The sequence below is a fragment of the Amblyraja radiata genome, chromosome 18, assembly GCF_010909765.2.
Source record: "Amblyraja radiata isolate CabotCenter1 chromosome 18, sAmbRad1.1.pri, whole genome shotgun sequence".
Taxonomy (NCBI): Eukaryota; Metazoa; Chordata; class Chondrichthyes; order Rajiformes; family Rajidae; genus Amblyraja; species Amblyraja radiata.
The window spans coordinates 49,642,908-49,708,431 of NC_045973.1; the positions used below are offsets into that span (position 1 = coordinate 49,642,908).

The 65,524-nt window shown below is 46.9% G+C and overlaps 1 long non-coding RNA gene across 1 annotated transcript; it reads right to left on the reverse strand.

The window, feature by feature from the left end:
- Positions 1-32,897: 32,897 nt before the first annotated feature.
- Positions 32,898-59,999, reverse strand: LOC116983526. Its single transcript, XR_004414721.1, has 2 exons — positions 59,786-59,999; positions 32,898-33,317 (listed from the first exon to the last, which is right to left on the reverse strand). It is a non-coding gene; the product is annotated as an uncharacterized LOC116983526 (long non-coding RNA).
- Positions 60,000-65,524: the final 5,525 nt, after the last annotated feature.

The window sequence follows — 65,524 nt, forward strand, 5'->3', positions numbered from 1 at the left end:
GGACTTGTAGGGCCGAGATGGCCTGTTTCGTGCTGTAATTGTTATATGGTTATATGGAAGGCGGCCGTTCCTGGCACCCCAAGCCGCTGGGGGTTCTCCCGACGCCGGTGTACCATCACCCGGCGAGAACATCGGGCGCCGTGGCGGCGACTGTGGAGGCCTCAATAGGCCCGACTATGGGTGGACAAGAGGATGGGGACTGGACTTTGTGCCTTCCCCCACAGTGGGAATCATTGTGGGGGGATGTTTTGGTGTTGAATTTCTTTATGAATACTGTGTTGTATTTTTATTAGTGTGCTGCAAGGACATCAGAATTTCCCATGAATAAGGGGATTAATAAAGTAATCAATCAATCAATCAATCAATCAATCAATTACTTATACAACAATAGCTTACACAGTTATAGAGAACAATCAGCAATAATAGATGCCATTCCCCATCTACGGCCCATTATACCAAGGGTTTACGATATTACATTTCCGTCCTAACCATTTCTATTGTTTGGGGTGATTTGATTTATGCAAAGACTATCACCAAGTAAGAGTCCCAGAAGCACACTATTAAGAAATGTACACATGCAGAAGCTCTGCTTGGCTGAAATAGAAAGCCTATTCTTTTCCCATGTCACCACACTGAGCTTATCTAACTTCAAAGGCAAGGCAACCTCCAGGAGTTTACTGCCATTTTCCAGTGTTTACACACTAAAGGGCCTGTCTCACTTGGGCCGTCACTTATGCGACAGGCCGGTAGTGACAGTCCCGCGAGAGTCGCGTGCGTCATCATGCGCCCGCACAACCGTTTGGAGCGCGTGACGTCATTTGAAGATAGACACAAAATGCAGGAGGAGCTCAGCGGAACCGGCAGCATCTCTGGAGAGAAGCAATGGATGATGTTTCGGGTCGAGACTCTTCTTCGGTCTGAAAGAAGGGCCTTGACCCGAAATGTCACCCATTGCTTCTCTCCAGAGATGCTGCCGGTCCCGCTGAGCTGCTCCTGCATTTTATGTCTATCTCCAATCGTCTTGGCCCCGCTATGGGAGTAGCAGTGGGGGCGGATTCGGATCCGCAACAGCCGTGAGCCCCAGGCCGAGCTCGACGATCGTTTGCCTGCTTCTGCTGCTGTTGGAGGTGAGACGTTGCATCGCGCCAGGGTCTTGGACCTGTCCCACTTTGGCCGTCAGTTCCGCAACAGGTCTGTGGTGCACGAAGATTTCATGCAGGACGAAGTCCACACTCCTCCACGCCACTCCACACCACTCCATGCGCCCGTTCCCACACTATCCACACGCAATCCACGCGCTACCCACACGCTACCCACATGCTAGCAGGTCATAAGGATACACAGCTTACTGATGCATCATTGAGAAGTATAATAAAGTTAGCGGCATTTTATCTACCGGTCGGTCTTCTAGGTCATGAAACTCCAAGGTGCCAATCAAAATGGCCGGTCAGCGAAGGAGATTGCCTATGGCTGCTATCGACTGCCTGTAAGTAAATAGCGACCCCACTCCACTGCCCTTCAACCAAACGGCGACCTATTTTAGTCGTGGCCGGTTTTAATCCCTTTCGACCATTAGGGAAAGTGACCAAAACCTCCTGTGACCTCATGGTGACCTTGCAGTGACCATGGGTGGCGGGGAAAGTCACCAGAGGTTGCTGTGGAGGTCTCCTAAGTGGGACAGGCCCTTAAGGATACACAGCTTACTAATGCAGAACATCCTCCTTGTTGTAAACAGTTGTAATTCTCTGCCTCTGAGGCCTGTGGGTGTTTGTTTCTTGAGGATAATTCAAGGCTGAGAACAAGTGATCTTTGGGCATCAGAAGAACAGTGATTATTGTGATGAAATGGGAAGGTGCAAAATATTATGAAATGTTGAGGTGATTATATGTCCCATCTTTCACGTCTACTTCTTATGTTCTTTTTCAGCTGAGAAATATTTTATTGTTATAAGAAAGAACTGCAGATGCTAGAAAAATCAAAGGTAGACAAAAAATGCTGGAGAAACTCAGCGGGTGAGGCAGCATCTATGGAGAGAAGGAATAGGCGACGTTTCGGGTTGAGAAGTTGGATGGAACAGAAAGGTCTTTTCCATTTAGCTTTCCAACACAGGGTTAGATCGGAGGATCCAGAGCCAGGGGTTAAATGGTTAAGGAATAATCACTGTGGAGATATGCTGGGGTGGGCGAGGGCACGAGGGCAGGATCAGGTCTTAAACCTTTGGCTAATTCTGGTCAGTTGCATGCTGATATAGGTTGGAACTAGGGATAAAAGTCAACATGTAGTATTGTAAGAGGGTAGGATATAAGTAACTGCAAGTAACACTATTATCCCCTCTCTCTCCATCCCTCCCCCACTCTAGTCATTGTACCACTTTCACTGTTGTCCTGGTGAGTTTCATTGTCTGTATAACTGGTTTTCACCGAGCCCACAGTCAACAGTGGAACATTTCCTTGATCATTGTTACTTTTGTGCATATCTTTCATTCATTTGTTCTATGTCTCTCTATCACCGTCTATATTTCACGTTTCCCTTTCCCCTGACTCTCAGTCTGAAGAAGGGTCTCGACCCAAAACATCATCTATTCCTTTTCTCCAGAGATATTGGCTGACCCGCTGAGTTACTCCAGCTGTTTGTGTCTGTCTTCTGTAGGATATAGGAGCGCACTCTATGCCGCTGGTTAATACTGCACAATCCTGGGTTCCTCACGCATTTGTGTATCATGGGCATGGAACAAACACAATCAAAATAGCACATTTCAACTTTTTGCACATGTATTATTGCAGAACAACCAGCAACATTGTGCTGCATGATAGAATTTCCAGATCTAAGTGTCTTATTCAATGTATATAATCACCTTGTGCAGTGGTAGTTTTATTCTGCCACATTACACTGTGATTCTACTCCGCCCAGGGCTGCATAATCCACAGATTTAATTCTTGCTTTGAAAATTCAATATACATCCAATAATTCTATCTTCCGGTTCTTCTAATGACAGATTTAATTCTTCGGTATTTTTGAAGATTGATTTGATTCTGTAAATTTTTAACAAAAGATTGGCCCCACACTCAGTAGGTTCTATCTGCAAGCTATCCATGGGTAACAAACAAGTTCTGTTTTTATATTGTGTAAGACGGAACTGCAGACACTGGTTTAAACCGAAGATATACATGAAAAGCTGGAGTAACTCAGCGGGTCAGAAGGGTCTCGACCCAAAATGTCACCCGTTCCTTTTCTCCAGAGTTGCTGTTTGACCTGCTCCAGCTTTATGTGTCTATCTTCCGTTTTTATAGATATCCTTAAGTCGATTAAATCCATAACGAAACATAAATCACTCCCACTGGTATTCATGTCTCCACAGCATTGGAATGAATGGAATCAAAAACACACAAGACTTACAAGAGAGAGCAAGTATTAAAAGTGGGGAGAAAGTGCATACAAGTAGTGCCTTCCATAGCAACAAACTTGTGCACACACGTCTGATGTCTGAATTTTATCATTTAAAATATTCTGGCCGCTTGTTTGTGTGCTGAACTGCCTCATAAGTCATGCATTTGCAACCTGAATTTAATTCAATTCCCCACCTGAGAACAAGGATTGCTTCCTCTTTATTCAATGTTTGAAGCACATTTAACATTCCTGGAGTCTGAGAAATTGTGACATATATCAACATGAAACAATGCTCGACAGATTTATTTTTAAATGGCCAACCCCTTATACTTAAACTGCGGCCCCTGGTTCTGGACTCCCCCACCATCGGAAACATGTTTCCTGCCTCCAGCATGTCCAATTCCTTAATAATCTTATATGTTTCAATAAGATCCTCTCTCATCCTTCTAAATTCCAGTGTATGCAAGCCCAGTCGCTCAATTCTTTTAACATATGACAGTCCCGCCATCCAGGGAATTAATCTCGTGAGCCTACGCTGCACTCACTCAATAGCAAGAATGTCCTTCCTCAGATTTGGAGACGAAAACTGCACACAATAATCCAGGTGTGGCCTCACTATGGACAATATGCAGAAGCACCTCTTTGCCCCTATACTCAACTCTTGTTATGAAGACCAACATGGCATTAGCTTTCTTCACTGCCTGCTGTATCTGCATGCTTACTTTCAGCGACTGATGAACAAGGACACCCTGAACTCATCATACTTCCCCTTTCCTTAACTTGACATCATTCAGATAATAATCTGCCTTCCTGTTCTTACCAGTAAAGTGGATAACCTCACACTTATCCACATTAAACTGCATCTGCCATGCATCTGATATGCTCTGTATACATGTCCAGAATAAATCCAGGTGCACTTTCACTCTGGAAATACAAGCTGGTTTTCATATGGCCTGAGCTTTTAGAAGCCACCAGACCAAGGGAGACCCGTTGGGTCCTGTCCCCTCAACGCGCGGCTGTGGGGTGTGGGGGGGGGGGTGGCGGCGGCCTGCGACGTCACATACGCACACACTAACCAACACCTCACACACACACACACTAACCACCCCATTGATATTATATTAATATTATTCATTCACTCTTTTTACACTATCCCCGGCCCTATCCACTCACACACAGCCCCCAATTCGCAGGCGTGGCTAGAGAGGGAGGGGCATAGAAAGAGAGGGACACAGAGGCACAGAGAGGGACACAGAGGCACAGAGAGGGAGACAGAGGTACAGAGAGGGACACAGTGAGGGACGGAAAGGGACAGAGAGGGACATAACGGCGGGGGGGGAAGTGGGGAGTGGAGAGAGGGGGAAGGGGGGAGTGAGTGGGGAGAGGGGGAAGTGCGGGGAAGGGAGGGGGTGGGGGAGAGGATGGGGAGGGGAGGGGGGAGGGGGAGGGGAAAGAGGAGAGTGCTAGTGGAGAGGGGGGAGGGGAGATGGGAGATGGAGAGAGAGAGGGATAGAGAGGGAAGGTGGAGAGAAAGGAGGAGGAGAGAGAGCAGGGGTAGAGAGAGGAAGGGGAGAGAGGAGGGGAGAGATGGAGAAGGGGGAGATAGAGGAGAGGGAGAGAGGGGAGTAGGGGGGTAGAGAGAATAGAGGGGAGAGAGGAGTAAGGAGAGAGGTGGTGGGCAGAGAGAGGAAGGAGAGATAGGGGGGTAGAGGGAGGAGAGAGAGTAGAGGGGAGAGAGGAGTAGGGAGAGGAGATGGGGAGAGAGAATGTTGGGAGAGAGGAGTGGGGAGAGAGGAGGGGGAGAGGGAGAAGGGGGAGATAGAGGAGGGGAGAGAGGGGGGGAAGGTGGGAGAGAGAGGATAGGGCAGAGAAGGGGATGCGGGGAGAGAGAGGAGGGTGAGAGAGAGGATGGGGAGAAAGGGAGGTAGGGGGTAGAGAGAATAGAGGGGAGAGATGAGTAAGGAGAGAGGTGGTGGGCAGAGAGAGGAAGGAGTGATAGGGGGAGTTGGGGTGGGGGAGAGAGAATAGTGGGGAGAGAGGTGGTGGGGAGTGAGGAGGGAGAGGGAGAGAGAGAGAGAGAAAGAGAGAGAGAACAGGGCCTGACTCTCTGGAAACCCGGAGCGGGTAGCAACGGGGGAGAGGAGCAGGATGGGAGCGGTTAGCAGCGGGAGGAAGGGGCGGGGGAGGGGCGTGACTTCATTCGCTGCGAAGGCCGTGAGGATAAAGTTCTTCAAGTGCTAGTGAGCGCGCTTGAACGCCGGTGCCCTCCGGTGACCTCGGGATCCGCAGAACTTACTCGTTCTTTCTGCGCCTTTTGAAAAAGGGGGGGGGGAGGAAGGTGGTGATGTAACTCATGCAAAATAGTGCGCCTGCGCGTTGCCAGAAGCTGCTTTAATCCAGAGGTGGGGGTGGGGCCACGATCCAGGTGGGCCACAGGCAAAGGTATTGTGACGTCATCAGCTGGCCAGCGGTTAGATTTGAAAAAAAAAGTCAGATTGGTGAACAATTTTATTTAAAAATGTCGGGAAATAATCAACCAAATTTACAGATGATGAGGATGCAATGAGCTGTTTGGCTTGGCCTGCCCTGTGCTTGAAACTGCAATGGCAATGGAAGTGAAATGAAAATGCAATGAGCTGTTTGGCCTGCCCTGTGCTTGAAACTGCAATGGCAATGGAAGTGAATTGAAAATGCAATGAGCTGTTTGGCTTGGCCTGCCCTGTGCTTGAAACTGCAATGGCATTGGAAGTGAAATGAATATGCATTCTGTTTGGCTTGGCCTGTCCTGTGCTTGAAACTTAGTTCACAGCAGCACATTTGGAAAGCAGTGACGGGATCGATCAAAGTCAGCATGGATTTATGAAGGTGAAATAATGCTTGACTAATCTTTTGGAATTTTTTGAGGATATAACAAGTAGATCGGATAAGGGAGAGTCAGTGGATGTGGTGTATCTTGACTGTCAAAAAGCATTTGACAAGGTCCCACACAAGAGATTAGTGTGCAAAATTAGAGCACATGTTATTGAGGGGAGGGTATTGACATGGATAGAGAACTGGTTGGCAGACAGGAAGCAAAGAGTAGGAATTAACGGGTCCTTTTCAGAATGGCAGGCAGTTACGAGTGGGGTGCCGCAGGTCTCGGTGCTGGGATCCAGTTGTTTACAATATATATCAACGATTTAGACAAGGGAATTAAATGTAACATATCTAAGTTTGCGGATGACACAACGCTGGGTGGCATTGTGAGCTGCGAGTAGGATGCGATGAGGCTGCAGGTAGGTTGGGTGAGTGGGCAGAAGCATGGCAGATGCAGTATAATGTGGATAAATGTGAGGTTGTCCATATTGGTGGCAAGAACAGGAAGGCAGATTATTAAATGCATTTAAGAAGGTTCAATGGTTGGGTATTAATGGTGGAGTAGCAAGATGGATTCAACAGTGGCTGAATGGGAGATGCCAGAGAGTAATGGTGGATGGTTGTTTGTCAGGTTGGAGGCCAGTGACTAGTGGGGTGCCACAGGGATCTGTGTTGGGTCCACTGTTGTTTGCCATGTACATCAATGATCTGGATGATGGTGTGGTAAATTGGATTAGTAAAGGGGCCTTTTCACAGGGCGACTTGACGCAAGAGTTAACCAGAGTTTAACATAGAAACATAGAAACATAGAAAGTAGGTGCGAGAGTAGACCACCAGGTCCGTCGAGCCCGCACCGCCATTCGCTCATGGCTGAACACTAAACAGACACACTTACCCACAAACAGTAGACACAAGACACAGAACACAAGACACTACCCTCCCCTTTATACCGCTATCACCCCTCTCCACCCCAAGAACCGCGTGATCTCCTGGGGGAGGCAAAAAACCGGATAAAAACCCAGGTCCAATTCGGGAAAAAAATCCGGGAAATTCCTCTCCGACCCCAATCCAGGCGATCGACACTTGTCCAGGAGATCACTCAGGTCTTACTATACTAACCATACCTAGGTCCATATCCCTGCCCTCTCCCCGTAGCCCCTTATCCCCTTGGCAGCTAAAAAACCATCTATTTTAGACTTAAATATATTTAACGTTTCTGCTTCCACTGCTCCCTGGGGCAGTGAATTCCATAAATTAACCACCCTCTGGGTGAAGAAGTTCTTCCTCATCTCAGTTTTAAAAGAGCCCCCCCTTATTCTGCGACTATGTCCCCTAGTTCTAGTTTCCCCGATCATTGGGAACATCCTCGGTGCATCCACCCGATCAAGGCCCCTCACGATCTTATATGTTTCAATGAGATCGCCTCTCATTCTTCTAAACTCCAAAGAGTAGAGTTCCAGCCTACTTAACCTTTCCTCATATGTCAATCCCCTCATTGCAGGAATTAATCTTGTAAACCTTCGCTGCACTGCCTCCAGGGCTAGTACATCCTTTCTTAAGTATGGACCCCAGAACTGTACACAGTATTCCAAATGTGGTCTCACTAATACTGTGTACAGCTGCAGCAAGACCTCCGTGTTTTTATACTCAATCCCCCTAGCAATAAAGGCCAAAACTCCATTGGCCTTCCTGATTGCTTGCTGCACCTGCATACTAACTTTTAGTGATTCATGTACTAATACCCCTAGATCCCTTTGCGTTGCATTACAACGCAGCTCCTCCTCATTTAGAAAATAACTTGCCCTATCATTTTTTTTCCCAAAGTGAATGACTTCACATTTATTAGTATTAAATTTCATCTGCCAAGTTGTTGCCCACTCACCTAGCTTATCTATATCCTTTTGCAGACTCTTCCTATCCTCCTCATCCCCTACTTTTCCTCCCATTTTTGTATCGTCCGCAAATTTTGATATATTACACTTGGTTCCCTCCTCCAAATCATTTATATAAATTGTGAACAACTGGGGTCCCAGCACCGACCCTTGCGGAACCCCGCTAGTTACCGGTTGCCATCCAGAGTATGAACCATTTATCCCCACTCTCTGCTTCCTATTTGTTAGCCAATCCTCTACCCATGCTAATATATTACCCCCAATCCCATAATTTTTTATTTTTAGCAATAGTCTCTTATGTGGCACTTTGTCAAAAGCCTTTTGGAAGTCCAAGTATACCACATCCACCGGTTCCCCTTTATCCACCCGGGTTGTTACTTCCTCAAAGAATTCGAGCAGATTCGTTAAACAGGACTTCCCCTTCACAAAACCATGCTGGTTCTGTCCGATGAAGTCATGTTTATCCAAGTGCCCCGTTAGTGTTTCTTTAATAATTGTCTCTAACATTTTACCCACCACCGATGTTAGACTAACCGGTCTATAGTTACCCGCCTTCTGTTTACTTCCTTTTTTAAATATAGGTGTTACATTGGCCATTTTCCAATCCACTGGGACCGTTCCTGCCTCCAGGGAGTTTTGGAAAATTATCACCAATGCATCCACAATCCCCACCGCTATCTCCCTCAAGACCCTTGGATGTAATCCATCAGGCCCAGGGGATTTATCCTCCTTCAGTCTCATTAATTTCCCTAATACCACCTCCTTGGTGATCTTAATAGTATTTAGCTCCTCCATTCCTACCGCCCCCTGTTTATCCAGCGTTGGAATATTTTTTGTGTCTTCTATGGTGAAGACTGATACAAAATACTCGTTTAATGCCTTTGCCATTTCCATGTTCCCCACCAACAACTCTCCAGTCTCACCCTCCAATGGACCAACGTTCACCTTAGCCACCCTTTTTCTTTTTATATAGCTATAAAAACTCTTACTATTAGTTTTTGTGTTGTTCGCTAAATTCCTTTCATAGTCTATTTTCCCCGTCTTAATTAATCTCTTAGTTATTTTTTGCTGACCTTTAAATGCTTCCCAATCCTCTGCCCTCCCACTATCTCTGGCTACCTTATATGCCCTTGCCTTCAGCCGAATACTATCCTTTATAGTTTTACTGAGCCATGGCTGACTGTTCTTACCCTTACCCCTTTTTTTCTTCATAGGAATAAATTTTTCTTGAAGGTTATACAGTAGATCCTTAAACGTACACCACTGCTCATGTACCGTCTTATTCTTGAGTCTACTATCCCAGTCAACTTTGATCAGCTCAGTCCTCATACCTTCATAATCCCCCTTATTTAGACTAAGCACCCTAGCCTGAGTTTCAACCTGCTCCCCTTCTATTTGAATATGGAATTCGACCATATTGTGGTCACTTGTTCCCAACGAGTCCCTAACTATGACATTTTTAATTAATCCTGCTTCATTACACAGGACCAGATCCAAGATTGCCTCCCCCCTTGTCGGTTCTGCGACATACTGTTCTAGGAACCCGTCTCTAATACATTCTATAAACTCTTCCTCTAGTCTACCCTGCCCAGTTTGGTTTGCCCAATTAATATGAAAATTGAAGTCCCCCATGATTACAGCAGTTCCCTTTTTACATGCGTCAACTATTTGCAGATTTATGTTCTGACTAACAGCGTCACAGCTATTTGGAGGTCTATAAATTACACCCACTAGTGTTTTTTTTCCCCTTGTTATTCTTTATCTGTACCCAAGCTGTTTCACTATCCTGATCCTTCAACGCAATATCCTTCCTCTCTATTGCCGTTATTCCCTCCCTTATTAAAAGGGCCACCCCTCCTCCCTTTCTTTCCTGTCTATCTTTTCTAATTGTCGAGTACCCCTCTATATTTAACTCCCAGTCCTGATCCCCTTGCAGCCATGTCTCCGTAATGGCCACGATATCATAACTATATATACTTAATTGCACCGTTAATTCATTCATCTTATTTCGAATACTCCGTGCATTTAGATAAAGCACTTTCAGATGATTTTTACTACCCTTCCTTTCCGTTTTTGCCCCTTTTACATCTAGCTTTATCTTCACACATTCTGGATCCTCCTGTCACATTTTGATTTTCCGTTTCCCCACTGATACCCTGCTCTATTTCCTCTACCCCTGCCGTTATTACCCCCCTTGATACCTCCCCCCCGCTACTTAGTTTAAAGACCTCTCTACTGCCCTAGTTATATGATTTGCCAGGACCCCAGTCCCAGCACCGTTCAGGTGAAGTCCGTCCTTACAGAACAGATCCCCCCTGTCCCAGTACTGGTGCCAGTGGCCCAAGAAACCAAACCCATTTTTCCCACACCAGTCTTTGAGCCACGCATTCAGCTTTTTAATTTTACGTACCCTCGCCGATTTGGCCCGTGGCTCAGGTAGCAATCCGGAGATCAGTACCCTCGAGGTTCTGCTTTTTAATTTATTCCCTAACTGCTCAAACTCCTTCAGCAGATCCTCCTTCCTCGTCCTTCCTATGTCATTGGTCCCCACATGGACCACGACCACTGGATCCTCCCCCTCCTTCTGCAAATTTCTCTCCAGCACCGCAGAGATATCCTTAACCCTAGCCCCGGGTAGGCAACACAGCCTTCGGGACATGTTCTGCTGGCCGCAGAGAACCTTATCTACCCCCCGAATAATACTATCCCCTATCACAACGGCATTTCTTTTAACTCCCCCCTCTTGAATGGCCCCCTGATCCACGGTGCTGCAGCCAGGTTGCTCATCCCTCCCACAGCCCCCGATCCCGTCCTCACATTGAGTAAGAGCCTCGGTCATGCTCGTCAGGGACAAGGGCTGTGGCTCCTGCCGCATCTCCTCCTGGTTCCCCCTACCTGCCTCGCTTATGGCCATACCTTCCTTTCCTTGCTCATTAACTACTGAATTAGTTAAACTGGTCGGTGTGACCATCCCCTGGCACCAAACATCCAGGTAATACTCCCCCTCCCTGATGTTCCGCAGCGTATGAAGTTGGGTCTCCAGCTCATCAATGCGGAGCTCGAGTTCCGCTAGCCTCAAACACTTACTGCAGCTGTAGGGATTATCTACATCAATGGTGTCGACAAATTCCCACATCTCACAGTATTGGCACATCTCCTGGCCGCCCATCTTATATAAGTAATTAACTGGTCCTATTTAAGAATCCCCTACCCGGATTACTGTATTGATACACCCCTTATTTATATAATCCTACCTCCTATAAATGGGAAAGTACTCACCCCAGCCGTAAATTACCTACTGGTTTGGCTGTCTGTAGTAATTCCGTGGTAATTCCGTCCGCGGCCTTGTCCGCGGTAATTCCGTCCGCTCTTCCTGTCTGGTCCACTGCTCCCTCTGATTGACTGTTGTTTCTGGTTTCCTGATGAGTGGTTTCCTGATGAATGTTTTCGGGTGTTACTTTTGTAGTTGAAGTAAATGCTACTGTTGTTGTTGACGATCCTGGATTAGATTCGGGTTCTTCAGATACTTGGAGCTGAACGTTAAACAATGGATCGTAGCCAAATGCAGCAATTCCACAGCTGTACCGTCCTGTATCTCCAGATTGAAGATCCTCCACAGTAACATCGTGGGAACTTCGTGCGATAACAGTACGGCATTCGTGGACCACCGTGGACCACCGTGGCGCTAACGGCAGGTAATCGTGTAACTTGGTGACTCGGGAGAAAATTCAAGCAAGTTTGAATTTCTCCAAGAGTGACTTGTACACTTGTGGTTGAACATTGCAACATTATATGAACGTAGTGACCAGTGCGATATCCGTGCGATATCCATAATAACTCTTGCGGTTACCGTGGGAACTCCTGCGAACGGTGAACCCGGAAGCTGGACAGAGGGGACAGAAGGTGAGTAAAAATTGTCTTCTGTGGGATTGAATTTAAAAAATAAAGATTTGCATCCGCATATGGACATCAACTTATTCATGAGTTATGTTAATGAGATTCAAGAAAATAACTATAATCTTTAAAAGGGACTTTAAAAGGGACTTTACTGAAAGGTCCCGCATTTTTATGGTCCGTGAGAAATTTTGCACATGTACTTCTTTGAGAGATACAGCTCGGAGTCCTCGCCGACTAGCGATCGATGCTTTTCCGAAGCAGGGTCCGGAACGCTACCAATCAATGTTCTCCAGAGACCCGTGTAAGGAGTGAACTGCACATGCTGGTTTAAACCGAAGACAGACAAAAAGCTGGAGTAACTCAGCGAGTCAAGCAGCATCTCTGGAGAAAAATAGCTGATGTTTCGGGACGAGACACATCTTGAGACTCAATTCCGATTAGGATGTCTGAAGAAGGGTTCCGATTCGAATCGCCACCTATTCTTTTTCTCCAGAGATGCTGCCTGACCCGCTGACTTACTCCAGCTTTTTATGTTTTTCTTCTCAGATCTGACTTACCTGCTGAGTTACACCAACATTTTGTGTCCTTTTGTGCGTATTAACCAGCATCTGCAGTTCCTTTAGACATTACCTAACTTCAGATTTTAGAGATATAGCGCGGAAACAGGCCCTTCGGCCCACCGAGTCCGCGCCGACCACCTATTCTTATCCGGCTTCAGAACGGTTCTTCCTTCCATTCGTTTGGGCACTGACCCGACCTACCAACCTACCTCAATGCGGACATTGGACTTTTCGCCCCTGGAACTGTCCTGAAAACATATATTCTGAACTCTGGTATTTTCCTCTTCGCTCTACCTGTTGTTCTTGTGCATGTGTCGGAAGGAACAGCAGATGCCGGTTAAAAGAGAATGCTGGAGTAACTCGACGGTTCAAAATGCTGGAGTAACTCAACGGGACATGCAGCATCTCTAAAGAGAAGGAACGGGTGACGTTTCGGGTCGAGGCCCTTCTTCAGCCTGTACGTGGCTTGGTTATATTCATGTATAGCATTATCTGATATGATTGTATAGCACGCAAACAAAAGTTTATTCCCTGCATAGAATCATACAGCGTAGAAACAGGCCCTTCGACCCAACTTGCCCACACCGACCAATATGTCCCATCTACACTAGTCCCACTTGCCCGCGTTTGGCCCATAACCATCTAAACCTATCCTATCCATGCTTCAGTCTAATGCGTCTTAAACATTGCGACAGTACCTGCCTCAACTACCTTAACGGATAGCTCATTCCATACACCCACCACCCTTTGCGTAAAATAGTTACCCCTTAGGCTCTCATTAAATCATACCCCCCGAACCTAAACCTGTATCTGCTGGTTCTCGATATGAGACAATAATAACAAACCAAAGCGAGTTAGGACATCAACGGGGAGATCCTGGATAAACCCAAGGTAGCCACAAAATGGAGGAACTCAGCGCAACAGGCAGCATCTCTGGGGAGAAGGAATGGGTGACATTTCGGGTCGAGACCCTTCTGATATGCTGCCTGTCCCACTGAGCTACATGTTGTGTCTATCTTCGTTTTAATCCAGCATCTGCAGTTCCTTCCTGGCCGAACCCGATTGAAAGATGAGAGGCTGGGCGATAGAGCACTGGGTGTGACAAGGATCAGGCTTCAGTAAGCAAAGTAAAGAGAGGTGGCAACGTTATGGAAATGAAGCGGGTAATCCGAGTGATGGCGAGACGGTATCCTCTAATGTGTCGGGAAGAACTGTAGATGTTGGTTTGCGCCGATGATAGACACAGTAATACTGGAGACAGACATAAAATACTGGACGGGCAGCATCTGGATAAAAGGAATGGGTGACGTTTCGGGACGAGACTCTGAAGAAGGGTCTCGAACCGAAACGTCACACATTCCTTCTCTCCAGAGATGCTGCCCGTCCCGCTGTGTTACTCCAGCATTTCGTGTCTATCTTCCGTATGCTCTGTGATGGTCATCTCGGAGTCAAGTGGCAACTCTGGTCTGTAGACACGAGGAACTGCAGATGCAGGAATCACGAGCAAAACACAGAGCGATGGACGAGCCTGACCCTTTGAGTTCCTCCATCACTTTGTGTTGAAGTCAGGTCTGGACATTGCTTGGCTCAGTCTCAGGCGCCGGCTAACTAGGAAGGTCGAGTCAAAGTCCAGCACTAACACTCAAGAAATAACGTTTGCGGCCTGATGTTCCCAATATTTAATTGAAATCATTAATAAAGTAAATAAATAGATACCGGTCTAATCAGTATCTACGGGATTGGACAGGCTAGATGCAGGAAGAATGTTCCCGATGTTGGGGGAGTCCAGAACCAGGGTCCCAGTTTTACAGTCTACCGTGGGAACTATTTAACTCAGTAAAGTAAAGTAGCCTTTATTGTCATATCAGCGCACAGGCAGCAGTTGATTGTTGCTCTATTCAGTTTCCCAGGGGGTCGGGACGGGACTGGAGTTGGGAGGGAAAGGTGGGGGAGTCGAGGGAGAGGAGGGGGAGACAGATGGGGGTGTCTTCATTTACTGGCGGCGGGTGTCTGTCACTGAAACAGGCAGGTGAGATTTCACATCCACCTTGTGTGTGCCTCTCTCTCGCTCTCCCTCCCTCCCTCCCTCTTACACAGGCTGAGAGACTCTGCCTCTGTGAGTGTACGTCTCTTTCTCCCCCTCTCCCACACACAGTAAGACCGAGGCATTGTGCTTAGTCCATCTGTGTCTCCCACATACACAGTAAAACATGTCTCCAAATGAGCCAATTCAACCAAGGGAGGATATTTATAGTGTGTGAAAAAAAAGTGACATCATTTGTGCCACGTGATGATTTGACAACACTTCACAATGTTCATTCAAGATTTAACGGGAAAGCTCGGGAGACGGACAAGTCACTCGCACAAATAACAGAAATGCCGAGTACCGTGGGAACTCTTTATCTATCCCCGTTATATCGTGTGATATCGTGCTAGACCACGACCACTTCACTCTGGTTACATCTTGCGTCAAGTCGCCCCGTGAAAAAGCCGCATAAGTATGCAGATGATACTAAGATAGGTGGGGTTGTGGATAATGAAGTAGATTTTCAAAGTCTACAGAGAGATTGATGCCAGTTGGAAGAGTGGGCTGAAAGATGGCAGATGGAGTTTAATGCTGATAAGTGTGAGGTGCTACATCTTGGCAGGACAAATCAAAATAGGACGTACATGGTAAATGGTAGGGAATTGAAGAATGCAGGTGAACAGAGGGATCTTGGAATAACTGTGCACAGTTCCCTGAAAGTGGAATCTCATGAAGATAGGGTGGTCAAGAAAGCTTTTGGTGTGCTGGCTTTTATAAATCAGAGCATTGAGTATAGAAGTTGGGATGTAATGTTAAAATTGTACAAGGCATTGGTGAGGCCAATTCTGGAGTATGGTGTACAATTTTGGTCGCCTAATTATAGGAAGGATGTCAACAAAATAGAGAGAGTACAGAGGAGATTTACTAGAATGTTGCCTGGGTTTCAGCAACTAAGTTACAGAGAAAGGTTGAACAAGTTAGGGCTTTATTCTTTGGAGCGCAGAAGGTTAAGGGGGGACTTGATAGAGGTCTTTAAAATGATGAGAGGGATAGACAGAGTTGCCGTGGATAAGCTTTTCCCACTGAGAGTAGGGAAGATTCAAACAAGGGGACATGACTTGAGAATTAAGGGACAGAAGTTTAGGGGTAACATGAGGGGGAACTTCTTTACTCAGAGAGTAGTGGCTGTGTGGAATGAGCTTCCAGTTAAGGTGGTGGAGGCAGGTTCATTTTTATCATTTAAAAATAAATTGGATAGTTGTATGGACGGGAAAGGAATGGAGAGTTATGGGCTGAGCGCAGGTATATGGGACTAGGGGAGAATACGTGTTCGGCACGGACTAGAAGGGTCGAGTTGGCCTGTTTCCGTGCTGTAATTGTTATATGGTTATATGGTTATATCGTATCAGATTAGGAGAAGGGGAGGCGCAACGAGACCTGGGTGTGCTTGTACATCAGTCACTGAAAGTAAGCATGCAGGAACCGCAGGCAGTGAAGAAAGCCTTCATTGCGAGAGGATTTGAGTTTAGGAGCAAGTAGATCCTACTGCAATTGTACAGGGCCCTGGTGAGACCACACCTGGCGTATTGTGTGCAATTCTGGGCTCCTAATTTGAGGAAGGACATTATTGCTGTTGAGAGAGTGCAGCGTTAGTTCACAAGGCTAATTCCCCGGGTGGCAGGACTGACATATGATGAAAGAATGGATCGACTTGGCTTGTATTTGCTGGAATTTAAAAGAATGAGAGGGAATCTTAGAGAAACATATCAAATTCTTAGATGATTGGACAGGGTAGATGCAGGAAAAATGTTCCCAATATTGGGGGAATCCAGAACCAGGGGTCACAGTTTAAGAATAAGGGGGATACCGAACTGTCTGTCCTCAGCAGATGCCTCATCTTTGTTCCTCTCCATCTCCACCTCAATGAGTTCCGTGCCCGCCACGATGTGGAGCTCTTCTTCCATCGCCTCCACATCCAAGTGTTTTTCTATGGGAAGGTGTCCTCACCCCCTAGTGATCACCGCTGTCCCGTCTCCAACCTTTCCTCCTCTTGGACTCCCCCTCATGGCCATCTACCTGGATAAAGGAATAGGTGACGTTTTGGGTCGAGACCATTTTCTCCAGAAATGCTACCTGACCCGCTGCGTTACTCCAGCTTTTTGTGCTTTAACAGCTTTGTTGTAAACAAGCATCTACAGATCCTTGGTGGGCACAAAATGCTGGAGTAACTCAGCAGGGCAGGCAGTATCTCTGGAGAGAAGCAATGGGTGAGACCCTTCTTAAGACTTACCCAAGCAAGTTATAAACATAGGAGGGTTAGATTGTTTATTAAAATTATTGAAGGATGTGAGACACAATTTGCAGCCACATCTTTAGTCAGAGCGTGGTGAATCTGTGGTATTTTGTTGCTACAGAAGGCTGTGGACGCCGTCAGTGGATATTTTTGTCAAAGATAGATAGAATCTTGATTAGTACGGGTGTGAGGGGTTATGGGCAGAAGGCAGGAGAATGTGGTTAGGAGGTAGAGACTGATCAGCCATGATTGAATGGTGGAGTAGACTTGATGGGCCGAATGGCCTAATTCTACTCCTATTACTTATGACCTTATGACAATCATGTAATGTGAAGAATAGAAACTTACCTGGTTTTGTTTGTGATGCAAGTTTATTGGTCAGACGTATTGTCACTTGGCATTAACCAGGAGAGCACAAATGAATCAACACAGAGACATTAATTGATTGATTGATACTTTATTATCACATGTGACATGTCACATTGAAATTCCTTGTTTTGCATATTATACACACATATGAGACGATAATTGATCCAACTATTGGAGGAATATTTCCTTGACATGATGAGGTGAAACTGTGTGGGCACCCACAACCTTAAACCTTATATTGCATTTGGATGATTCCACTTGAGCCCACCCTCACACCTTCCCATCCTGCTTTCCGGCACACACCTCCTCACGTGAATGGCATGCAGTATGCAGGATGTGAAACAGAAAGAGTTGTAGCGTTATAGATTTATACAGCATGTACGCAGGCCCTTCGGCCCAACTTCTCCATGCTGACCAAAATGCCCCATCTATGCTAGTCCCGCCTGCCAGCATTTGCCCTATATCCCTCTAAACCTTTCCTATCCTTGTACCTTATCCAAATGTCTATGAAATGTTATTATAGTACTTGCCCCAACTACCTCCTATGGCACCTTGTTCCATATACCCACCACCCTCTGTATAAAATAAAACTATGCTCAGGTTCCTATTAAGCTTGATTACTATTACTTGATTTGTTAGGTTGTCAGCGGTTATAGGGTGAAGGCAGGAGAATAGGGTTGAGAGAGAAAGATCGATCAGCCATAATTGAATGGGGGAGTGGAATGATGGGCCGAATGGCCCAACTCTGCTCCTAGAATTTATGAACATAAACTATAAATCTTCCCCTCTGAATCTTACCATCCATGATGTGTTAAAGCACTGGGTTTTTCTTTGTCACTTGTGGACAAGCCCCCCCCACCCCCCATTGAAGGCATTAGAGTATAAAGAGAGAGCAGCAACTTTGAGGGTGAGAGGGGATGGAATGTAGGTAGGGACATTGGTCGGTGGGGGCGCTGTGAGTCGGCTGCCCTGCCAGCAGCGTGTTCGTTATTTCGACTTTTTGAGGGTTTTTTGGGTGTTTCTAATGTTAGTTTAGGTGTCTCTTGGTGTGCGTTGTGTGGGGGTTGGTGGAGGGGGAAAAGGGGGGAACCGCTTTCGGTCGCCTACTCGACGGAGAGGCGATTTTTTCCATGATGGTGGCTTTGGCATCATGGGGCTGTGGTCTGCGGAGCTTCTAGCCGTGGGCGGGGCGTGGACTTACCATCGGAGTCTGGGATCCCTTTGCCGGGGATCACCAGAGAAGAGTCTGACCTCTAGCCTGCGGCCTATAACATCCTGAAGCCGTGGTCTCCGGTAGGAAAGTGCTGATTCGGGATCTCCAAACCGCGGAGTGTGTTTGACCGCCCCAACATCGGAGTTTGATCATCCCGACGAGAGGGCTTGTACATTGGGCCGTCCGTACCGGCTACTATGGAGGGTTTATGGTCCCGACCACTGATGAACAGAGGAGGACTGGCTGAACTTTGTTGCCTTCCACCACAGTGAAGAATGCTGTGGTGGATGTTTGCGTTAAATCTTATTGCGTATTGTACGTTCCTCTTAAGTGTATCCTGCTGGCAAATTCATTTCACTGCACCTTTGGGTGCATGTGATGAAAAAAATTGACTTTGACTTTGACTTTCTATTTTGCAATGGCTGTAAAGTCAATGTTTACACAATATAATGTGTGATAATCAGGATACAGTCATAATAGACCACTTTATATCAGATTTCGGGTTATGCGTTTAGTTTAGTTTAGAGATACAATGTGGAAACAGGCCCTTCGGCCCACCGAGTCCGCATTGACCAGTGATCTCCGCACATTAACACTGTCCTACATACACTAAGGACAATGTACACATACACCAAGCCAATTAACCTATAAACATGTATGTCTTTGGAGTGTGGGAGGAAACCGAAGATCTCGGAGAAAATCCACGCTGTCTTGGGGAGAACATACAAACTCCGCACAGACAGCACCCGCAGTCGGGAGCAAACCCGGGTCTCCGGTGGTGCAAGTGCTGTAAGGCAGCAACTCTACTGCTGTGGCTGTTGGGGACTGACCTACCGATGCCTGCCCACGCCACCCCCGGCTCGCACCCCCTCCCTTGTCACTTAGAGCCTTGGCTGCCTTTTGTGTATTGACCAGCAACTGAAAAAGCAACTTTTCTTAACTACTAAACCAGGTTCGCTTCTTAATAAACAGACACCACACAAACTGTTTGGTAGACCAGTTCACAACTTTACTTATTATCGGCCGATGGAAGGGAGGGAGAACTCCAGTCAAGTGACCATTACAGACACTTGACCGTCCTCCGTTCACCTCTCTGAACAACAGAATTACATTGCATTAAATAGGGTTTTTTGTCCCCTTAGCACATTCCACAGACATTAGTCATGGTCAGAGGTACAGGAAAAGGTTTCCACAGAATGCATCACATCAAAGGCCTTTTGTTTACATAGTACAAGATAACATTGGCCATTTGGTTTACGACATTTTATCTTTCTACTTCCCTGGTTCCTTTCTCGTCCTTCATAAACATTGGCCATTTGGATAATGCCATTTTATCTTCACAGAGATCACCCTAGCTCTTTCGCTGCTTCCTCTCTGTCATTTGGTCCCTCATAAACATTGGCCATTTGGTTTATGGCATCTTACTTCACAGATGTGACTAGCTGTTTCTTTCTCTGTCACTTCCTCACTTGGGAGACAATGTTATAGGATTTATTATCTCACACACCGCAACCTGAGGCAAGCTTAATTTGAGACTAAATATAAGCTGTAAGCTAACCCAGAAGCCAATTTAATATCTTCTTATATTTTTAACTAAAATTCGGCTTCATCACAACTACAGTCGTCTGTTTTTACTACTTATACATCAATAGCTTACTCAGTTATAGCGGACAATCAGCAATAATAGATGCCATTCCCCATCTACGGCCCGTTATACCAAGGGTTTACGATATTACATTTCCGTTCCTAACCATTTCTATTGTTTGGGATGATTTGATTTATGGCAAAGACCATCACCAAGTAAGAATCCCAGAAGCACACTATTAAGAAATGTACACATGCAGAAGCTCTGCTTAGCTGAAATAGAATGCCTATTCTTTTCCCATGTCAACATACTGAGCTTATCTAACTTCAAGGGCAGGGCAACCTCCAGGAGTTTACTGCCATTTTCCAGTGTTTACACACTAAGGATACACAGCTTACTGATGCATCATTGAGAAGTATAATAAAGTTAGCGGCATTTTATCTACCAGTGGGTCTTCTAGGTCGTGAAACTCCAAGGAGCCAATCAAAATGGCCGGTCAGTGAAGGAGATTGCCTACGGCTGCTATCGACTGCCTGTAAGTAAATAGCGACCCCACTCCACTGCTCTTCAACCAAACGGCGACCTATTTTATTCGCAGCCGGTTTTAATCATGATGAAAAAAAAGCAGCAACCTAGATGAAGCCTCGACCACGTGGAAACCACTTTCGACCATTAGGGAGAGTGACCAAAACCTCCTGTGACCTCATGGTGACCTTGCAGTGGCCATGGGTGGCGGAGAAAGTCACCAGAGGTTGCTGGGGAGGTCTCCTAAGTGGGACAGGCCCTTAAGGATACACAGCTTACTAATGCAGAACATTCATAAGCCTCATCCTCCTTGTTGTAAACAGTTGTAATTCTCTGCCTCTGAGGCCTGTGGGTGTTTGTTTCTTGAGGATAATTCAAGGCTGAGAACAAGTGATCTTTGGGCATCAGAAGAACAATGATTATTGTGATGAAATGGGAAGGTGCAAAATATTATGAAATGTTGAGGTGATTATATGGCCCATCTTTCACGTCTACTTCTTATGGTCTTTTTCAGCTGAGAAATATCCTATTGTTTTAAGAAAGAACTGCAGATGCTAGAAAAATCAAAGGTAAACAAAAAATGCTGGATAAACAGCGGGTGAGGCAGCATCTATGGAGAGAAGGAATAGGCGACGTTTCAGGTCGAGAAGTTGGATGGAACAGAAAGGTCTTTTCCATTTAGCTTTCCAACACAGGGTTAGATCGGAAGGTCCAGAGCCAGGGGTTAAATGGTTAAGGAATAATCACTGTGGAGATATGCTGGGGTGGGCGAGGGCACGAGGGCAGGATCAGGTCTTAAACCTTCAGCTAATTCTGGTCAGTTGCATGCTGATATAGGTTGGAACTAGGGATAAAAGTCAACATGTAGTAATGTAAGAGGGTAGGATATAAGTAACTGCAAGTAACACTATTATCCTCTCTCTCTCCATCCCTCCCCCACTCTAGTCATTGTACCACTTTCACTGTTGTCCTGGTGAGTTTCGTTGTCTGTATAACTGGTTTTCACCGAGCCCACAGCCAACAGTGGATCATTTCCTTCATCATTGTTACTTTTGTGCATATCTTTCATTCATTTGTTCTATGTCTCTCTATCACCGTCTATATTTCACGTTTCCCTTTCCCCTGACTCTCAGTCTGAAGAAGGGTCTCGACCCAAAACATCATCTATTCCTTTTCTCCAGAGATATTGGCTGACCCGCTGAGTTACTCCAGCTGTTTGTGTTTGTCTTCTGTAGGATATAGGAGTGCACTCTATGCCGCTGGTTACTACTGCACAATCCTGGGTGCCTCACGCATTTGTGTATCATGGGCATGGAACAAACACAATCAAAATAGCACATTTCAACTTTTTGCACATGTTCTATTGCAGAACAAGCAGCAACATTGTGCTGCATGCTAGAATCTCCAGACCTACGTGTCTCATTCAATGTATATAATCACCTTGAGCAGTGGTAGTTTTATTCTGACACATTACACTGTGATTCTACTCTGCCCAGGGCTGCATAATCCACAGATTTAATTCTTGCTTTGAAAATTCAATATACATCCAATAATTCTATCTTCCAGTTCTTCTAATGACAGATTTAATTCTTCGGTATTTTTGAAGATTGATTTGATTCTGTAAATTTTTAACAAAAGATTGGCCCCACACTCAGTATGTTCTATCTGCAAGCTATCCATGGATAACAAACAAGTTCTGTTTTTATATTGTGTAAGAAGGAACTGCAGACACTGGTTTAAACCGAAGATATACATGAAAAGCTGGAGTAACTCAGCGGGTCAGAAGGGTCTCGACCCAAAACGTCACCCGTTCCTTTTCTCCAGAGTTGCTGTTTGACCTGCTCCATCTTTATGTATCTATCTTCCGTTTTTATAGATATCCTTAAGTCGATTAAATCCATAACGAAACATAAATCACTCCCACTGTTATTCATGTCTCCACAGCATTGGAATGAATGGAATCAAAAACACACAAGACTTACGAGAGAGAACAAGTATTAAAAGTGGGGAGAAAGTGCATACAAGTAGTGCCTTCCATAGCAACAAACTTGTGCACACACGTCTGATGTCTGAATTTTATCATTTAAAATATTATGGCCGCTTGTGTGTGTGCTGAACTGCTTCATAAGTCACGCATTTGCAACCTGAATTTAATTCAATTCCTCACCTGAGAACAAGGATTGCTTCCTCTTTATTCAATGTTTGAAGCACCTTTAACATTCCTGGAGTCTGAGAAATTGTGACATACATCAACATGAAACAATGCTCTACAGATTTATTTTTAAATGGCCAAGCCCTTATACTTAAACTGCGGCCCCTGGTTCTGGACTCCCCCAACATCGGAAACATGTTTCCTGCCTCCAGCAATGTCCAATTCCTTAATAATCTTATATGTTTCAATAAGATCCTCTCTCATCCTTCTAAATTCCAGTGTATGCAAGCCCAGTCGCTCAATTCTTTTAACATATGACAGTCCCGCCATCCAGGGAATTAATCTCGTGAGCCTACGCTGCACTCACTCAACAGCAAGAATGTTCTTCCTCAGATTTGGAGACGAAAACTGCACACAATACTCCAGGTGTGGCCTCACTATGGACAATATGCAGAAGCACCTCTTTGCCCCTATACTCAACTCTTGTTATGAAGACCAACATGGCATTAGCTTTCTTCACTGCCTGCTGTATCTGCATGCTTACTTTCAGTGACTGATGAACAAGGACACGCTGAACTCCTCGTACTTCCCCTTTTCTTAACTTGACATCATTCAGATAATAATCTGCCTTCCTGTTCTCGCCAGCAAAGTGGATAACCTCACATTTATCTACATTAAACTGCATCTGCCATGCATCTGCCCACTCACCCAACCTGCTCAAGTCACTCTGCATCCACATCACATCCTCCTCACAGTTCACATTGCCACCCAGCTTTGTGTCATCTGAAAATTTGCTAATGTTACCTTTGATCCCTGCATCTAAATCATTAACGTATATTGTAAATAGCTGCGGTCCCAGCACCGAGCATTGCGGAACATCACTAGTCACTGCGCAAGGCAAGTGGATAAAAGCTTTGTGAGTTCAATATTGTGCTGATTATGTAGGTATATATTACCATATTTTTCTTTGTCTAAAAGGGATGTCCTGCAGTTCTACCCTCTGGACATTATGTTCTTTACACAGTATATTCCAGGGTTCTGGCCTGTGGTCTTTCCACATGTGTTCATATGAAACAGTATATTAAGGATCAAGGATGATAGTTATGTACTGCTCTGTATACATGTCCAGAATAAATCCAGGTGCTCTTTCACTCTGGAAATACAAGCTGGTTTTCATATGGCCTGAACTTTTAGAAGCCACCAGACCAAGGGGGGCCCGTGGGGTCCTGTCCCCTCAACCCGCGGTTGTGAGGTGTGGGGAGGGGAGAGGGGCGGCGGAGGCCTGTGACGTCACACACACACACACACTAACCACCCCCCCACACACACACAAACCACCCCTTGATATTATATTAATATTATTAATTCACTCTTTTTACCCTATCCCCAGCCCTATCCACTCACACATAGCCCCCAACTCGTGGAAGTGGCTAGAGAGGGAGGGGCATAGAGAGAGAGGGACACAGAGGCATAGAGAGGGACACAGAAGCACAGAAAGGGACACAGAAGCACAGAAAGGGGCACAGAACCATATAACCATATAACCATATAACAATTACAGCACGGAAACAGGCCATCTCGACCTTTCTAGTCCGTGCCGAACACGTTTTCTTCCCAGTCCCATATACCTGCACTCAGACCATAACCCTCCATTCCTTTCCCGTCCATATAACTATCCAATTTATTTTTAAATTATAAAAACGAACCTGCCTCCACCACCTTCACTGGAAGCTCATTCCACACAGCCACCACTCTCTGAGTAAAGAAGTTCCCCCTCATGTTACCCCTAAACTTCTGTCCCTTAATTCTCAAGTCATGTCCCCTTGTTTGAATCTTCCCTACTCTCAGTGGGAAAAGCTTATCCACGTCAACTCTGTCTATCCCTCTCATCATTTTAAAGACCTCTATCAAGTCCCCCCTTAACTTTCTGCGCTCCAAAGAATAAAGCCCTAACTTGTTCACACCCCCTTGTTCACACGAGAAGCACAGAGAGGGGCACGGAGAGGGACACAGAAGCACACAGGGGGACACAGAGAGGGACACACAGAGGAACACAATGAAGCACACGGGGGACACAGAGGGGGACACAGAGGGGGACACAGAGGCGGACACAGAGGGGGACACACAGAGGAACACACAGAGGCACACAGGGGGACACAGAGAGGGACACAGAGGTACAGAGAGGGACATGGAGAGCGACACAGAGGCACAGAGAGGGAGACGGAGGCACAGAGAGGGACACAGGGATGGAGAGGGACAGAGCAGGACATAGAGAGGGACACAGAGAGGGACATAGAGATGGTGGGGGAGAGGGAGAGAGTGGAGGGGGGAGAGAAGGGTGAAGGGGGAAGTGAGTGGGGAGTCGGGAGAGGGGGAAGTGGGGGAAAGGGAGGGGGTGGGATGGAAAGGCGGGGGGAGAGGAGAGGGGGAGGGGAAAGGGGAGAGCGGGAGTTGAGAGGTGGGAGGGGAGAGGGGGAGGTGGAGAGAGAGATAGGTAGAGAGGGAAGGTGGAGAGAAAGGAGGAGGAGAGCGAGGAGGGGGAGAGGGAGGAGAGGACAGAGAAGGGGAGGCGGGGAGAGAGAGGAGGGTGAGAGAGGATAGGGAGAGAGGGGGTGGGGGGGGGTAGAGAGAATAGAGGGAAGAGAGGAGTAGGGAGAGAGGTGGTGGGGAGAGAGAGGAGGGGGAGAGAGGGGAGGTTGGGGGAGGTAGAGGGGGAGGGAGAATAGAACGGAGAGAGGAGTGGGGAGAGAGGAGATGGGAAGAGAGGATGTCAGGAGAGAGGAGTGGGGAGAGAGGAGATGGGGAGAGAGGAGGGAGGGAGAGAGGAGGGTGGGGTGAGAGGTGGAGGGGAGCTGGGCGAGTGAGTGACCTCGGGATCGGCAGAACTTGCTCGTTCTTTCTGCGCCTTTTGAAGAAGGGGGAGGGAGGAGGGTGGTGATGTAACTCATGCAAAATAGTGCGCCTGCGCGTTGCCAGCAGCTGCTTTAATCCAGAGGTGTGGGCTGGGCCGCGATACAAGTGGGCCACGGGCAAAGGCATTGTGACGTCATCAGCTGGCCAGCGGTTAGATTTGAAAAAAAAATTCAGATTGGTGAACAATTTTATTTAAAAAAAGTCGGGAAATAATCAACCAAATTCACAGATGATGAGAATGCAATGAGCTGTTTGGCTTGGCCTGCCCTGTGCTTGAAACTGCAATGGCAATGGAAGTGAAATGAATATGCAATGAGCTGTTTGGCCTGCCCTGTGCTTGAAACTGCATTGGCAATGGAAATGAAATGAAAATGCAATGAGCTGTTCGGCTTGGCCTGCCCTGTGCTTGAAACTGCAATGGCAATTGAAGTGAAATGAAAATGCAATGAGCTGTTTGGCTTGGCCTGCCCTGTGCTTGAAACTGCAATGGTAATTGAAGTGAAATGAAAATGCAATGAGCTGTTTTCCTGCCCTGTGCTTGAAACTGCATTGGCAATGGAAGTGAAATGAAAATGCAATGCGCTGTTCGGCTTGGCCTGCCCTGTGCTTGAAACTGCAATGACAATGGAAGTGAAATGAAAATGCAATGAGCTGTTTGGCTTAGCCTGCCCTGTGCTTGAAACTACAATGGCAATTGAAGTGAAATGAAAATGCAATGAGCTGTTCGGCTTGGCCTGCCCTGTGCTTGAAACTTAGTTCACAGCAGCACATTTGGAAAGCAGTGATGGGAACAATCGGTCAGCATGGATTTATGAAGGTGAAATCATGCTTGACTAATCTTTTGGAATTTTTTGAGGATGTAACAAGTAGAACGGATAATGGAGAGCCAGTGGATGTGGTGTATCTTGACTGTCAAAAAGCATTTGACAAGGTCCCACACAAGAGATTAGTGTGCAAAATTAAAGCAGATGTTATTGAGGGTAGGGTATTGACATGGATAGAGAATTGGTTGGCAGACAGGAAGCAAAGTGTAGGAATTAACGGGTCCTTTTCAGAATGGCAGGCAGTTACGAGTGGGGTGCTATGCTAGGATGCTATGAGGCTGCAGGTAGGTTGGAAGATAGACTGGCAATTGATTCTTAAAGGGTTGATGGTGGATATGCAATGGAAGGCATTTAAAGGCTGCATGGATGAACTACACAATTGTTCATCCCAGTTTGGCAAAAGAATACATCAGGGAGTGATCAGAGAGTGGTAGCTGTGTGGAATGAGCTTCCAGTGAAGGTGGTGGAGGCAGGTTCATTTTTATCATTCAAAAATAAATTGGATAGTTATATGGATGGGAAAGGAATGGAGGGTTATGGTCTGAGCGCAGGTATATCGGACTAGGGGAGATTATGTGTTCGGCACGGACTAGAAGGGTCGAGATGGCCTGTTTCCGTGCTGTAATTGTTATATAGTTATATGGTTATTATAAGGTAGTGCATCCGTGGATAACAAGGGAAATCAGGGATAGTATCAAAACAAAAGATGAAGCATACAAATTAGCCAGAAAAAGCAGCCTACCAGAGGACTGGGAGAAATTCAGTCCTGCAGAGAAGGACAAAGGGCTTAATTAGAAAAGGGAAAATAAATTATGAAAGAAAACTGGCAGGGTACATAAAAACTGACTGCAAAAGTTTTTATAGATATGTGAAGAGAAAAAGATTAGTTAAAACAAATGTAGGTCCCTTGCATTCAGAAACAGGTGAATTGATCATGGGGAACAAGGACATGGCAGACCAATTGAATAACTACTTTGGTTCTGTCTTCACTAAGGAAGACTTAATTAATCTGCCGGAAATATCTGGGGACCGGGGGTCAAATGAGATGGAGGAACTGAGTGAAATCCAGGTTAGCCGGGAAGTGGTGTTAGGTAATTTGAATGGATTAAAGGCCGATAAATCCCCAGGGCCAGATAGGCTGCATCCTAGAGTACTTAAGGAAGTAGCCCCAGAAATAGTGGATGCACATTAGTGATAATTTTTCAAAACTCTTTAGATTCTGGAGTAGTTCCTGAGGATTGGAGGGTAGCTAATGTAACCCCACTTTTTAAAAAGGGAGGGAGAGAGAAAACTAGGAATTACAGACCAGTTAGTCTAACATCGGTAGTGGGGAAACTGTTAGAGTCAGTTATTAAAGATGGGATAGCAGCACATTTGGAAAGTGGTGAAATCATTGGACAAAGTCAGCATGGATTTATGAAAGGTAAATCATGTCTGACGAATCTTATAGAATTTTTCGAGGATGTAACTAATAGAGTGGATAAGGGAGAACCAGTGGATGTGTTATTTCTGAACTTTCAGAAGGCTTTCGACAAGGTCCCACATAAGAGATTAGTATACAAACTTAAAGCACACGGTATTGGGCGTTCAGTATTGATGTGGATAGAGAACTGGCTGGCAGACAGGAAGCAAAGAGTAGGAGTTAACGGTTTCTTTTCAGAATGGCAGGCAGTGACTAGTGGGGTACCGCAAGGCTCAGCGCTGGGACCCCAGCTATTTACAATATATATTAATGATTTGGACGAGGGAATTGAATGCAACATCTCCAAGTTTGCGGATGACACGAAGCTGGGGGGAGAATGTTAGGAGGCTGCAAGATGACTTGGATAGGCTGGGTGAGTGGGCAAATGCATGGCAGATGCAGTATAATGTGGATAAGTGGGAGGTTATCCACTTTGGTGGGAAAAACACGAAAGTAGACTAATACCTGAATGGTGGCCGATTAGGAAAAGGGGAGATGCAACGAGACCTGGGTGTCATGGTACACCAGTCATTGAAAGTAGGCATGCAGGTTCAGCAGGCGGTGAAGAAAGCGAATGGTATGTTAGCATTCATAGCAAAAGGATTTGAGTTTAGGAGCAGCGAGGTTCTACTGCAGTTGTACAGCGTCTTAGTGAGATGACACCTGGAGTATTGCGTACAGTTTTGGTCTCCTAATCTGAGGAAGGACATTCTTGCCATAGCGGGAGTACAGAGAAGGTTCATCAGACTGATTCCTGGGATGTCAGGACTTTCATATAAAGAAAGACTGGATAGACTCGGCTTGTGCTCGCTAGAATTTAGAAGATTGAGGGGGGAACTTATAGAAACTTACAAAATTCTTAAGGGGTTGGACAGACTAGATGCAGGAAGATTGTTCCCGATGTTGGGGAAGTCCAGAACAAGGGGTCACAGTTTAAGGATAAAGGGGAAATCTTTTAGGACTGAAATGAGAAAAACATTTTTTACACAGTGGTGAATCTCTGGAATTCTCTACCACAGAATGTAGTTGAGGCCAGTTAATTGGCTATATTGAACAGGGAGTTAGATGTGGCCCTTGTGGCTAAAGGGATCAGGGGTATGGAGAGAAAGCAGGTACAGGATACTGAGTTGGATGATCAGCCATGATCATATTGAATGGCGGTGCAGGCTCGAAGGGCCGAATGGCCCACTCCTGCACCTATTTTCTATGTTTCTATGTTGGGTGAGTTGGCAGTGGCGGGACTGACATATGATGAAAGAATGGATCGACGGGGATTGTATTTGCTGGAATTTAAAATAATGAGAGGGAATATTATGCCCCTGTCCCACTTAGGGAACCTGAACGGAAACCTCTGGAGACTTTGTGTCCCACCCAAGGTTTCCGTGCGGTTCCCGGAGGTTGCAGGTGGTTGCCGGAGGTTGCAGGTAGTGGAAGCAGGTAGGGAGACTGACAAAAACCTCCGGGAACCTCCGGGATTGGACAGGGTAGATGTAGGAAAATGCTCCCAATATTGGGGGAATCCAGAACCAGGGGTCACAGTTTAAGAATAAGGGGAATACCGAACTGTCTGTCCTCAGCAGATGCCTCATCTTTGTTCCCCTCCATCTCCACCTCAATGAGTTCCGTGCCCGCCACGATGTGGAGCTCTTCTTCCGTCGCCTCCACATCCAAGTGTTTTTCCATGGGAAGGAGTCCTCACCCCCTAGTGAGGACCCCTTCTCCCGTCTCCAACGGACCCCTTCCTCTTGGACTCCCCCTCATGGCCATCTACCTGCTTTAGACCTTTATATTTTAAACTGCCAGCGGGACATCAACTGCCTCAACTATTCCATTCCCCTTTCTCACTCTCACCTCTCCCCCCCTGAACGTACAGCCCTCCACTCACTCTGCACCAACCCCGACTAGGTGATCAAACCTGCCGACAAGGGAGGTGCCGTGGTAGTCTGATGTGCTGATCTATACCGGTCTGAGGCCTGGCGGCTCCTATCCTAATCTCAATCACCATCACTGGCTTCATCACTTCCAGCTCCATTCCCTCCCAAGCCGCCAACCTCATCGTTCCCCAGCCCCGCACGGCTCAATATTACCTTTTCCCCAAAATCCACAATCCTGACTGTCCTGGCAGACCCATTGTTCTTGTCCCACCAAACTTATTTCCACATACCTCGACTCCATCCTATCCCCCATGGTCAAATCCCTCCCTACCTATGTCCAAGACACCTCACACGCTCTTCATCTCCTCCATGACCCGTTTTCCAGGCCCCCACTCGCTCGTCTTCACCATGGACGTCCAGTCACTCTACACCTCCCCCTCCAGGAGGATCTCAAAACCCTCCGGTTCTTCCTCGACCGCTGAACCAACCAATCCCCGTCTACTAATCCTCTCCTCCGCCTAGCAAAGCTGGTCCTAGCCCTCAACAACTTTTCATTTGACTCCTCCCAATTCCTTCAAATCTAAGGCATAGCTATGGGCACGTACATGGGCCCAAGCTATGCCTGCCTCTTTGTTGGGTACGTCGAACAATCCTTGTTCAAGGCGTACCGTGGCCCTATCCCCGAACTCTACCTCCGCTACATTGACGAGTGCATTGGTGCTACCTCCTGCACCCATGAAAAACTCAGTGACTTCATCCATTTCACCACTAACTTCCATCCGGCACTCAAAATTCACCTGGACCATTTCCGACATCTCCCTACCGTTTCTAGACCTCACTATCTCCATCGCAGGTAACAGAGTACTGACCGACATCTACTACAAACCCACTGACTCCCATGGCTCTCTGGACTGCACTACTTCCCACCCTGCTTCCTGTAAGTACTCGATCGCCTTCTCCCAATTCCTCCGTCTATGCCGCAACTGCACCCAGGATGAGGTGTTCCAAACCAGGGCATCGGAGATGTTCTCATTCTTTATGGAATGGGGGTTCCCCTCTTCGACTAGAGATGAGGCTCTCACCAGGGTCTCCTCTATATCCCGTAGCTCCTCTCTCACTCCCCATTCCTCCACACTTAACAAGGACAGAGTCCCCCTTGTCCTCACCTTCCACCCTACCAGACGTCACATACAACAGATAATCCTCCGACATTTTTGCCACCTCCAACGGGATCCCACCACTTGCCACATCTTCCCATCTCCTCCCCTTTCGGCTTTCCGCAGAGACCGCTCCCTCCGTAACACCCTGGTCAATTCGTCCCTTCTCACGCAAACCGCCTCCTCCCGTGGTACTTTCCCTTGCAACCGCAGGAAATGCTACACTTGTCGCTCTACCTCCCCCCTCGACTCCATCCAAGGATGCAAGCAGTCTTTCCAGGTGAGGCAGAGGTTCATCTGCATCTCCTCCAACCTCACCTATTGAATCCACTGCTCCAGGTGTCAACTGCTCTACATCGGTGAGACCGAGTGCAGGTTTGGCGATCGCTTCGCCCAACACCTCTGTTCAGTTCGCATTAACCAACCTGATCTCCCGGTGGCTCAGCACTTCAACTCCCCCTCCCTTTCCGAATCTGACCTTTCTGTCCTGGGCCTCCTCCATGGCCAGAGTGAGTCCCACCGCAAATTGGAGGAGCATCACCTCATATTTCATTTGGGTAGTTTATACCCCAGCAGTATGAACATTGAATTCTCCAATTTCAGGTAGTCCTTGCTTTCTTCCTCCCTCCCCTCCCCTTCCCAGCCCTCCCACTTCCTACTGTCTCCGTCTCTTCCTTTCTTCTTCCCGCCCACCTCCCCCACCCCCTCATCAGTCTGAAGAAGGGTCTCCACCCGAAACGACACCTATTCCTTCGCTCTATAGATGCTGCCTCACCCGCTAAGTTTCTCCAGCATTTTTGTCCACCTAAGAATAAGCGGGAGGCCATTTAGGACTGAGACAAGGAAACACTTCTTCACCCAGAGAGTTGCGAATCTGTGGAATTCTCTGCCACAGAAAGCAGTGGAGGCCAATTGACAATTTCAAGAGAGTTAGATTTAACTCTTGGGGGTAAGGGAATCAAGGAATATGGGGAAACAGCCAGAACGGGGTACAGATTTTGGATGATCAACCATGATCATATTGAATGGTGGTGCTGGCTCGAAGGGCTGAATGGAGCACCTATTTTCTATGTTTCCATGCAAGGTACTAACCACAAATTATATTCCTGTTTTATTTCCATTGCTGGCATCTTTGTTAGCAAGTTACGTTCTGGATTATCTTTTCTTCTTGAATGGTACAACCGGAAAGGGAGACTGCTAGGCAACTTATAGACATAAAAAGTTGGAGTAACTCTGTGAGTCAGACAGCATCTCTGGATAAAGGAATAGGTGACGTTTTGGGTCGAGACCATTTTCTCCAGAAATGCTCCCTGACCCGCTGCGTTACTCCAGCTTTTTGTGCTTTAACAGCTTTGTTGTAAACAAGCATCTACAGATCCTTGGTGGGCACAAAATGCTGGAGTAACTCAGCAGGGCAGGCAGTATCTCTGGAGAGAAGCAATGGGTGAGACCCTTCTTAAGACTTACACAAGCAAGTTATAAACATAGGAGGGTTAGATTGTTTATTAAAATTGTTGAAGGATGTGAGACACAATTTGCAGCCACATCTTTAGTCAGAGCGTGGTGAATCTGTGGTATTTTGTTGCTACAGAAGGCTGTGGACGCCGTCAGTGGATATTTTTGTCAAAGATAGATAGAATCTTGATTAGTACGGGTGTGAGGGGTTATGGGCAGAGGGCAGGAGAATGTGGTTAGGAGGTAGAGACTGATCAGCCGTGATTGAATGGTGGAGTAGACTTGATGGGCCGAATGGCCTAATTCTACTCCTATTACTTATGACTTTATGACAATCATGTAATGTGAAGATTAGAAACTTACCTGGTTTTGTTTGTGATGCAAGTTTATTGGTCAGACGTATTGTCACTTGGCATTAACCAGGAGAGCACAAATGAATCAACACAGAGAGACATTAATTGATTGATTGATACTTTATTATCACATGTGACATGTCACAGTGAAATTCCTTGTTTTGCATATTATACACACATATGAGGCGATAATTGATCCAACTATTGGAGGAATATTTCCTTGACATGATGAGGTGAAAGTGTGTGGGCACCCACAACCTTAAACCTTATATTCCATTTGGATGATTCCACTTGAGCCCAACCTCACACCTTCCCATCCTGCTTTCCGGCACACACCTCCTCATGTGAATGGCATGCAGTATGCAGGATGTGAAACAGAAAGAGTTGTAGCGTTATAGAGTTATACAGCATGGACGCAGGCCCTTCGGCCCAACTTGCCCATGCTGACCAAAATGCCCCATCTATGCTAGTCCCGCCTGCCAGCATTTGCCCTATATCCCTCTAAACCTTTCCTATCCTTGTACCTTATCCAAATGTCTATGAAATGTTATTATAGTACTTGCCTCAACTACCTCCTCTGGCAGCTTGTTCCATATACCCACCACCCTCTGTATAAAATAAAACTACGCTCAGGTTCCTATTAAGCTTGATTACTATTACTTGATTTGTTAGGTTGTCAGCGGTTATAGGGTGAAGGCAGGAGAATAGGGTTGAGAGAGAAAGATCGATCAGCCATAATTGAATGGGGGAGTGGAATGATGGGCCGAATGGCCCAACTCTGCTCCTAGAATTTATGAACATGAACTATAAATCTTCCCCTCTGAATCTTACCATCCATGATGTGTTAAAGCACTGGGTTTTTCTTCGTCACTTGTGGACAAGCACCCCCCCCCCCCCCCCCTCCACATATCACTTATTTATGATGCAGGTACTTAGGGTGTGAGGAATGAGAATCTTACTTTTCTTGATGTGGTTAAATCCGTACCACAGTTTGAACCTCCCCAGGCCAATATTCTCCATTCAATTTGTAATAATGAATCTGAAGAGAGCGAATTTTGAAAGCAAAATACCAGAAATTAAATAGAACATTTCGACAGAGATCATGTTGTGTAATATTTCTACTGAAATTATATATTTATTGGTTAATCATGGCATGAAGCAACATTCACAAACTATCCCACACAGAACAAAAGCACAGTCTATTCCAGTTAAACAAAAGAAATTGTGATTAAAAGCGTTGCAAACTCCTAATTGAAAGTGGTCCTGGATGTGTGAACACTAACTTTATTAAATGGATTGAGCATCCACACCCGGTCTTCCTCCTCGTCAAGGGCCTTCTGCACGTTTGAGCAGAGGAGCTAAAGGAGACATTGAAGGAATTAGAGTATAAAGAGAGAGCGGCAACTTTGAGGGTGAGAGGGGATGGAAGGTAGGTAGGGACATTGGTTGGTGGGGGCACTATGTCAGATTCAGATTCAGATTCAGATTCAACTGGTGGAAAGGGGGGTAACTGCTTTTGGTCGCCTACTCGACGGAGAGCGATTTTTTCCATGTCGCCTCCCTTGTGGCCTAACAGCTTGGATTAGAGCCTTGCCGCGAGTCGCCAGAACGGAGTGGTCCGATCACTGGCCTGGTGGCTTTGGTATCATGGGGCTGTGATCTGCGAAGCTTCTAGCCGTGGGCGGGGCGTGGACTTACCATCCGGAGTCTGGGATCCCTTTGCCGGGGATTGCCAGAGAAGAGTCCGACCTCTGGCCTGCGGCCTATAACATCCTGAAGCCTCCGGTAGGAAAGTGCCAATTTAGGACCTCCAAACCGCGGAGAGTGTTTGACCGCCCCAACGTCGGAGTTTGATCATCCCGACGAGAGGGCTTGTACATTGGGCCGTCCGTAGCGGCTACTATGGAGGGTTTATGGCCCCGACCACTGATGAACAGAGGAGGGCTGGCTGAACTTTGTTGCCTTCCACCACAGTGAAGAATGCTGTGGTGGATAGAAACATAGAAACATAGAAATTAGGTGCAGGAGTAGGCCATTCGGCCCTTCGAGCCTGCACCGCCATTCAATATGATCATGGCAGATCATCCAACTCAGTATCCCGTACCTGCCTTCTCTCCATACCCTCTGATCCCCTTAGCCACAAGGGCCACATCTAACTCCCTCTTAAATATAGCCAATGAACTGGCCTCAACTACCCTCTGTGGCAGAGAGTTCCAGAGATTCACCACTCTCTGTGTGAAAAAAGTTATTCTCATCTCGGTTTTAAAGGATTTCCCCCTTATCCTTAAGCTGTGACCCCTTGTCCTGGACTTCCCCAACATCGGGAGCAATCTTCCTGCATCTAGCCTGTCCAACCCCTTAAGAATTTTATAAGTTTCTATAAGATCCCCTCTCAATCTCCTAAATTCTATAGAGTATAAACCAAGTCTATCCAGTCTTTCTTCATAAGACAGTCCTGACATCCCAGGAATCAGTCTGGTGAACCTTCTCTGCACTCCCTCTATGGCAATAATGTCCTTCCTCAGATTTGGAGACCAAAACTATACGCAATACTCCAGGTGTGGTCTCACCAAGACCCTGTACAACTGCAGTAGAACCTCCCTGCTCCTATACTCAAATCCTTTTGCTATGAAAGCTAACATACCATTCGCTTTCTTCATTGCCTGCTGCACCTGCATGCCTACTTTCAATGACTGGTGTATCATGACACCCAGGTCTCGCTGCATCTCCCCTTTTCCTAGTCGGCCACCATTTAGACATTGACAACTGCTTTGGTGCCACCTCCTGCACCTACACACAACTGACTGACTTCATCCACTTCACCACCAACTTCCATCCGGCACTCCAATACACCTGGACGATTTCCGACACTTTCCTACCATTCCTTGACCTCACCATCTCCATCGCAGGGGACAGACTCCTGACCGACATACATTACAAACCCACTGACTCACATGGCTATCTGGGCTACACGTCTTCCCACCCTGCCCCCTGTAAAGACTCCATCCCCTACTCCCAATTCCTCCGCCTACGCCGCATCTGTTCCCAGGATGAGACATTTCATACCAGGGCATCGGAAATGTCCTCGTTCTTCAGGGAACGGGGATTCCCCTCCGCCACCATAGATGAGGCTCACACCAGGGTCTCATCCATACCCCGTAACACTGCTCTCTCTCCCCATCCCCGCACATGCAACAAGGGCAGAGTCCCTCTGGTCCTCACCTTTCACCCCACCAGCCGGCAAATACAACACATAATCCTCCGCCATTTCCGCCACCTCCAACGTGACCCCACCACTCGCCACATCTTCCCATCTCCCCCCATGTCTGCCTTCCGCAAAGACCGCTCCCTCCGCAACTCCCTCGTCAATTCTTCCCTTCCCTCCCGCACCACCCCCTCCCCGGGCACTTTCCGTTGCAACCGCAAGAAATGCAACACCTGTCCCTTCACCTCCCCCCTCGACTCCATTCAAGGTCCCAAGCAGTCGTTCCAGGTGCGACAAAGGTTCACCTGTATCTCCTCCAACCTCATCTACTGCATCCGCTGCTCTAGATGTCAGCTGATTTACATCGGTGAGACCAAGCGTAGGTTGGGCGATCGTTTCGCCGAACACCTCCGCTCAGTCCGCAATAACCTACCTGAACTCCCGGTGGCTCAGCACTTCAACTCCCCCTCCCATTCCCAATCCGACCTCTCTGTCCTGGGTCTCCTCCATTGCCAGAGTGAGCAACAGCGGAAATTGGAGGAACAGCACCTCATATTCCGTCTGGGGACCTTGCGTCCTTATGGCATTAACATTGAATTCTCCCAATTTGGCTAGCCCTTGCTGTCTCCTCCCCTTCCATAACCCTCTAGCTGTCTCCTCCCACCCTCCCATCCGCCCGCCCTCGGGCTCCTCCTCCTCCTACCCTTTTCCTTCTTTCTTCCCCCCCCCCCACCCCCCATCAGTCTGAAGAAGGGTTTCGGCCCGAAACGTCGCCTATTTCCTTCGCTCCATAGATGCTGCTGCACCCGCTGAGTTTCCCCAGCAATTTTGTGTACCATTTGATAATAGTCTGCTTTGCTGTTTTTGCCACCAAAATGGATAACCTCACATTTATCCACATTATACTGCATCTGCCAAACATTTGCCCACTCACCCAGCCTATCCAAGTCACCTTGCAGTCTCCTAGCATCCTCCTCACAGCTAACACTGCCCCCCAGCTTAGTGTCATCCGCAAACTTGGAGATATTGCCTTCAATTCCCTCATCCAGATCATTAATATATATTGTAAATAGCTGGGGTCCCAGCACTGAGCCTTGCGGTACCCCACTAGTCACTGCCTGCCATTGTGAAAAGGACCCGTTTACTCCTACTCTTTGCTTCCTGTTAGCCAGCCAGTTCTCTATCCACATCAATACTGAAACCCCAATGCCGTGTGCTTTAAGTTTGTATACTAATCTCTTATGTGGGACCTTGTCGAAAGCCTTCTGGAAGTCCAGATACACCACATCCACTGGTTCTCCCCTATCCATGCTACTAGTTACATCCTCGAAAAATTCTATAAGATTCGTCAGACATGATTTATCTTTTGTAAATCCATGCTGACTTTGTCCAATGATTTCACCACTTTCCAAATGTGCTGCTATCCCATCTTTGATAACTGACTCTAGCAGTTTCCCCACTACCGATGTTAGACTAACTGGTCTGTAATTCCCCATTTTCTCTCTCCCTCCCTTCTTAAAAAGTGGGGTTACGTTTGCTACCCGCCAATCCTCAGGAACTATTCCAGAATCTAAAGAGTTTTGAAAGATTATTACTAATGCATCCACTATTTCTGGAGCTACTTCCTTAAGTACTCTGGGATGCAGCCTATCTGGCCCTGGGGATTTATCGGCCTTTAAATCATTCAATTTACCCAACACCACTTCCCGGCTAACCTGGATTTCACTCAATTCCTCCAACTCCTTTGACCCGCGGTCCCCTGCTATTTCCGGCAGATTATTTATGTCTTCCTTAGTGAAGACGGTACCAAAGTAGTTATTTAATTGGTCCGCCATATCCTTGTACCCCATGATCAACTCACCTGTTTCTGACTGCAAGGGACCTACATTTGTTTTAACTAATCTCTTTCTTTTCACATATCTATAAACACTTTTGCAGTCAGTTTTTATGTTCCCTGTCAGTTTTCGTTCATAATCTATTTTTCCTTTCCTAATTAAGCCCTTTGTCCTCCTCTGCTGGTCTCTGAATTTCTCCCAGTCCTCCGGTATGCTGCTTTTTCTGGCTAATTTGTACGCATCATCCTTTGCTTTGATACTATCCCTGATTTCCCTTGTTATCCTCGGATGTACTACCTTCCCTGATTTATTCTTTTGCCAAACTGGGATGAACAATTTTTATAGTTCATCCATGCAGTCTTTAAATGTCTTCCATTGCATATCCACCGTCAACCCTTTTAGAATTAATTGCCAGTCAATCTTGGCCAATTCACGTCTCATACCCTCAAAGTTACCTTTCTTTAAGTTCAGAACCATTGTTTCTGAATTAACAATGTCACTCTCCATCCTAATGAAGAACTCAACCATATTATGGTCACTCTTGCCCAAGGGGGCACGTACAACAAGACTGCTAACTAACCCTTCCTCATTACTCAATACCCAGTCTAAAATAGCCTGCTCTCTCGTTGGTTCCTCTACATGTTGATTTAGATAACTATCCCGCATACATTCCAAGAAATCCTCTTCCTCAGCACCCCTGCCAATTTGATTCACCCAATCTATATGTAGATTGAAGTCACCCATTATAACGGTTTTGCCTTTGTCGCACACATTTCTAATTTCCTGTTTGATACCATCTCCAACTTCACTACTACTGTTAGGTGGCCTGTACACAACACCCACCAGCGTTTTCTGCCCCTTAGTGTTTCGCAGCTCTACCCATACCGATTCCACATCCTCCAAACTAATGTCCTTCCTTTCCAATGCGTTAATCTCCTCTCTAATCAGCAACGCTACCCCACCTCCTTTTCCTTTCTCTCTATCCCTCCTGAATATTGAATATCCCTGGATGTTCAGCTCCCAGCCTTGGTCACCCGGGAGCCATGTCTCCGTGATCCCAACTATATCATAATCATTAATAGCTATCTGCACATTCAACTCATCCACCTTATTACGAATGCTCCTTGCATTGAGACACAAAGCCTTCAGGCTTGTTTTTACAACACTCTTACCCCTTATACAATTATGTTGAAAAGTGGCCCTTTTTGATTTTTGCCCTGGTTTTGTCTGCCTGCCACTTTACTTTTCACCTTGCTACCTATTGCTTCTACCCTCATTTTACACCCCTCTGTCTCTACGCTCACACATTTAAGAAACCCTTTCCCTTTAACTCCATCCTCCACTATCCCATTCGACACCCCACCCCCCTTATTCAGTTTAAAACCACCAGTGTAGCAGTGGCAAACCTGCCTGCCAGAATGCTGGTCCCACACCTGTTAAGATGCAATCCGTCCCTTTTGTACAGTTCCCCCTTACTCCAAAACAGATCCCAGTGATCTAAGAATCTAAATCCCTGCCCCGTGCACCAGTTCCTCAGCCACACGTTCAGGTCCCGTATCTCCCTGTTCCTGCTCTCGCCAGCACGAGGAAATGGAAGCAAACCGGAGATAACAACCCTGGAGGTCCTGCTTTTCAGCATTTTTCCGAGCTGTCTAAAGTCACGCTGCAGAATATTCATCCCCTTCTTTCCGACATCGTTTGTGCCGACATGCACTACCACTTCCGGATGTTCACCGGATGTTTGTGTTAAATCTTATTGTGTATTGTACGTTCCTCTTAAGTGTTTCACTGCTGGTAAATTCATTTCTTGCATCTTTGGATGTATGTGATGAAAAACATTTACTTTGACTTTCTATTTTGCAAGGGCTGTAAAGTCAATGTTTATACAATAGAATGTGTAATAATCAGGTACAGTCATAATAGACCACTTTATAACGGATTTCGGTTGTGCGTTTAGTTTAGTTTAGAGATACAATGCGGAAAAAGGCCCTTCAGGCCACCGAGTCCGCACTGACCAGTGATCCCCGCACATTAACACTGTCCTACACACACTAGGGAACATTTACACATACACAAAGCCAATTAACCTATAAACATGTACGTCTTTGGAGTGTGGGAGGATACCGAAGATCTATGAGAAAACCCATGCTGTCTTGGGGAGAACATACAAACTCCGCACAGACAGCACCCGCAGTCAGTAGCAAACCCGGGTCTCCGGTGATGCAAGTGCTGTAAGGCAGCAACTCTACTGCTGTGGCTATTGGGGACTGACCTACCGATGCCTGCCCACGCCACCCCCGGCTCGCACCCCTCCCTTGCCGCTTAGATCCCTGGCTGCCTTTTGTGTATTGACCAGCAACTACAGTCGTTTGTTTCTACTAGGTAGTGATTGTGGGAGATTTCAACTTTCCACATATAGACTGGGAAACACATTCTGTAAATGGGCTGGATGGTTTGGAGTTTGTAAAATGTGTGCAGGATAGTTTTTTGCAGCAATACATAGAGGTACCTACTAGAGGAGGGGCAGTGCTGGACCTCCTGTTAGGAAATGAGACGGGACAGGTGGCGGAGGTATGCGTTGGGGAGCACTTCGGGTCCAGTGATCACAATACCATTAGTTTCAATATAATTATGGAGAGGGTCAGTACTGGACCTAGGGTTGAGATTTTTGATTGGAGAAAGGCTAACTTTGATGAGATGCGAAATGATTTAAAAGGAGTGAACTGGGACATTTTGTTTTATGGGAAGGATGTAGAAGAGAAATGGAGGACATTTAAAGGTGAAATTTTAAGAGTACAGAATCTTTATGTTCCTGTTCGGTTGAAAGGAAACAGTAAAAATTGGAAAGAGCCCTGGTTTTCAAGGGAAATTGGACATCTTGTTCGGAAAAAGAGGGAGATCTACAATAATTATAGGCAGCATGAAGTAAATGAGGTGCTTGAGGAGTATAAGGAATGTAAAAAGAATCTTAAGAAAGAAATTAGAAAAGCTAAAAGAAGATATGAGGTTGCTTTGGCAAGTAAGGTGAAAGTAAATCCAAAGGGTTTCTACAGCTATATTAATAGCAAAAGGATAACGAGGGATAAAATTGGTCCATTGGAGAGACAGAGTGGACAGCTATCTGCAGAGCCAAAAGAGATGGGGGAGATATTGAACAATTTATTTTCTTCGGTATTCACCAAGGAGAAGGATATTGAATTATGTGAGGTAAGGGAAACTAGTAGAGTAGATATGGATACTATGAGTTTCAAAGTAAAAGAAGTACTGACACTTTTGAAAATTATAAAAATGGATAAGCCTCCAGGTCCTGACAGGATATTCCCTAGGGCATTGAGGGAAGTTAGTGTAGAAATAGCTGGGGCTATGACAGAAATATTTCAAATGTCATTAGAAACGGGAATAGTCCCCGAGGATTGGCGTCTGCTCATGTTGTTCCATTGTTTAAAAAGGGTTCTAAGAGTAAACCTAGCAATTATAGACCTGTTAGTTTGACTTCAGTGGTGGGCAAATTAATGGAAAAGATACTTAGAGATAATATATATAAGCATCTGGATAAACAGTGTCTGATTAGGAACAGTCAACATGGATTTGTGCCTGGAAGGTCATGTTTGACTAATCTTCTTGAATTTTTTGAATTGGTTACTAGGGAAATTGACGAGGGTAAAGCAGTGGATGTTGTCTATATGGACTTTAGTAAGGCCTTTGACAAGGTTCCTCATGGAAGGTTGGTTAAGAAGGTTCAACTGTTGGGTATAAATGCAGGAGTAGCAAGATGGATTCAACAGTGGCTGAATGGGAGACGCCAGAGGGTAATGGTGGATGGCTGTTTGTCGGGTTAGAGGCAGGTGACTAGTGGGGTGCCTCAGGGATTCGTGATGGGTCGTTTGTTGATTGTCATGTACATCAATGATCTGGATGAAGGGGTGGTAAATTGGATTAGTAAGTATGCAGATAATACCAAGATAGGGGGTGTTGTGGATAATGAAGAGGGTTTCCAAAGTCTACAGAGTGATTTAGGCCATTTGGAAGAATGGGCTGAAAGATGGCAGATGGAGTTTAATACTGATAAATGTGAGGTGCTACTCCTTGGCAGGACAAATCAAAATAGGACGTACATGGTAAATGGTAGGGAATTGAAGAATGCAGTTGAACAGAGGGATCTGGGAATAACCGTGCATAGTTCCTTGAAGGTGGAATCTCATATAGACAGGGTGGTAAAGAAAGCCTTTGGTATGCTAGCCTTTATAAATCAGAGCATTGAGTATAGAACCTGGGATGTAATGTTAAAATTGTACAAGACATTGGTGAGACCAAATCTGGAGTATGGTGTACAATTTTGGTCGCCCAATTATAGGAAGGATGTCAACAAAATAGAGAGAGTACAGAGGAGATTTACTAGAATGTTGCCTGGGTTTCAACAACTAAGTTACAGAGAAAGGTTGAATAAGTTAGGTCTTTATTCTCTGGAGCGCAGAAGGTTAAGGGAGGACTTGATAGAGGTCTTTAAAATGATGAGAGGGATAGACAGAGTTGATGTGGACAAGCTTTTCCCTTTGAGAATAGGGAAGATTCAAACAAGAGGACATGACTTCAGAATTAAGGGACAGAAGTTTAGGGGTAACATGAGGGGGAACTTCTTTACTCAGAGAGTGGTAGCGGTGTGGAATGAGCTTCCAGTGGAAGTGGTGGAGGCAGGTTCGTTGGTATCATTTAAAAATAAATTGGATAGGCATATGGATGAGAAGGGAATGGAAGGTTATGGTATGAGTGCAGGCAGGTGGGACTAAGGGAAAATAATTTTTCGGCACGGACTTGTAGGGCCGAGATGACCTGTTTCGTGCTGTAATTGTTATATGGTTATATGGTTATATGGTTACTTATACAACAATAGCTTACACAGCTATAGAGGACAATCAGCAATAATAGATGCCATTCCCCATCTACGGCCCGTTATACCAAGGGTTTACGATATTACATTTCCGTCCTAACCATTTCTATTGTTTGGGGTGATTTGATTTATGCAAAGACTATCACCAAGTAAGAGTCCCAGAAGCACACTATTAAGAAATGTACACATGCAGAAGCTCTGCTTGGCTGAAATAGAATGCCTATTCTTTTCCCATGTCACCACACTGAGCTTATCTAACTTCAAATGCAAGGCAACCTCCAGGAGTTTACTGCCATTTTCCAGTGTTTACACACTAAAGGGCCTGTCTCACTTGGGCCGTCACTTATGCGACAGGCCGGTAGTGACGGTCCCGCGAGAGTCGCGTGCGTCATCATGCGCCCGCACAACCGTTTGGAGCGCGTGACGTCATTTGAAGATAGACACAAAATGCAGGAGGAGCTCAGCGGAACCGGCAGCATCTCTGGAGAGAAGCAATGGATGATGTTTCGGGTCGAGACTCTTCTTCGGTCTGAAAGAAGGGCCTTGACCCGAAATGTCACCCATTGCTTCTCTCCAGAGATGCTGCCGGTCCCGCTGAGCTGCTCCTGCATTTTATGTCTATCTCCAATCGTCTTGGCCCTGCTATGGGAGTAGGAGTGGGGGCGGATTCGGATCCGCAACGGCCGTGAGCCCCAGGCCGAGCTCGACGATCGTTTGCCTGCTTCTGCTGCTGTTGGAGGTGAGACGTTGCATCGCGCCAGGGTCTTGGGCCTGTCCCACTTTGGCCGTCAGTTCCGCAACAGGTCGGTGGTGCACGAAGATTTCATGCAGGATGAAGTCCACACTCCTCCACGCCACTCCACACCACTCCATGCGCCCGTTCCCACACTATCCACACGCAATCCACGCGCTACCCACACGCTACCCACATGCTAGCAGGTCATAAGGATACACAGCTTACTGATGCATCATTGAGAAGTATAATAAAGTTAGCGGCATTTTATCTACCGGTCGGTCTTCTAGGTCATGAAACTCCAAGGTGCCAATCAAAATGGCCGGTCAGCGAAGGAGATTGCCTACGGCTTCTATCGACTGCCTGTAAGTAAATAGCGACCCCACTCCACTGCCCTTCGACCAAACGGCGACCTATTTTAGTCGCGGCCGGTTTTAATCATGATTAAAAAAAAGCAGCAACCTAGATGAAGCCTCGACCACGTGGAAACCACTTTCGACCATTAGGGAGAGTGACCAAAACCTCCTGTGACCTCATGGTGACCTTGCAGTGACCATGGGTGGAGGGGAAAGTCACCAGAGGTTGTTGTGGAGGTCTCCTAAGTGGGACAGGCCCTTAAGGATACACAGCTTACTAATGCAGAACATCCTGCTTGTTGTAAACAGTTGTAATTCTCTGCCTCTGAGGCCTGTGGGTATTTGTTTCTTGAAGATAATTCAAGGCTGAGAACAAGTGATCTTTGGGCATCAGAAGAACAATGATTATTGTGATGAAATGGGAAGGTGCAAAACATTATGAAATGTTGAGGTGATTATATGGCCCATCTTTCACGTCTACTTCTTATGTTCTTTCTCAGATGAGAAATATCCTATTGTTTTAAGAAAGAACTGCAGAGGCTTGAAAAATCGAAAGAAGACAAAAAATGCTGGAGAAACTCAGCGGGTGAGGCAGCATCTATGGAGAGAATGAATAGGCGATGTTTCGGGTTGAGAAGTTGGATGTAACAGAAAGGTATTTTCCATTTAGCTTTCCAACACAGGGTTAGATCGGAGGATCCAGAGCCAGGGGTTAAAGGTTAAGGAATAATCACTGTGGAGATATGCTGGGGTGGGCGAGGGCACGAGGGCAGGATCAGGTCTTAAACCTTCAGCTAATTCTGGTCAGTTGCATGCTGATATAGGTTGGAACTAGGGATAAAAGTCAACATGTAGCAATGTAAGAGGGTAGGATATGTAACTGCAAGTAACATTATTATCCTCTCTCTCTCCATCCCTTCCCCATTCATTGTCTGTATAACTGGTTTTCACCGAGCCCACAGCCAACAGTGGATCATAGTCATATGTCAGGCTGTTATTCAGATGTCAGGCTGTTATTCATTGATTACAGCTCGGCATTTAATACTATCATCCCCTCCAAGCTGGTTACCAAACTCGCAGAACTGGCTCTCTGCGCATCCCTCTGCAATTGGATCCTCGACTTCCTCATCCACAGTGTAAATGAGACATTACACACGTGTGACTTTGAAATAGTCTTTAATACATACTCAGACTTAAACAACACATAAGTAGTGACTGACTCCAGTCTGCTACTGAACTGCGCAGAGGGAGAAGTGGGTGTTATTATAAATGATACCTAAGGCAGGATTAGTGGTGCTGAGGTAGCTATGTGATTGGCTGCATGCATAAACCATCTACATCCTTCCCCTTAGAAGATTAAACATGGTATGTATCCATGCCAACAAAGTTAACCAAAGTTAAACAAAATTAAACAAAATCGCCATACCTAACAGGCGGCCTACTGACGCGGCCCGAACGCGTACGGACCAAACCTTCCCCCCCTTCATCAGAAAGACCCGAGGACGGCGGCGAACCCGAAGGCGAGAAAGCCGATGGGGGGACAGAAGGTGGCAGGGGGGTCAAGCATGCAGGAGGGGTGAATCTGTGGTCAGATATAGCCGTGCCACGCGGAGGAGAATGGAACATGCGAGGGGTATCGGGCATGCTGGGGCCGGTCACGGGATCAGCAGCGGACGGCGGTAACTGGAGTGGTGGAGCGTAGGGTCCAGCTGGCGGCGGATGGGGCTCCTGTACAGCAAGCAGATGCTGACGGCTCCTGCGGTAAACAGTCCCCTCATAGTCCACAAGGTAAGATCGAGGCACGTCGGCTGTGCCAACAACGGTGGCCAGACGGGAATATCCACTTGCAGTTTGTAGGCGAACGACCTGTCCTGGCAGCAGGGGCACGAGCGGTTTGCATGGCCTGTCGTGGGACCGTTTCTGGATATCGTGCTTCACCTGAATGCGCGACTGGATGGAGGCAGGTTCCCGCACATGAGGTAGCAGCATGTGTTGACCAATCGGAATTGGTGGTCGCGTCGTTCTGGACATTAACCGCTGGGCTGGCGATCCCAGGGTTGTGTCACTGGCAATGTTCCTGAGGTTAAGTAGATCAAAGGTAAAAGTCCGAATTAGCCAGGCACGCCTGCTCCATCAGCTGTTTAGCGCTCCTGACAGCCCGTTCTGCAAGTCCGTTACTCTGCGGGTACTCAGGGCTGCTCGTGAAATGGAGGAAGTTCCACTTGATGGCAAAGAGCTTGAACTCGTGGCTGGTAAACTGCCTGCCATTGTCGGTCTGCAAACGGACAGGCGAGCCGAATGTTGAAAAGTGTTTCCTCAGTTTGCGGATGGCCATTTCGGATGTGAGGGAGGTCAGGAGGTCTACTTCGAACCAGTTCGAGTACGAGTCGGCTAGGACAACTGCGCCACTCGAAAATGTCAGCAGCCACCGAGGTCCAGGCCAGGGCTGGCGCAGGTTGTTTCAGTGGGGGCTGCCTTTGCTGGTGAGGTGCAAGACTGTTGCAGGTAGAACAAGACGAGACATGGTCTCGAATGTACTTGGCCATCCCAGGCCAGTAGAACTGGCACTGTGCGTGGGCGATCGTAGCATCAACACCCGGGTGTCCGCTGTGTGCCACACTGTAGTATTTGTCGTACAGCGAGGAAGGGATCACGACCTTGTGGCCCTTAACAATAACGCCGTCCTGTATGACCAGTTCGTCGCGAACTAGGAAGAACGGCTGTGCCTCTGCTGGTGCGCTGGCGCGCTTGTTCGGCCAACCCCCTTTGATCACTGATGATAGTCATTGTAGTGCGGGGTCCGCGGCAGTATGTTCGGCCAGGCACTGTAGTTCCTTGGTGGGGATGAAGTCGACGCCGAGCACTAGGAGGTCTTCCCGTTCATAGGGGTGGCGGTCACAGGACACTCGAGGTGCACGAGAGAGAGTGTCAGCAACGTGCATGTCAGTACCTTTTTTATAAACAATGGTGAAGTCAAAACGCTGGAGCTGCATCATCATACGTTGCAGTCTGGCAGGTGCAGCATGGATCGGCTTGTTCAGGATCGTCACCAATGGCTGGTGGTCAGTCTCAACTGTGAAGTTGTTCCCGAGGAGAAAGTCCCTGAACTTAGAGCAGGCGAAAACGACAGCAAGCAGCTCCTTTTCGATTTGTGCGTAGCGTTGTTCCGTGTCGGTCATGGTACGGGAGGCATAGGAGACAGGAAGCAGGGAACCATCGGCAGAGGATTGTAGGCAGGCCGCACCAAGCCCGAATCGCGAGGCATCGCAGGTGACAGTGATAGGGCGTTTCAAGTCAAAAAATGTCAGTCGGAGTGCAGATTAGCTTGGATTTTAAAGCATCGAAAGCCTGTTGATGCTGCGGGAACCAAGACCAGGCAGTGTCCTTTCTAGTCAGTTGTCGCAGGGGTGAGCTCAACTCGCTGAGGTTAGGAATGAATTTCCCAAGATAGTTCACCATACCCAGGAAACGCTGTAGGCCGACCATGTCGGTGGGGGCCGGCAACTCAGTGATGGCAGCAGTTTTCTGTGGATCGGGCTTGAGTCCGGCAGGAGTGAATACGTGACAAACGTAGGTGACCTCGGAGACCCGGAACCTGCACTTATTGGGGTTGAGCTTGAGGTTGATCTGTCGTGCCCACCCCAGGACACACCGTAGGTTCTGGTCGTGTTCCATCGCGTCTTTGCCGTAGACCAGGATGTCATCAACAATGATAGCGCACGGTAGGCCACCGAACAGCTGCTCCATGGTCCTCTGGAACACCTCGCTGGCGGAGTTGATGCCGAAAGGCATTCGCAGGAACTTGAATCTGCCAAACGGTGTTGAAAACGTGGTTAGATTCGATGACCCCTTGTCCAGTGGTATCTGCCAAAACTAACTCTTTGCCGCTACCTTTGGATCGGTAGATATTTTGTAGGTTTATGCATGCAGTTTATGGTTGCATGCATAAACCATCTACACACAGACCACAGTCTGTTCGTATTGGTGGAAATGTGTCAGACTCGATAACAATCAGCACGGGAGCACCTCAAGGCTGCGTGCTCAGCCCCCTGCTGTACTCACTCTATACTCATGACTGCGTAGCCGGTCATAGTGCGAACTCCATCATCAAGTTCGCTGACGACACCACTGTTGTGGGACGTATCACTGATGGGGATGAGTCTGAGTATAGAAGAGAGATCGTGCGACTGTCCATATGGTGCCAGCACAATAACCTGGCCCTCAACACCAGCAAAACCAAGGAACTGATTGTGGACTTTGGAAGGAGTAGGATGGGGACCCACAGCCCCATTTATGGTTGAAAGGGTCAAGAGCTTCAAATTCTTGGGCGTGCACATCTCTGAAGATCTTTCCTGGTCCGAGAACACTGATGCAATTATCAAGAAAGCTCATCAGCGCCTCTACTTCCTGAGAAGATTACGGAGAGTCGGTTTGTGAAGGAGGACTCTCTCTAACTTCTACAGGTGCACAGTAGGGAGCATGCTGACCGGTTGCATCGTGGCTTGGTTCGGCAACTTGATCGCCCTGGAGAGGAAGAGACTAAAAAAAGTAGTAAACACTGCCCAGTCCATCATCGGCTCTGACCTTCCTTCCATCGAGGGGATTTATTGCAGGCGCTGCCTCAAAAAGGCTGGCAGTATCATCAAAGACCCACACCATCCTGGCCACACACTCATCTCCCTGCTACCTTCAGGTAGAAGGTACAGGAGCCTGAAGACTACATCAACCAGGTTCAGGAATAGCTACTTCCCCACAACCATCAGGCTATTAAACCTGGCTCAGACAAAACTCTGAACATTAATAAACCAATATCTGTTATTTGCACATTATCAGTTTATTTATTCATGTGTTTTGAAGTCAATGCCTACTATGTTCTGTTGTGCTGAAGCAAAGCAAGAATTTCATTGTCCTATCAGGGACACATGACAATAAACTCACTTGAACTTGAAATTGTTTCCTTGATCATTGTTACTTTTGTGCATATCTTTCATTCATTTGTTCTATGTCTCTCTATCACCGTCTATATTTCACGTTTCCCTTTCCCCTGACTCTCAGTCTGAAGAAGGGTCTCGACCCAAAACATCATCTATTCCTTTTCTCCAGAGATATTGGCTGACCCGCTGAGTTACTCCAGCTGTTTGTGTCTGTCTTCTGTAGGATATAGGAGCGCACTCTATGCCGCTGGTTACTACTGCACAATCCTGGGTGCCTCACGCATTTGTGTACCATGGGCATGGAACAAACACAATCAAAATAGCACATTTCAACTTTTTGCACATGTATTATTGCAGAACAACCAGCAACATTGTGCTGCATGATAGAATTTCCAGACCTCAGTGTCTTATTCAATGTATATAATCACCTTGAGCAGTGGTAGTTTTATTCTGCCACATTACACTGTGATTCTACTCTGCCCAGGGCTGCATAATCCACAGATTTAATTCTTGCTTTGAAAATTCAATATACATCCAATAATTCTATCTTCCAGTTCTTCTAATGACAGATTTAATTCTTCAGTATTTTTGAAGATTGATTTGATTCTGTAAATTTTTAAGCCAACTGAATCCATAACAACACATAAATAACTCCCACTGGTATTCATGTCTCCACAGCATTGGAATGAATGGAATCAAAAACACACAAGACTTACAAGAGAGAGCAAGTATTAAAAGTGGGGAGAAAGTGCATACAAGTAGTGCCTTCCATAGCAACAAACTTGTGCACACACGTCTGATGTCTGAATGTTATCATTTAAAATATTATGGCCGCTTGTTTGTGTGCTGAACTGCCTCATAAGTCACGCATTTGCAACCTGAATTTAATTCAATTCCTCACTTGAGAACAAGGATTGCTTCCTCTTTATTCAATGTTTGAAGCACATTTAACATTACTGAAGTCTGAGAAATTGTGACATATATCAACATCTACATGAAACAATGTATTTACAACTCTCTGGGTGAAAATGTTTTTTCTCATCTATATGGCCAACCCCTTATACTTAAACTGTGGCCCCTAGTTCTGGACTCCCCCAACATCGGAAACATGTTTCCTGCCTACAGCATGTCCAATTCCTTAATAATCTTATATGTTTCAATAAGATCCTCTCTCATCCTTCTAAATTCCAGTGTATGCAACCCCAGTCACTCAATTCTTTGAACATATGACAGTCCCGCCATCCAGGGAAATAATCTCGTGAACCTACGCTGCACTCACTCAATAGCAAGAATGTCCTTCCTCAGATTTGGAGACCAAAACTGCACACAATAATCCAGGTGTGATCTCACTATGGCCCTTTCCAAATGCAGAAGGAGCTCTTTGCCCCTATACTCAACTCTTGTTATGAAGACTAACATGGCATTAGCTTTCTTCACTGCCTGCTGTATCTGCATGCTTACTTTCAGTGACTGATGAACAAGGACACCCTGAACTCATCATACTTCCCCTTTCCTTAACTTGACATCATTCAGATAATAATCTGCCTTCCTGTTCTTGCCAGCAAAGTGGATAACCTCACACTTATCCACATTAAACTGCATCTGCCATGCATCTGCCCACTCACCCAACCTGCTCAAGTCACCCTGCATCCACATCACACCCTCCTCAGCCCTGGCAGCAGCGGCTCGCCTGCAGTCCGTTTGTTTTTACTTTTTTGTGTTGTTTTTTTTTCGTTTTGTCTAGTTAAGTTTTTGTTTTTTAGGTTGTGTTTATGTGGGGTGGGGGGGGGGGGGGTTGAAACAGGGCTTGCTGTCTCTCCCTTCGGGGGAATGCGACTTTTTTGTCGTATCCCCCTTCTCTGCCTCCGTCTGCGCTGAGGCCTAATGGCGGAGCTGGCGACCTCGAGACTCCGGAGGCAGAGCCAGTCAGGACTTGCCCTGGGCTCGCTCCCATCAGGGCGGTCCGGTTCGGGGCTGGAACGGCGCTCCCGTGAGGGGCTGAGGCGCTCCCGTGAGGGGCTGTGGCGCTCCCGTCGGGGCGGCCCAGCCCGAGGGTGGAATGGCGCTCCCGTCGGAGCGGCCCAGCTCGAGGGAGGAACGGCACTCACGTGAGGGCGATCCGGCTCGGGGCTAGAACGGTGCTCCGGTGGCTGGGACGGCGTTCTGGCGGCGGTGACCTGACTCGGTGACCGCGGTGTTTGAGCCGGCCCATTTGCGGGGTTCGGTGAGCCGCGGGACTGTTTGTACCATCACCCGGTGGGGTATCACTTCAGCGCAGAGGGAGAAGAGGAGGGAAGAGACTGCAGCCCTAAGATTTTTGCCTCCACCACAGTGAGGAGGTGCTTGGAGGACTCACTGTGGTGGATGTTAATTTGTGTTATTGTTGTTTATTATTGTATTATTGTATGTATGACTGCAGGCACGAAATTTTGTTCAGACCGTAAGGTCTGAATGACAATAAAGGTAATTCTAATTTTAATTCTAATTCTAATTCCTCACAGTTCACATTGCCACCCAGCTTTGTGTCATCTGAAAATTTGCTAATGCTACCTTTGATCCCTGCATCTAAATCATTAATGTATATTGTAAATAGCTGCGGTCCCAGCACCGAGCATTGCGGTACCCGACTAGTCACTGCGCAAGGCACGTGGATAAAAGCTTTGTCAGTTCAACATTGTGCTGATTATGTAGATATATATTACTATATTTATCTTTGTGCTCTAAATAAAGGGATGTCCTGCAGTTCTACCCTCTGGACATTATGTTCTTTACACAGTATATTCCTGGGTTCTGGCCTGTGGTCTTTCCACATGTGTTCATATGAAACATTTTATTAAGGATAACAGATGACAGTTATGTACTGCTCTGTATACATGTCCAGGATAAATCCAGGTGCACTTTCACTCTGGAAATACAAGCTGGTTTTCATATGGCCTGAGCTTTTAGAAGCCACCAGACCAAGGGGAACCCGTTGGGTCCTGTCCTCTCAACGCGCGGTTGTGGGGGGTAGGTAGGGGGGGGGGGTGAAGGGGGGCGGTGGCGGCCTGCGATATCACACAACACACACACTAACCAACACCTCACACACACACACTAACCACCCCCCTCCCCCACACACACACACACAAACCACACCCATTGATATTATATTAATATTATTCACTCTTTTTACCCTATCCACTCACTCATAGCCCCCAACTCGCAGACGTGGCTAGAGAGGGAGGGGCATAGAGAGAGAGGGACACAGAAGCACAGGGAGGGACACAGAAGCACAGAGAAGGACACAGAGAGGGGCACAGAGGCACACAGAAGCACACAGGGGGACACACAGAGGCACACAGGGGGACACAGAGAGGGACACACAGAGTCACACAGGGGGACACAAGGGAACACAGGGGAACACAGAGGGGGACACACAGAGGGACACACAGAGGGACACACAGAGGGACACACTGAGGCACACAGGGGGTCACAAAGAGGGACACAGAGGAACAGAGAGGGAGACAAAGGCACAGAGAGGGAGACAGAGGAACAAAGAGGGACACAGAGAGCTTTTAGAAGCCACCAGACCAAGGGGGACCCATTGGGTCCTGTCCCCTCAACGCGCGGTTGTGTGGGGGGGGAGGGGTCGGTGGCGGCCTGCAACGTCATACACTCACACACACACTAACCAACACTTCACACACACACACACACTAACCACCCGCATTGATATTATATTAATATTATTAATTCACTCTTTTTACCCTATCACCAGCACTATCCACTCACACATAGCCCCCAACTCGCAGACATGGCTAGAGAGGGAGGGGCATAGAGAGAGAGGGACACAGAGTCTCACAGAGGGAGATACAGAGACACAGAGAGGGACACAGAGGCACACAGAAGCACACAGGGGGACACACAGAGGAACACACTGAAGCACACAGGGCACACAGAGGGGGACACAGAGGCACACAGAGGGGGACACAGAGAGGGACACAGAGAGGGACAGAGAGATGGCGGGGGGGAGGGGGGAGGGGGAGAGAGTAGAGGGGGGAGAGAGGGGGTAAGGGGGGAGTGAGTGGGGAGAGGGGGAAGTGGGGGGAAGGGAGAGGGTGGGAGGGAGCGGAGGGGGAGCGGAGGGGAGAGGGGGAGGGGGAAAGTGGCGAGTGGGAGTGGAGAGGGGGAGGTGTAGAGAGAGGGGTAGAGAGGGAAGGTGGAGAGAAAGGAGGAGGAGAGAGAGCAGGGGTAGAGAGAGGAGGGGGGAGAGAGGAAGGGGAGAGGGAGAAGGGGGAGATAGAGGAGGGGAGACAGGGGGGAAGGTGGGAGAGAGAGGATAGGGCAGAGAAGGGGATGCGGGGAGAGAGGATGGGGAGAGGGAGGTAGGGGGTAGAGAGAATAGAGGGGAGAGAGGAGTAAGGAGAGAGGTGGTGGGCAGAGAGAGGAAGGAGAGATAGGGGGAGTTGGGGGGGGAGAGAGAGTAGTGGGGAGAGAGGAGTGGGGAGAGAGATGTCGGGAGAGAGGAGTGGTGAGAGAGGTGGTGGGGAGTGAGGAGGGAGAGGGAGAGGAGGGGGTAAGAAGAGTAGGGTGGGGGGAGAGGTGAAGGGGAACTGGGTGAGTGAGTGGGCTGCGAAAAGCGAGATAGCTCGGGGAGAGAGAGAGAGAAAGAGAGAGAGAACAGGGCTTGACTCTCTGGAAACCCGGAGCGGGTAGCAACGTGGGGGAGGAGCAGGATAGGAGTGGTTAGCAGTGGGAGGAAGGGGCGGGGGAGGGGCATGACTTCATTCACTGCGCAGGCCGTGAGGATAAAGTTCTTCAAGTGCTAGTGAGCGCGCTTGAACGCCGGTGCCCTCCGGTGACCTCGGGATCCGCAGAACTTACTCGTTCTTTCTGCGCCTTTTGAAAAAGGGGGGGGGGGAGGTGGGTGGTGATGTAACTCATGCAAAATAGTGCGCCTGCGCGTTGCCAGCAGCTGCTTTAATCCAGAGGTGGGGGCGGGGCCACGATCCAGGTGGGCCACAGGCAAAGGCATTGTGACGTCATCAGCTGGCCAGCGATTAGATTTGAAAAAAAAAGTCAGATTGGTGAACAATTTTATTAAAAAATGTCGGGAAATAATCAACCAAATTTACAGATGATGAGGATGCAATGAGCTGTTTGGCTTGGCCTGCCCTGTGCTTGAAACTGCAATGGCAATGGAAGTGAAATGAAAATGCAATGAGCTGTTTGGCCTGCCCTGTGCTTGAAACTGCAATGGCATTGGAAGTGAAATGAAAATGCATTCTGTTTGGCTTGGCCTGTCCTGTGCTTGAAACTTAGTTTACAGCAGCACATTTGGAAAGCAGTGACGGGATCGATCAAGGTCAACATGGATTTATGAAGGTGAAATCATGCTTGACTAATCTTTTGGAATTTTTTGAGGATATAACAAGTAGATCGGATAAGGGAGAGTCAGTGGATGTGGTGTATCTTGACTGTCAAAAAGCATTTGACAAGGTCCCACACAAGAGATTAGTGTGCAAAATTAGAGCACATGTTATTGAGGGTAGGGTATTGACATGGATAGAGAACTGGTTGGCAGACAGGAAGCAAAGAGTAGGCATTAACGGGTCCTTTTCAGAATGGCAGGCAGTTACGAGTGGGGTGCCGCAGGTCTCGGTGCTGGGATCCAGTTGTTTACAATATATATCAACGATTTAGACAAGGGAATTAAATGTAACATATCTAAGTTTGCGGATCACACAACGCTGGGTGGCATTGTGAGCTGCGAGTAGGATGCTATGAGGCTGCAGGTAGGTTGGGTGAGTGGGCAGAAGCATGGCAGATGCAGTATAATGTGGATAAATGTGAGGTTGTCCATATTGGTGGCAAGAACAGGAAGGCAGATTATTAAATGAATTTAAGAAGGTTCAATGGTTGGGTATTAATGGTGGAGTAGCAAGATGGATTCAACAGTGGCTGAATGGGAGATGCCAGAATGTAATGGTGGATGGTTGTTTGTCAGGTTGGAGGCCAGTGACTAGTGGGATGCCACAGGGATCTGTGTTGGGTCCACTGTTGTTTGTCATGTACATCAATGATCTGGATGATGGTGTGGTAAATTGGATTAGTAAGTATGCAGATGATACTAAGATAGGTGGGGTTGTGGATAATGAAGTAGATTTTCAAAGTCTACAGAGAGATTTATGCCGGTTGGAAGAGTGGGCTGAAAGATGGCAGATGGAGTTTAATGCTGATAAGTGTGAGGTGCTACATCTTGGCAGGACAAATCAAAATAGGACGTACATGGTAAATGGTAGGAATTGAAGAATGCAGGTGAACAGAGGGATCTTGGAATAACTGTGCACAGTTCCCTGAAAGTGGAATCTCATGAAGATAGGGTGGTAAAGAAAGCTTTTGGTGTGCTGGCTTTTATAAATCAGAGCATTGAGTATAGAAGTTGGGATGTAATGTTAAAATTGCACAAGGCATTGGTGAGGCCAATTCTGGAGTATGGTGTACAATTTTGGTCGCCTCATTATAGGAAGGATGTCAACAAAATAGAGAGAGTACAGAGGAGATTTACTAGAATGTTGCCTGGGTTTCAGCAACTAAGTTACAGAGAAAGGTTGAACAAGTTAGGGCTTTATTCTTTGGAGTGCAGAAGGTTAAGGGGGGACGATAGAGGTCTTTAAAATGATGAGGGGGATAGACAGAGTTGACGTGGATAAGCTTTTCCCACTGAGAGTAGGGAAGATTCAAACAAGGGGACATGACTTGAGAATTAAGGGACAGAGGTTTAGGGGTAACATGAGGGGGAACTTCTTTACTCAGAGAGTGGTGGCTGTGTGGAATGAGCTTCCAGTGAAGGTGGTGGAGGCAGGTTTGTTTTTATCTTTTATAAATAAATTGGATAGTTATATGGACGGGAAAGGAATGGAGGGTTATGGTCTGAGCGCAGGTATATGGGAGTAGGGGAGAATACGTGTTCGGCACGGACTAGAATGGTCGAGTTGGCCTGTTTCCGTGCTGTAATTGTTATATGGTTATATGGTTATATGGTATCAGATTAGGAGAAGGGGAGGCGCAACGAGACCTGTGTGTGTTGTACATCAGTCACTGAATGTAAGCATGCAGGAACAGCAGGCAGTGAAGAAGGCCTTCATTGCGAGAGGATTTGAGTTTAGGAGCAAGTAGATCCTACTGCAAATGTACAGGGCCCTGGTGAGACCACACCTGGCGTATTGTGTGCAATTCTGGGCTCCTAATTTGAGGAAGGACATTATTGCTGTTGAGAGAGTGCAGCGTTACTTCACAAGGCTAATTCCCCGGGTGGCGGGACATATGATGAAAGAATGGATCAACTTGGCTTGTATTTGCTGGAATTTAAAAGAATGAGAGGGAATCTTAGAGAAACATATCAAATTCTTAGATGATTGGACAGGGTAGATGCAGGAAAAATGTTCCCAATATTGGGGGAATCCAGAACCAGGGGTCACAGTTTAAGAATAAGGGGGATACCGAACTGTCTGTCCTCAGCCGATGCCTCATCTTTGTTCCTCTCCACCCCCACCTCAATGAGTTCCGTGCCCGCCACAATGTGGAGCTCTTCTTCCATCGCCTCCACATCCAAGTGTTTTTCTATGGGAAGGTGTCCTCACCCCCTAGTGATCACCACTGTCCCGTCTCCAACCTTTCCTCCTCTTGGACTCCCCCTCATGGCCATCTACCTACTTTAGATCTTTATATTTTAAACTGCCAGCGGGACATCAACTGCCTCAACTATTCCATTCCCCTTTCTCACTCTAACCTCTCCCCCCCTGAATGTACAGCCCTCCACTCACTCTGCAACAACCCCGACTGGGTGATCAAACCTGCCGACAAGGGAGGTGCCGTGGTAGTCTGACGTGCTGATCTATACCGGTCTGAGGCCTGGCGCCAACTCTCCTAATCTCAATCACCATCACTGGCTTCATCACTTCCAGCTCCATTCCCTCCCAAGCTGCCAACCTCATCGTTCCCCAGCCCCGCACGGCTCAATATTACCTTTTCCCCAAAATCCACAATCCTGACTATCCTGGCAGACCCATTGTTCTTGTCCCACCAAACTTATTTCCACATACCTCGACTCCATCCCTCCCTACCTATGGGTCAAATCCCTCCCTACCTATGTCCAAGACACCTCACACGCTCTTCATCTCCTCCATGACCCGTTTTCCAGGCCCCCACTCCCTCGTCTTCACCATGGACGTCCAGTCACTCTACACCTCCCCCTCCAGGAGGATCTCAAAACCCTCCGGTTCTTCCTCGACCGCTGAACCAACCAATCTCTGTCTACTAATCCTCTCCTCCGCCTAGCAGAGCTGGTCCTAACCCTCAACAACTTTTCCTTTGACTCCTCCCAATTCCTTCAAATCCAAGGCGTAGCTATGGGCAAGCGCATGGGCCCAAGCTGTGCCTGCCTCTTTGTAGGGTACGTCGAACAATCCTTGTTCCAGGCGTACCGTGGCCCTATCCCCGAACTCTACCTCTGCTACATTGACAACTGCATTGGTGCTACCTCCTGCACCCATGCAAAACTCACTGACTTCATCCATTTCACCACTAACTTCCATCCGGCACTCAAAATTCACCTGGACCATTTCCGACATCTCCCTACCGTTTCTAGACCTCACTATCTCCATCGCAGGTAACAGAGTACTGACCGACATCTACTACAAACCCACTGACTCCCATGGCTCTCTGGACTGCACTACTTCCCACCCAGCTTCCTGTAAGGACTCGATCGCCTTCTCCCAATTCCCCCGTCTATGCCGCAACTGCACCCAGGATGAGGTGTTCCAAACCAGGGCATCGGAGATGTTCTCATTCTTTAGGGACTGGGGATTCCCCTCTTCGACTATAGATGAGGCTCTCACCAGGGTCTTCTCTATATCCCGTAGCTCCTCTCTCACTCCCCATTCCTCCACACTTAACAAGGACAGAGTCCCCCTTGTCCTCACCTTCCATCCTACCAGCCGTCACATACAACAGATAATCCTCCGACATTTTTGCCACCTCCAATGGGATCCCACCACTGGCCACATCTTCCCATCTCCTCCCCTTTCAACTTTCTGCAGAGACCGCTCCCTCCGTAACTCCCTGGTCAATTCGTCCCTTCTCACCCAAACCACCTCCTCCCGTGGTACTTTCCCTTGCAACCGCAGGGAATGCTACACTTGTCGCTCTACCTCCCCCCTCGACTCCATCCAAGGACCCAAGCAGTCTTTCCAGGTGAGGCAGAGGTTCACCTGCACTTCCTCCAACCTCACCTATTGAATCCGCTGCTCCAGGTGTCAACTGCTCTACATCGGTGAGACCGAGTGCACGTTTGGCGATCGCTTCGCCCAATACCACTGCTCAGTTCGCCTTAACCAACCTGATCTCCCGGTGGCTCAGCACTTTAACAACCCCTCCCTTTCCGAATCTGACCTTTCCGATTCGACCTCCTCCATGGCCAGAGTGAGTCCCACCGCAAATTGGAGGAGCATCACCTCATATTTCACTTGGGTAGTTTATACCCCAGCAGTATGGACATTGAATTCTCCAATTTCAGGTAGTCCTTGCGTTCTTCCTCCCTCCCCTCCCCTTCCCAGCCCTCCCACTTCCTACTGTCTCCGCCTCTTCCGTTCTTCTTCCGGCCCACCCCCCCCCCCCCCCCCCCCCCACCCCCCCCCCCCCACCCCCCCCCCCCTCACCCCCACATCAGTCTGAAGAAGGGTCTCGACCCGAAACTTCACCAATTCCTTCGCTCCATAAATGCTGCCTCACCCGCTAAGTTTCTGCAGCATTTTTGTCCACCTAAGAATAAGCGGGAGGCCATTTAGGACCGAGATAAGGAAACACTTCTTCACCCAGAGAGTTGTGAATCTGTGGAATTCTCTGCCACAGAAGGCAGTGGAGGCCAATTCACTACATGAAGAGAGTTAGATTTAATTCTTGGGGGTAGGGAATCAAGGAATATGGGGAAACAGCCAGAACGGGGTACAGATTTTGGATGATCAACCATGATCATATTGAATGGTGGTGCTGGCTCGAAGGGCCGAATGGAGCGCCTATTTTCTATGTTTCCAGGCAAGGTACTAACCACAAATTCTAATCCTGTTTTAGTAACTATATTTCCATTGCTGGCATCTTTGTTAGCAAGTTACGTTCTGGATTATCTTTTCTTCTTGAATGGTACAACCGGAATGTGAGACTGCTAGGCAACTTATAGACATAAAAAATTGGAGTAACTCAGTGGGTCAGACAGCATCTCTGGATAAAGGAATAGGTGACGTTTTGGGTCGAGACCATTTTCTCCAGAAATGCTACCTGACCCGCTGCGTTACTCCAGCTTTTTGTGCTTTAACAGCTTTGTTGTAAACAAGCATCTACAGATCCTTGGTGGGCACAAAATGCTGGAGTAACTCAGTGGGGCAGGCAGTATCTCTGGAGAGAAGCAATGGGTGAGACCCTTCTTAAGACTTACACAAGCAAGTTATAAACATAGGAGAGTTAGATTGTTTATTAAAATTATTGAAGGATGTGAGACACAATTTGCAGCCACATCTTTAGTCAGAGCGTGGTGAATCTGTGGTATTTTGTTGCTACAGAAGGCTGTGGACGCCGTCAGTGGATATTTTTGTCAAAGATAGATAGAATCTTGATTAGTACGGGTGTGAGGGGTTATGGGCAGAAGGCAGGAGAATGTGGTTAGGAGGTAGAGATAGATCAGCCATGATTGAATGGTGGAGTAGACTTGATGGGCCGAATGGCCTAATTCTACTCCTATTACTTATGACCTTATGACAATCATGTAATGTGAAGAATAGAAACTTACCTGGTTTTGTTTGTGATGCAAGTTTATTGGTCAGACATATTGTCACTTGGCATTAACCAGGTGAGCACAAATGAATCAACACAGAGACATTAATTGATTGATTGATACTTTATTATCACATGTGACATGTCACAGTGAAATTCCTTGTTTTGCATATTATACACACATATGAGACGATAATTGATCCTATATCCCTCTAAACCTTTCCTATCCTTGTACCTTATCCAAATGTCTATGAAATGTTATTAAAGTACTTGCCTCAACTACCTCCTCTGGCAACTTGTTCCATATACCCACCACCCTCTGTATAAAATAAAACTACGCTCAGGTTCCTATTAAGCTTGATCACTATTACTTGATTTGTTAGGTTGTCAGCGGTTATAGGGTGAATGCAGGAGAATAGGGTTGAGAGAGAAAGATCGATCAGCTATAATTGAATGGGGGAGTGGAATGATGGGCCGAATGGCCCAACTCTGCTCCTAGAATTTATGAACATGAACTATAAATCTTCCCCTCTGAATCTTACCATCCATGGTGTGTTAAAGCACTGGGTTTTCTTCGTCACTTGTGGACTGGCACCCCCACCCCCCCCACCCCCCTCCACATATCACTTATTTATGATGCAGGGGCTTAGGGTGTGAGGAATGAGAATCTTACTGTTCTTGATGTGGTTAAATCCGTACCACAGTTTGAACCTCCCCCAGGCCAATATTCTCCATTCAATTTGTAATAATGAATCTGAAGAGAGCGAATTTTGAAAGCAAAATACCAGAAAATAAATAGAACATTTCGACAGAGATCATGTTGTGTAATATTTCTAAACCTACGTAAAATATGCGCAAAAAAACATTATTAAGAATTCAGCAAATCAACCAAAATTCTCACACAAATGAAATACAACACTCTTCTCACAAGTTACTGAGTTTAATGAGCTGGACACCTTCTCTCTACAGAAATTATATATTTATTGGTTAATCATGGCATGAAGCAACATTTACAAACCATCCCACACAGAAAAAAAGCTCAGTCTATTCCAGTTAAACAAAAGGAATTGTGATTTAAAGCATTGCAAACTCCTAATGGAAAGTGGTCCTGGATGTGTGAACACTAACTTTATTAAATGGATTGCTGGTGATGGTGATTCAAATTAACCATTTATATTTGGAAAAAAACAATCTTTAAATGAAGAAACAATGAACTGCAGATGCTGGTTTGCTAAAATGACAGAGTGCTGGAGTACCTCAGTGGGTCAGGCAACATCTCAGGCGACACGGACAGGCGATGTTTCAGTTCTGGAACGTCACCTATCCATGTTCTCCGGAGATGCCGCCTGATCCCCTGAGCTACTCCAGCACTCCATGAAACCTTTCAATGCAGTTAAACCAAATTACAGCATAATTAGCAATGGACTTAGTATTAATGAAAGGCTTTCCAGATTGTTTTATCATTAGAACATTTTAGTCTTAGTTTTTTTACTTTTGAATCAGGGGAATTAATGAGAATAAAACATGGGATTAATGTCAGATTAGTGTAATTGGGTGGTTGATGGCAGCATGAACTCGGTGGGCCGAAGGGCATGTTTCCGTGCTGTATCTCTATTACTCTATCACAGTTTGCAATTTCTGTGTTTTAAATATCATTAGTCTGTTTTTATCCATGAATTTAAAATGTTTCCAAAGAATGAACCAAACTGATGGATTTGGTTCAACTACCAATGAAGTGAATCCATCAATGCTGGAACTAGAGAATACATTTAACAAACCAATTAGTTTGTTTTGTGAGAGATTCTATCTTCTGAAATAGTATTTTTGTTTTTTGACTTGAGACTCAATGCCTGCATTAAATGTTCAACTGGTCAGTGTAGACAGGACTGTGTAAAAGCTGCTCTTACTAATACATGTTTCCTCCCAATACATTATGAATTCCTGCCCTTTGTTCTATTTTCCACGTCAAGATTGTTTCCCTTTGGAATCTTGCCAAAGTTTTGCCAACTTGCCAATCACTGCAGGGAAGTTTCCACCAGTTTTCTGCATTGGGTCCCATGCCTGTTTCAACTTGCTTCTATCTAAACTCAATTACTTGCTATAAACAGAAAATAAACTTAAATTGGCTGAGAAATATAACAAATATATTTTTCTAGTTCACACGACTCCAATGTTACTGAGAATAGATTGCTGTTATGGTATATGTAGTTTCTGTGTGTTTCCATGTGTAATGCATGGAAGCATTTTAACTTTAACTTACAGGCCGTTACAACCAATGAGTCTGGAACGTTACAGATTGTGGTTGATTGGTTTCTTGACTGGTTTCGGGATCGTTTTGCCAGTGTCCTGCTTTGCGTTCAATTTTCCTCTATACTTGTTCTGCTGCTGTTTCATGAGCATTGCTTCCCGCTTGCTCTCTTTCTTCACCTGCCTAAGTGAGCGTTTAGTTCCCTTCACCGTCTCACGCAGATGGTTGATGGACTTCTCCAGAGACTCCACTTTCTGGTTGAGCATCCACACCGGTCTTCCTCCTAATAAAGGGACTTCTGCATGCTTGAGCAGAAGGGCTAAAGGAGACATTGAAGGCATTAGAGTATAAAGAGAGAGCGGCAACTTTGAGGGTGAGAGGGGATGGAAGGTAGGTAGGGACATTGGTCGGTGGGGGCGCTGTGAGTCTGCTGCCCTGCCAGCAGCGTGTTCGTTATTTCGACTTTTTGAGGTTCTCCGGTGGTGCAAGTGCTGTAAGGCAGCAACTTTACTGCTGTGGCTGTTGGGGACGGACCTACCGATGCCTGCCCACGCCACCCCCGGCTCGCACCCCCTCCCTTGCCACTTAGAGCCTTGGCTGCCTTTTGTGTATTGACCAGCAACTACAGTCGTCTGTTTTTACTACTTATACAACAATAGCTTACTCAGTTATAGCGGACAATCAGCAATAATAGATGCCATTCCCCATCTACGGCCTGTTATACCAAGGGTTTACGATATTACATTTCCGTCCTAACCATTTCTATTGTTTGGGATGATTTGATTTATGGCAAAGACCATCACCAAGTAAGAATCCCAGAAGCACACTATTAAGAAATGTACACATGCAGAAGCTCTGCTTAGCTGAAATAGAATGCCTATTCTTTTCCCATGTCAACACACTGAGCTTATCTAACTTCAAGGGCAGGGCAACCTCCAGGAGTTTACTGCCATTTTCCAGTGTTTACACACTAAGGATACACAGCTTACTGATGCATCATTAAGAAGTGTAATAAAGTTTGCGGCATTTTATCTACCAGTGGGTCTTCTGGGTCGTGAAACTCCAATGAGCCAATCAAAATGGCCAGTCAGTGAAGGAGATTGCCTTCGGCTGCTATCGACTGCCTGTAAGTAATTAGCGACCCCACTCCACTGCCCTTCAACCAAACGGCGACCTATTTTAGTCGCGGCCGGTTTTAATCATGATGAAAAAAAAGCAGCAACCTAGATGAAGCCTCGACCACGTGGAAACCACTTTCGACCATTAGGGAGAGTGACCAAAACCTCCTGTGACCTCATGGTGACCTTGCAGTGACCATGGGTGGCGGGGAAAGTCACTAGAGGTTGCTGTGGAGGTCTCCTAAGTGGGACAGGCCCTTAGGATACACAGCTTACTAATGCAGAACACTCATAAGCCTCATCCTGCTTGTTGTAAACAGTTGTAATTCTCTGCCTCTGAGACCTGTGGGTGTTTGTTTCTTGAGGATAATTCAAGGCTGAGAACAAGTGATCTTTGGGCATCAGAAGAACAGTGATTATTGTGATGAAATGGGAAGGTGCAAAATATTATGAAATGTTGAGGTGATTATATGGCCCATCTTTCACGTCTACTTCTTATGTTCTTTTTCAGCTGAGAAATATTTTATTGATATAAGAAAGAACTGCAGAGGCTTGAAAAATCGAAAGAAGACAAAAAATGCTGGAGAAACTCAGCGGGTGAGGCAGCATCTATGGAGAGAAGGAATAGGCAACGTTTCGGGTTGAGAAGTTGGATGGAACAGAAAGGTCTTTTCCATTTAGCTTTCCAACACAGGGTTAGATCGGAGGATCCAGAGCCAGGGGTTAAATGGTTAAGGAATAATCACTGTGGAGATATGCTGGGGTGGGCGAGGGCACGAGGGCAGGATCAGGTCTTAAACCTTCAGCTAATTTTGGTCAGTTGCATGCTGATATAGGTTGGAACTAGGGATAAAAGTCAACATGTAGTAATGTAAGAGGGTAGGATATAATAACTACAAGTAACACTATTATCCCCTCTCTCTCCATCCCTCCCCCACTCTAGTCATTGTACCACTTTCACTGTTGTACTGGTGAGTTTCATTGTCTGTATAACTGGTTTTCACCGAGCCCACAGCCAACAGTGGATCATAGTCATATGTCAGGCTGTTATTCAGATGTCAGGCTGTTATTCATTGATTACAGCTCGGCATTTAATACTATCATCCCCTCCAAGCTGGTTACCAAACTCGCAGAACTGGCTCTCTGCGCATCCCTCTGCAATTGGATCCTCGACTTCCTCATCCACAGTGTAAATGAGACATTACACACGTGTGACTTTGAAATAGTCTTTAATATATACTCAGACTTAAACAACACATAAGTAGTGACTGACTCCAGTCTGCTACTGAACTGCGCAGAGGGAGAAGTGGGTGTTATTATAAATGATACCTAAGGCGGGATTAGTGGTGCTGAGGTAGCTATGTGATTGGTTGCATGCATAAACCATCTACATCCTTCCCCTTAGAAGATTAAACATGGTAGGGGTATCGGGCATGCTGGGGCCAGTCACGGGATCAGCAGCGGACGGCGGTAACTGGAGTGGTGGAGCGTAGGGTCCAGCTGGCGGCGGATGGGGCTCCTGTACAACAAGCAGATGCTGACGGCTCCTGCGGTAAACAGTCCCCTCATAGTCCACAAGGTAAGATCGAGGCACGTCGGCTGTGTCAACAACGGTGGCCAGACGGGAATATCCACTTGCAGTTTTTAGGCGAACGACCTGTCCTGGCAGCAGGGGCACGAGCGGTTTGCATGACCTGTCGTGGGACCGTTTCTGGATATCGTGCTTCACCTGAATGCGCGACTGGATGGAGGCAGGCTCCCGCACATGAGGTAGCAGCATGTGTTGACCAATCGGAATTGGTGGTCGCGTCATTCTGGACATTAACCGCTGGGCTGGCGATCCCAGGGTTGTGTCACTGGCAATGTTCCTGAGGTTAAGTAGATCAAGGTAAAAGTCCAAATTAGCCAGGCACGCCTGCTCCATTAGCTGTTTAGCGCTCCTGACGGCCCGTTCTGCAAGTCCGTTACTCTGCGGGTACTCAGGGCTGCTCGTGAAATGGAGGAAGTTCCACTTGTTGGCAAAGAGCTTGAACTCGTGGCTGGTAAACTGCCTGCCATTGTCGGTCTGCAAACGGACAGGCGAGCCGAATGTTGAAAAGTGTTTCCTCAGTTTGCGGATGACCATTTCGGATGTGAGGGAGGTCAGGAGGTCTACTTCGAACCAGTTCGAGTACGAGTCGGCTAGGACAACCGCGCCACTCAAAAATGTCAGCAGCCACCGAGGTCCAGACCAGGGCTGGCGCAGGTTGTTGCAGTGGGGGCTGCCTTTGCTGGTGAGGTGCAAGACTGTTGCAGGTAGAACAAGACGAGACACGGTCTCGAATGTACTTGGCCATCCCAGGCCAGTAGAACTGGCACTGTGCGTGGGCGATCGTAGCATCAACACCCGGGTGTCCACTGTGTGCCACACTGTAGTATTTGTCGTACAGCGAGGAAGGGATCACGACCTTGTGGCCCTTAACAATAACGCCGTCCTGTATGACCAGTTCGTCGCGAACTAGGAAGAACGGCTGTGCCTCTGCTGGTGTGCTGGCGCGCTTGTTCGGCCAACCCCCTTTGATCACTGATGATAGTCGTTGTAGTGCGGGGTCCGCCGCAGTATGTTCGG